Source organism: Phascolarctos cinereus, unplaced genomic scaffold, assembly GCF_003287225.1.
Source record: "Phascolarctos cinereus isolate Bilbo 61053 unplaced genomic scaffold, phaCin_HiC Scaffold_3;HRSCAF=262, whole genome shotgun sequence".
Classification (NCBI taxonomy): Eukaryota; Metazoa; Chordata; class Mammalia; order Diprotodontia; family Phascolarctidae; genus Phascolarctos; species Phascolarctos cinereus.
In genome coordinates this window covers 24034979-24107067 of record NW_027555736.1, presented here as the reverse complement: position 1 = coordinate 24107067, position 72089 = coordinate 24034979, and the positions used below count along the sequence as shown (strand labels likewise).

At 42.6% G+C, this 72089-nt stretch overlaps 1 protein-coding gene and 1 pseudogene across 2 annotated transcripts; both read right to left on the bottom strand.

The window, feature by feature from the left end:
• Positions 1-3117: 3117 nt before the first annotated feature.
• Positions 3118-3724, bottom strand: LOC144456169 (translationally-controlled tumor protein-like; annotated as a pseudogene).
• A 20663-nt stretch (positions 3725-24387) lies between these two features.
• ZNF365 (zinc finger protein 365) lies at positions 24388-58515 on the bottom strand. Of its 2 annotated transcripts, none has more exons than XM_020998241.2 (5): positions 58335-58510; positions 52592-53326; positions 35264-35444; positions 30316-30353; positions 24388-28492 (listed from the first exon to the last, which is right to left on the bottom strand). In XM_020998241.2, exons 2-5 carry the CDS (start codon positions 53311-53313, stop codon positions 28231-28233), a joined length of 1203 nt encoding a protein of 400 aa, XP_020853900.1. In that variant the 5' UTR covers positions 53314-53326; positions 58335-58510; the 3' UTR covers positions 24388-28230. The 2 variants fall into 2 exon arrangements, 1 of the variants encoding a protein (XP_020853900.1); XR_002326748.1 differs by having other exon boundaries at positions 28431-28492; positions 30316-30778; positions 58335-58515.
• Between the last annotated feature and the right edge of the window lie 13574 nt (positions 58516-72089).

Sequence of the window (72089 nt, the reverse complement as noted above, 5' to 3'; positions counted from 1 at the left end):
GTGGATCAGTGTAATAGATTAGGTACACAATACACAATAGTAAATTACCATAATAATCTAGAGTTTGATAAACCGAAAGATCCAAGCTTTACCATTTGACAAAAAGTCCTAGGGAAACTGGAGAGTAGTCTGACAGAGAGTAGGTATGGACCAACATCCCACGTTGTATATCAAGATAAGGTCAAAGTGAGTACATGATTTAGACGTAAAGGATGATATCATAAGCAAATTAGGGGAGCATAGAAAATTGTACGTATCAGACCTATGGATAAAGGAAGAGTTTTTGAACAGACAAGAGGTAGAAAAGATCACAGAAAGTAAAACGGATGGTTATGATTACATGAAATTAAAAAGGGTTTGCACAAATCAAACTAATGCAGTTAAAATTATAAGGAAAATGGGAAAGGTGGCAAGGGAGGGAGTTTTTTTTTTCCCACAGCAAATTTCTCTGACAAAGGACTAATTTATCAAATGTATAGGGAACTGAGACAAAATTTATAAAAAACGAGCCAGTTCCCAATTGATAGTCAAAGGACATGAATGGGCAATTTTCAGAAGAAATCCAAGCTAACAATGGTCATGTGAAAAATGCTCTAAATCAGTATTGGAGAAATGCAAATTAAAACAGCTCTGAGGGACCACCTCACACCTATCAGATTGGCTAATGTGACAAAAGGAAATTGACAAATGCTGGAGAGGATATGGAAAAATAAGGACACTAATGCACTATTAGTGGAGTTGGGAACTAGTCCAACCATTCTGGAGAACAACTTGGTACTATGCCCAAAGGGCTATAAAGCTGTCTATACTTTTTGACCCAGTAATATCACCACTAAAACTGTATCCCAAAGAGATCAAAGAAAAGAGAAAAGAATCTATATGTACAAAAATATTTGTAGCAGCTCTTTTTGTGGTGTTAAAGAATTGAAAATTCAGAAGATGCCCATTAATCAGGGAATAGCTGAACAAGTTGTTGTATATGATTGCAAAGGAATACTATTGTGCTATAAAAATGGTGAATGGGATGGCTTCAGAAAAACCTGGGAAGGCTTATATGAACTGATAAAAAGTGATGTGAGCAGAACAGTGTGCACACAGTAACAGCAATAGTGCAACAGTGATCGGCTGTGAAAGACTTAGTTGCTCCAATAGACACTATCACCCAAGCCACTTCCAAAGGACGCATGATGAAAAATGCTATCCACCTACAGAGAGAGAACTGATGAACTCCGAGTGCAGATTGAAGCAGACTTTTTTCCCTCTGTTTTTCTTTCTTTGGGGTTGTTGGTTTTTTTGTTTTGGGGGGTTTTTTGTGACATGGCTAATATAGGAATATGTTTTGCTTAACTTTACATGTATAACTGATATACTGCTTGCCTTCTCAAGAAGTGGAGGAGGGGTAGGAGGAAGGGAGAAAATTTGGAACTCAAAAATTTTTTTTAATGAATGTTAATTTTTAAAAAATGTTAAAAATAAATAAATGGATGAATGAATAAACCAAGAAATAAGTGAATAAATGAATGAATAAATAAAATACACAGTAGGAAAATGCATTGTCTTGTGTGCGGAATACAGGGATCTGTATCAGCATCACTGGATTGCAGAATGCATGGGGATGAGTCAGTATAAGAATACTGGAAAGGTAAGAGGGAGCCAGGTTATGAAAGGTTTTTGAAGATTACATTCATGCTGGAGCCATAATCCCCCAATCCCCACCTAATCAAGAGTCTTATTATAAAATGGAGAAATAATTGATTTATACACCCCTGATGATCTGAGTTATCCTAAGCCCTAGTGGCTCAGGCCAAGATAAAATCAGGAGTCAGGGTAGTTAAAAACACCAAGAAATAATCCTATAATTCATCTCATTTTAACAACATTTATTAAGCACATACTATATGTCATAGTTGGGTTCCTTATGCCAGGCTGTGGACCCGGGACATAGAACACCACAAGAAGAATAATCCTTGATTTCAATGAACTTAACATTCTATTATATGTATACAAATAGAAATACAAAATATCTACAAGGCAAATACAGATTTATTTGGGGGCAAGGCAAAGAGTGGGGAACCTACCTACAACTACAACTTGGGGGATCAGGAAGGATACCACGTAGGACATAGTACTTGAGCTGAATCTGAAAAGGAGCTAGGAATTCCAAGATCCGTGGGTGAAGATGGAGAGGATTCTGGGTAACCCCTTCTTGTATCTACTCTCTCAGTATTTTTTACCTACCTATTTATGGATACATTGTCTTCTCCATTGAAATGTAACCTACCTGAGAACTACAACTGTTTTCCATTTTTTCTTGGTATTTTCAGCACCTAGCACTATATCTGGTATACAGTTAATAAATTCTTATTGATTGGTTCCTTACATATTGGTATGAGCAACAGACTGAACTCTTACATTATTTTTTAACTTTTCGTGTGTTTATTCTCTTATCTTCCCAATTAGACTGTAAACACCTCAAGGGCAGGAGGCTTTGTCTTTGCATCTCCTATACTGCCTAGAACAGAAAAGGCACTCAAACCTAAAGAACTAAGAACTTGTAAGAAGCTAAGGGAGCATCTAGCCCTCGCATTTTACAGAAAAACAAGTTGAAACTCAGAGAGATGAAATGAATTAGGACTGTTTGGCATAGACAAAGGATGGAGAAGTTGATCGCTCATTTCAAGTGTTTGAAGAAATCCTAGGTGGAAGAGAAATCACAATTGTTCTGCTTAGTCTCAGAGGGCAGAACCAAGAGAAATGAGTTTAAGTCACTGAGATCTATTAAGATTTGGAAGGAGGAAAAAATTCTTACCAATTATTGCAGTCCCAAAGTGGAATGAGCTTTTAGGAGGTTGTGGGTTCCTCCTCATCAGATGCCTTCAGTAAATGGCTAGATGAACAATCATGGCGTATATTATAGAGGTGATATTTTTAAAATTATCTTATTGAAGCTTTTTGTTTTTACAACACATTCATCTCTAAATATACTTCTTTTCCTTCCCACCTAGCAAGGATTAACTTATTGGTGGGTTTTGGGGGTGGGGAGGTAAAAGAAGGAGGTGGTTTTATTTTAAACAACCTACATGATATGTTGTTGTTGTTTTTTAACAGTGTCTCCAATCCAAATAAGTCAAAGTCAAAGAGAAAGAGAAACAGAGAGAGAGAGAGTTCAAGTCTGTCCAAGATCTAGTGTATAGATTACAAAAAGCAGCCTCCAGTTATGATGAGAAGTGACCCAACATAATCAACCACATTCCTCTACATTTTCAAGCCACTGTTAAAGAAAATTGTCAATGGGGTCACATCATCCTCATGGAAATCCAATATGGCTGCCATGCTTTCACCTACAAAGATCTGATAGATTTTAAAATTAGCACGGATGTGTTTGATTTCTTCTGTAGCTTCCACTGTAAAAAGTTTTTCTCTGTCTTGTCTTCTTTTTGTAATATCCTTTTGTGAAGCCAATTTCTTTCAGATGATAGATCATTACTACGCCAACTTCAGAGACTACAGTGGTATCTGTTCTTTCACCCTTAGGACCTTGAGCAGAGGCATTTTCACCAATGAGTGAGCCCTCAATAGAGCCCTCTGTCCTACTGACCATCTTTCCCTTCTCCTCCAGTCATGACCCATTTGTGATCGCCCTGATCTTGTAGATGATGGAAAGCATCTCTTCATGGATGATAAGGTCCAAGGAGATGATCATGGCAGTGAATGGGGGTGGGTGGGAGCACTAGCATGGAGGAAGGTCAGGGCTCTGGACCAATGCTATGCAGATAGAGCAGCCTTTAGGGCAAGGGGAGAAGGGAAGAGGGTGGGGAAAAGCCAAATATTCCCTTCTATAAGAGAATATCTTATTTTGTATGATTATCTTATGTGATCCTCATGGCAGCCCTATTGAGATGGGCATGGTAGGTGTTATTATTCTAGATTTTAGAAATCAGATTTGCGAGATCAGAAAATTATGCCTTAGACAGATCCAGTGCCTTGCAAATAATAGGCTCTTAATAAATGTTTGTCAAATGGAATTGAATTCAACAAATTGCCCATTCAGGACATAGTCGAGGCGGAATCCAAACCTGGATTCCTGATTGCAAGGCTAGTAAATCAATCAAGTAATAAATGAGCATCTACAAAGTGCCTGCACTGTGCCATGCATTGTTCTAGGTACTGAGGGCACAATGACAAAAACAAAACAATCCCTGCCTTTGTGGAACTTATATTCTATGGCTCAATGTGTTCTTTCCACTGCCCAAAAACCTTCCAAGAGGAATTCCTTGTTTTCTTCATCAATGATGACTGTCTCCATTGATTCTCTTCAATTCCTTTTTCCTCTCAGAATATGCATCTCCATGGCAACTCCACAGCTGACTCTGCCTGCTATGCCTTTCTCTCAGCTTACCCAGTCTTCTCAAGGAAGCCCTTACTGGGTTTTCTTAGGTAGTCATCAGAAAGGCTTGACATTTTCTCCCAATATCCACCAGAGAGTCATGTACAGAGTCAAAACTAGTGTGAGACAGTGGCATTTTGTCCCATCACTGAAGTACTAACATTCCTTCCCATGGCAGTCCAGAGGCTCTGGTCCTTGTATCTGGTACCTCAAAATCCTCTAATCGTCTTGCCTGGACCTAGTTTGCCAGCCCCAAAGTGCCATTATGCCCAGATTCTCCCATCTTACCCCAAAGTATTTCAGCATAGAAGGAAGAATCCCTAACTATAATTATGGCCATATGGAATTCTAAAGTTAGAATGGACCTTAAGAAGTCACTTCATGTATCCGTTTGTCTTGAGCAGTTTATATATATAAATACAGATATACACACATATACATATGTATGTATATGTGTATGTGTGTGTACATATGTGTGTATGTATGTGTGTATGTATATACACATGTGCATATACATATCTATATACATAGAGAGAGATACACACATACATATACATGTATATATACATATCACCTATCTACTTACCTATCTATCCATTTATCTATCTTTCTTTCCATCTAACTTACTTTTGGGGGGCATTTGCTGTCCCCTTCCCCCAAATGACCAAAGAAAGTCATCTTCCTGGGTCTCAGTTTCCTCTGTTGTTAAATGAGGGAATTGGACTAGGCCTCTGGGGTCCATTCTAGCTCTTGGTCAATGTTCCTATGAATCTTTGATCCAAACAATGGAAGCTTTTTAAGGGAAAGGCCTCACTTTGTATCCCCAGCATCTAGTATAGTGTAAGGTTAGAATGAATGAGTGAATGAATGTAGGAATGAGTGATTCAAAAATCCCATATTGACCATCTCGTAGATATTAAAAGCATGTTTCCCCCTAAACTAACCTGAGTCTCATTGCTAAAGTCAGAGCATGCTACATTATAAAATGGAGTGCCAACAATTTTATTTGAATTGATAGAAGAGCTTAAAAAGGACTTCTATAAGAGTGATCACAATCTCAGAAGAATTCAAATTGGAGGTGACCCAAAGGGCAATGGAAAAAGGTATGGGAGTGGCAGTCATCAGACTGCTGTACATTACCAACGATGATTTGCATGTGAGAAGTAGCTATGATATAGGCTCTTAGGAGATAAAGTCTCCCCTAGCCTGCCTTGAACTACAGCTCTTTGTCTTCCAGGCTCTGTGTTCCCAATAAGTGCTAATTGAGGGTGTGATTTGGGACAAGATGGTCACCATCTCTTAGGATCAGGATTAGTGCTCCTGAGATACTGAAAAGAATAAAAATGTCAGAGCAATGGAAATGCTTACATTTATCCCATCATTTAAGATGTAGCTAACCAAGCAGTCATTTAGTAAAGACCTACAGCCACTCAACACTAGGGATGGATGGCGCAAGTAGAGATGAGAGACAGGCCCTGCCTCCAAGGAACTTACATTCTAAGGTCAAGGTACCCAACCACCAAAGTCTGCAGAAATAATGCTCAACATTCCCCCTTCCCCTCTTTTTCCCTCCACTTTCTTTATCATCTTCCTCTGCATCACCATCTTCTTTATCTTTCTCATTACCATATTATTCTTCTTCTTGGCTCCTGAGCAACAGAGACACTGTCCAAGTGTTTGAAGTCTTTCCAGTGTGGTAGGGCCTTGCCAGAGCTTGGGATCTCATAATATAGCTGCTAAGAAGCCAAGGTCACCTATGTGGCATAATGAGTCATTCAAGGAAGACTTCATGAGGCAGTGGGGTATAGTGGAAGAACACTGTGGAACTTGAGGGAATCAGAGCCTGGGTTCAAATCTCACCTTTGTCTAAAACTACCTGTGTAAATTTGGATGTTACAACCTCCCTGGGCTTTAATTTTATCATCTCTAAAAGAAGAGGATTGAACTGAATGACCTCTAAAATCCCTTTGAACTCTGTAACAATGAATCCAGGAGTCCAAACTAACAGCAAAGGCGAAAAGGAGTGCTGTCTTTGCCTTGGATACTTTCCAACGAATCAAGTTTAGTTCTTTCTCTAAAATTCCAACCAAGTTTGTTGCTCAGGGATTGGAATTTTTTTAATGATACATTTAAAGGCAATTTAAAAATATACCTATTTTACAACTCAGATCTGAGATTATTATATTCCACACATGGATTGTGACTCATACCAAGGACACTGAAGCATCCTGGTTAAGGTGAGTCAGCCTAAGTTGTTCCAAGCTTGGCCACAGCACAAATTAGCAAAGTTTTGTCATTGTTTTTCTGGTATTCCTGGAGTATGAGTTCAGGGAAAGGGCTGTAGGTGTATATGTAGCCAGGCACACACCAGAAACTGCCCTGTGTTGGTGTTGAAGGGAGAACACTGGCAGATGGAGCTTTTGCTCATGTCTTTATGCTCCAAGGCCATGGGAACCTAGAACGTCATCACTGGGAAGGGAGCTCAGAGAAAGTTGAGTCCAACCCATACCTGAACAAGAATCCCCCTAAAGCACCTGCCAAGTGGTCAATCAACATTCACTTAGCTTCCTACAATGAAAAGCAACTCACTAGCTCCCAAAGCTGCCCATCCCATTTTGAGATAGCTCTATTGCTGAGATATTTCTTTCCCTCCTGCCAATTTAAGCATCACAGAAAGACTCCATAATAGGAGTCAGAAGACCTGGCCTCTAGACTTGGCTTTTCTGCTAATTGCTGTGTGACACTGGGCAGTCAGTCCTTTCATCTATAAAATGAAGGGTTTAGACTAGTCGATCTCCAAGGTTCCTTCCAGCTCTAAAATTCCATCCCTGAGAGTTTTGTGATGAAATCCAGTTAGTACCCAAAAATGCAATTTCATTAATTTAATGACTCTCATATTGTACATCAGAGGGACAGAAATAGCAAATAATTTCATCTACTGAAAAGTCTTAATTCAGGCTTATACTCTTATTTAAATATACTCTTTTTTTTTTTTAAGAAAAGAAGGCTGAACAGAAGTATAATGCATGAACTCATTTAGTGCTCTTCCCCTTAATATAGATAGCTACAATGGACAGGCATCACCCAACTGGATGTTTGACTTATTAAACGTGCTTCTGCAAACAGTATTTAATTCAATAAATATTCAAGACATCAAGTCAACAAGCATTTATTCATTGCCTACTATCTTCCAGGCACCAGGCTGAGGATTGACAATGACAATATTCATTTTTCAGTCGTGTCTGTGGCCCCATATGGGGTTTTCTTGGTAGAGCTACTAGAGTGGTTTGCCATTCCCTTCTCCAGCTCATTCTACAGATGAGGAAACTGAGGCAAACAGGGTTACATGACTTTGCCCGTGGTCACATAGCCAATAAGGGTCTGAGACCATATTTGAACTCAGGTCCTCCTGATTCTAGGTCCAATGCTGTATCTATCGTGCCACCCAGCTACTAAGAGCTAGGGGTGCAAAATAAAAAGCAAAAGACAGTCCTTGATCTCAATGAGCTCACAGTTTAATGGGAGACACAATATGCATGTTGTCTATGTACAAACTATATAGATGGTATAAGTTGGAGATAATCTCAGAGGGAAGGCACTAACATTAAAGATGACTGGGAAAGCCTCCCCACAGAATGTGGCTGAGACTTGAGTATTGACTATGTCCAAGGCAACTTTAGTTTCGTACTGTGTACTTCACAAATGTCCCTTTGCTGGCTCTCTGTTGGTTTTCTCTTACTTGTAACCCATGGCCCAAAACTCCAAGTTAATGAGCTAGGTTCTCAAGGTTGGTTGAGAACCTTTGGGTTTCAAGGGTTCATCCTTGGGAGTGTCTCTACCATCATAACTTTGGAACTCCAGTGTTTCCTTTGAGAAATCTCAGAAAAGGGCTGAACTGTAATTTGTGTCTGGATCACTATAGATGTGAGTAAAAAAGTCATCAGCTCCCATGAAAGCACTCAAGATAACAAAACATATTAAGTACAGGACAGCCCACACTTCACCACCAAGAAAATGAAGAAAACTTACAAAGGTTTTTACAGTAACATAAGTGGATACAATTCTTCTTAGGTGAATCCCAAAACCCACCTCTCTGCTATGGCTTTAGAGAGTCGGCTCTGGTCTCATAGTGCCATCTTGTGGCTTGGTCTACCCTTAGAAGTTTATTAAATTGAGTCTATTAAAGAGGCAACTCTCCCAACATTCCAATGAATACTACTTCCATCCCAGGGATGCATACAGATATCCAGTCCTGCTAGTATCACTCCAAAAGCTTAGACTTCCTCTAAAAAATTCACAAGGAGTTGCTAGAAAGGTAATCCACTTTCTCATTGGACCTTCATTGTCCAAATGCTCACAGTGCTAGCAAAGGGCAACCTTCAAATCTTCTTACTTTCCCATATTATGAGTCAGTCCCTTGCTGCTCTTCTAGCTCCAAGGACAGAATCCTCTTCTCCCCAAAGGCTGGCATTGCCTAGGCACCCGCCTTTCTCTTTCTAGAAGTCTGAGTCTTTAAATGCTCCAAGAACTCAGCATTGTCTGTGAAACTCTACCCCTCCTTTATTTTATTTATTTATTTTATTTTATTTTAATTTTTTTTCCATATGCTTTTGAGTTGAAATTTTTTTCTCCCTTTTTCTCCCCCCCCCTCCCCAAGACGGCGCACAATCTGACATAGGCTTTACATTTACATACCCATTAAACATATTTTCACATTAGTGAAGTTGTAAGTAAAAATTGAAACCAATAGGAGGAACCATCAGAAAGATGAAACAAAACTCAACAGAAGGTAAAAATAATTGATAGTGATTCGACTTCCATAGTTCTTTCTTTGGATGTGGACAGCCTTTTCCATCCCGAGGCCTCTGGAGATGTCTTAGATCCTCGTAATGCTGAGAAGCCTACCCCTCCTTTAAACAGGAGCCTGGGTTCCCAAACTCCTACCCCTTAGAAACACTGTTCCCCTTCCCTGGGACCACATGAATAAGAACTTACACAACTACAACGGGGCTCAGCTGATGCCTTTTCCAGGACTTGGAACCAAAAACTCAGGAGAAGCCAGGACATGCTGCCACCTCTTGGCCAAGAGGCTATGCTGCTATCCTCCCTGGGGCTGTGGAAATAGTGGTCAGTTGGTCCTTGGAGGGCTATGCTGATATAGAATACCCTCTAGAGAGCAAAGTCTGCTTTTAGTCTTCTGGGCCCAGCTCCCACTGGATCTCTCTGAAAAGAAGGAAAGAACCAGCTCTGTAACTGACCCTCTTTTCTCATAAGCACAGCAAAAAAGGAGTGATTTTCATATAGATCAGGAGCAAACCAGTTTGTTCCTGGTTGAGCCAAAATAGTTGGAGCCCATCGATAATCCTCAGTCAATGAGACATTAGTTTCATCTTCTGTGATGTGCTGCTAATGGCTGTGACCCAGTGGACATCCCCCAGTCTTCTCAAAGTGACTATCAGTGGGCTTGCCCACCCCTTCCATGAAGGCACAACCAAAGTTCCAACCGAAGACTCACTGACCAAGACCTCCCCATCAACTCCCTTACTTATTCATTGGTGAACAGTTGCCTGTACTCACATTAGTAGAGTAACTGCTAACTTTCTGTGTGGCCGTGGCTAAGTCCTTTCACCTTTCTGGGACTCACCTTCCTCATCTACAAAATGGGAAGGGTTAACCTAGAGGACCCCTCCAGCTCTCTAAGTCTATGGCAACAGAAATTCATCAGAGTACTGCAAACTCAACATTTCGATAAAGCTTGAAGGCTAAGAAAGTGCTTCACGTACCTAAACCCAGTTAGAAATTCTGAGTGTCTCTAGTCTCATACTACAGAGCTGACACCCATATTTACATTAATATAGCACTCGACATATTGCGAAGTGCTCTCTATACATTAGCCGATATCTAATCCTCATAACCACCTTGTAAGGTAGATGGAATGAATATATTATTATCCCCATTTTATAGATGAGGCAATTGAGGCCCTGAGAGGTTAATTGACTTTCTCAAGGTCACACAGTCACTTGGCAGCACAGCTGAGATTCAGACCCAGGTCTGCTCACTCCAAGCCAAGAGCTTTTCCATAGTGACAAGACACATGATGTATATTATGTAACATACCTGGTTTAGGTCAAATAAACAATTCTAAGTAGTTTTGCCAACTTGACAAATGGATTTATTAATAAAAGTCAATTTTGGCCCTTTTCTCCTGCATACTTCAGACAGCTGGCAGGAACCTCAGAAGAACCAAACACAGTATTAGCGCCTAAATGGGAAAGGACATTTTGTTCATGATTCTAATAGGATCTATTAATAAGGGCCTATTGTGTGTTTTCTCCCCCAGGATCATTTCTGGCAGGAAAAAAAAAACAAGCAAACAAGATCTTGAGGACAAAACAGTAAAATATGCTCTTCCAAGCTCTCCACACAGGATGTACGGTAATCATCAGCATTAGGCTGATGTAAGAGCTGAGAGCAGCCAGCATGGAGTGACGCAAACAAAGGGCCCTCGAATGGCAGGATTTAGCTCGAGCAGACTCAAGATGTTGACTGCCACAGTAGGTAACTTTTAGGAACAACACCAGTGGTAATTTGGTAGGAATGGTAAAGGACACTTATCAATGGCCCTGTCCTCGGATGCAAATGATTCTGCTCAACCATTATCACCAATGATTCTCAGGGTAAACTAACAGCAAAACTGACCCATTAAGGAGCTCCAATGGTCTGAAATTGCCTGGATGATTGAGAAGAAGAGAGGTCAAGCATTCAGGGCTGCCTCCTTCATTTGCACAAGGCACATCCTTATAGCACCTGACCCCACAAACTGTCTTTCACTGCCCACCTCCAGCCCTCCAGTTTTATACTTTGACTTGAATGTAGAAAGTTGGGTGTCTCAAGCTCTGGGAATTTGCTGATTAAAAAAAATTAGGACATCTTTCATTCTTCTGTCCCCTTCATCCAATGTATACCTCCTCCTTCCCCTCTCCAAAGAGCTATCCCTTTACAACAAAGAATAAGAAAGAGAGGAGGCAGTTTGCCAAAACAAACCAACTTATGCACCAAGTCTGACAGTGTTCCACACCCATAGACCCCCACCTCTGGAGCTGTGAGAGTGTATGGTATAGAACAGGATAGTAAATGTATCTGTAATTTAATTCAAATAGGGAATTCCCTCTACCAAGTCGGGTCACAGGCTTTTCTGCAGTGGATCGTGTTAGAAAGCTGTCTCAGGAATTAAGAGGTTAAGGGATTTGCCCAGAGTCACAGAGCCAATGTCTATTAGAGACTGTATTGAAGCCAAGGCTTTCTGGCTAAGAAACTAGATCTCTGCCCACTATGCTTTGACTGCATCTCTGCATGTGGAATGCATCATTTTGGACTAATTTCACCACGCTAATTGAACTCCCTTCCCTGCCCCCATTTTATTCTTCATATTCTGGAGGAAGAGGTGGCTGAGGAGAGGGATACAGTGGGAAATAACAGCTTGATCCCTATTGTTGTGAATAAGCAATCCCCCTAAAGCAGTCATGGTATTTTGAAATCACACTGTATTTCCATTGGGCTGGAGCCAATTACCATATTTTGCATAATTTTAACTTCAAATAGTGCAAATACAAACACATGCGACCACTTGAGGGGATTCGTTATTCACACAAATTAGAGCCTAGCTGTACAGGTGGTGGTAAAAAAAAAAAGGTGGGAAAAAGGAAGTGAATTTTCTCCTCTCAAGAAGATATTTTAGAAATCTTTTAGCCATCCTGATAGGACATCTCTGGATTTTGAGTCCAGTGATTTTGGGGCCTTTCTATCATCCTCCTTACTTCCTGTGCCAACCATGGCAAGAATAGAATTGTAGAAAGAGTCCTGACTCCAGAGTTGGAGAAATGGGTTCTAATTCCAAATCTACTGTTTTCTGCCTCTGTGACGTTGGGCAAGTCTCCTAGCTCTTCTTGGCCTCAGTTACCTTGGCTGTAAAAGATGGTGGTTGAACTAGATCATCTCTGAGAGACCTTCCAGATGCCAGTCTATGATCTTATTTTCCCTTTACCAACCTGGGCCTCAGTTTCCTCACCTGTAATTTAAGAAGGCTCTAGAAGAAGGATCTCTAAGTTACCATCCAAGTCGAAATCCAACGAGGAGCACCATGAATGAATACAGTGCTAGACCTGGAGGCAAGAAGATCTGGGTTCAAATCCCACCTCTGACACTTATTAGTGACCCTAGGAAAGTCATTTAACCTCTGTTTGCCTGTTTTCTCAACTGTAAATGGTCATCATAATAGCACCCACCTTCCAGAGGTGTGATAAGGATGAAATGAGATAATAATTATAATGTGCTTAGCATATCACTTAGCACATAGTAGGCATTTAAATGCTATTTTCCTTCCTTCCTTCTACAGCATCCCCCTCCCAAGTTTGTAAGGCTCAAATAAGATAATCTATGCAAACTTCAAAGCACCCTATTGGTGGATTGACTAGATGAATGTCAGTTGCTATCTTTTCTGTGATCTTTTGCCCCTTCTCAATGGGTGCATGGACCTTTGCTGTGGTGGCAGCAATGTTGGCAGAGGCCATCAGCTTTGCCCCTTTCTCCCTGTAAGGGTTCTAGCTTTATCTACACTTACTCATCTAGACTTATCACAGTCTGGAGGCAATTTGTTGTTATTCACTGAGGAGGAGGATGGGTGTTGGCATGATCATTGGAAAACGATATCAAATGAAATATATCTCCCACCTTCTGACAGAGAACCAATGCATTCGAGCCACAGATGAAGACATACAGCTTTGGATATGGACAATGTAAGAATATTATCAGGTTTCCTTTTTATTTTAAAAAAATTTATTTGGGTGAAAACATGTTTAATAGGAATGTATATGTAGAGCCTATATCAGATTGCACACTGTCTTGGGTGGGGGGAAGGGAGAGAGGGGGAAAAATGTATAACTGAAAAGCTTATGGAAATAAATGTTGAAAACTAAAAATAAATTAATATAAATATTTGTTTGGAGCAGGAAAGACAAAATAAATATTTAAGTGAAAAAATAAAAATAATTTTAAAATAGGAAAAAGATGAAATATTTTATCCCCAGACTTTAAAAAAGACTCAGCAGGAGGTAATTTTTTTCAATTTGTCCATTAACAAATATTCATGAAGCCCCTACTATGTGCAGAGGACCATGCTAAGCTCAGAAGCTACACAGAAAGGCAAAAAAGTTGCCTCTACTCTGGAAGAACTCACATTCTAATGGGGAAGACAGTATGCAAATAATTAGGTATGTAGAGTGTATACACATAGTAAATGGAAGTCAATCTTGGAGGAGAAGGTGGGGAGGGGTGAGGAAGGGGACCAGGAAAAGTCTGCTACAGAAGGTTCTAAACGAGCTGGGTTTTGTAGTTAGGAAAAATAAGAGGCAGAGGTGAGGAGAGAGAGAATTCTAGGTGTGGGGGATATATAGGAGAGATGTAAAGGGAGAAATCATTAGACTTAGCAACAGATGAGACATGTAGGATAAGTGTAAATGAGAAATCAAGAATAAAACCAAGGTCAGCCTGGGGACCAGGGAGGATACTGCTGCCCTTAGCAGTCAACTGGTCATTTGGAAGAGGGAAAGATTTGGGTAGGGGTGGGGATAATGAGCTCTACTTGGGATATGCTGAGTTTGAGGCACCTATGGGACCATGTGATTCAAGATGTCCAAAGGACAGTTGGTGATGTATGACTAGCTCAGGAGGGATACTGAAGCTGGATTTCTAGATCAGGGAATCATCTTAGTGGATACGATGGTTGGACTCCTGAGAGCTAATAAGATGAAGTGAAAGTGTAGAGCAAAAAGAGGCCATCTAAAACACAGCCTTGAGGGCTCCTCATCTCAGCAGGCAGAACATGGATGAAGAAACAGCGAAGGAGGCTGAGAAGACAGGGTCAGAAGCACAAAAGAACCAAGAGAGAGCAGTGTCGTGGAAACCCAGACAGGAGAGGTTAGCCAGGAAAGGAGGGTGGTCTATAGGGCCAAATGCTGCAGAGAGGTGAAGAAGGATGAGATCATGACAATGTATAACATGACAAATATTTATTAAGCACCTATTGTGTGTCAGGCAGTGTGCTAAGTGAATAAGAAAAAGCAAGGCAGTCCCTGCCCTCCAGAAGCTTACAATCCAATGGAGGAAGACAATACATAACAGCCGAAGGAAGTGGGGATGACCATGATAGTGGAGTGGAAACCAAACAGTGGAGCTTCTTCTGTGGCAGTGTCGGCTTGGCTGAGATTCTGAGCCCTCTGTAAAGGGAACTATAGCAGGAGGTGGATCTTTTGTTTTTTGTCTTTGTTTTGCTCCACCTTACAGCCCTCCAATTAGAGAGGCAGAAGCTGCAGGGAACTGGTGAGGTGGGAGTCCCAAAACTGAAGCAATCTCTATGATGATGAGTTTTCTAGTGACGAGATTATTGCTGAGAAAGTGGGGCAAGGGTTAAAGTGGGGGGAGATGGAGGGAAGGGCATGATAGTGACAGAGTTGAAACCTAGCAAAACAGCTGGTGTCAAATGAACCTTCCACTGTCTGAACAGCAAGGAAGAGGTCAGTCACCCAGACTCATCTAGGAGTAAGGACTAGGCATATTCTTTTGAGGAGAAGAAAAAGTTCAAAGTTCTTGTGCCAGTTTGAAGGGCTACATGGCTGGGAATGGGTTGACTAATCCCAGGGTATGATGGCCTAAGGAGGGGAGTCTCAGTCTCAAAGAGTGGTGATACTTCCCCCCCAAAACAGCAGCAGTACTGGAGATAGCAATAAATCAGGAGGAAGATGGCAGCTGTGGACATGGACACAGGAGAAGGAGCAGCAGAGGGAAATCCATTGTCAACAGAGCCATGGACTCGGCCTATGGGCCAGACCATCAAACAGTATAAGAAAAGGCAGTCCACTATGGATAATTGAGGTTATTATCCAGAAGAGCGTAACCAAGTATTTATGAAAAAAAAATTAAGTCTCTGTTACTTGACTAATACATCAAACACACAATAAAAGTAGGTTTGGCCTACTGTATGCCACTATAACCTTATGCTGTGAAATATTTATTTGCATGGTACCTCTGCTCAGTCTACTGTATGCAGTACTAAGACATTCATTATGTACTATGACGTTATATGTTTTGTACTACATTTCTGCATGTGTCTTATATATCTAATCTAGATTATCTATTATTATATTATTGTATATATTATCTATAATATATATTATCTGTTTTATATATATATATATATATATATATATATATATATATATTATCTAAGACTATATTATGTGCAAATCAATGGATGCCCTGTGCTAGACATGAATACTCTGTATGATTTACAGGGCCTACACTTTTTTTTTTCCTAACTGGAGTAGATGTAGTAGGAGGTAGGAGGATTTTAAGGACGCTTGAGTTTTAAGGATGAACCTGAATGAATTTCCCAATAAAAAAAATTCCCTTTTCTTGTTGTTGTTGTTAAGTTGTTTTTCAGTTGTGTCTGACTCTCCATGACCCCATTTGGATTTTACTTGGCAGAGATACTGGAGTGGTTCGCCATTTCCTTCTTCAGCTCATTTTGCAGATGAGGAACTGAGGCAAACAGGGTTAAGGGACTTGCCCAGGGTCACACAGCTAAGAAGTGTCTGAGGCAGATTTGAATTCACAAAGTTGAGTCTTCCTAACTTCAGGCCTGGTGTTCTATGCACTGTGCCGTCTAGCTGCTCAAAGTTCCATAATTCAATTCAATTTAATAAACATTATTAAGCACTTACTATGTGCCAGGCATTGATCTAAGTGCTTGGGATACAAATAAGAAAAAGAAAGACGGTTCCTGCCCTCATGGAGTTTGCAATCTAATAGAAGACAACACAGAAAAAGGGAGCAGGGGATAAATAAAGTGTCTGGTTCAGGGTCATGATGATGATGATGGTGGTCGAGTCCAAGGAGTGCAGCTGGTAGGAAAGGCTGGGCAGTGGGCCCCCTTTGAATGAAGACTTTGGGAAGAGTTTTTGCTTCTATTCTTCAGCCCTGCAGTCAGAGGGGCAGAAGCTACTGAGGGTACTGTGAGTACCAAAGCTGACGGGATCTCTGAGATGATGAGTTTCCTGGTGATGAGCTTTTCTTAGGAGCATGAAGATGGTAGAGTTGACTCCAGGCAGTGCAGCTGGTAGGAGACATAGCAAGATTTTGTACCTGGGTGTCTGGGATCTCAACACAAGGAGATGGAGATACTAGAGGAGACAGGAGTATCGTGGTGCAGAATTGCATGGAGAGATGTTGAGTCTAGGGAGTCCTGGCATAGTCTTGAGCTGGCAAGGCGAGAGGGCAGAACTGGTGAAACCTGGCATCAAACAGCTTGGTGTGTTAAATGGGGGTGACTGCACATCAGGTACACTTGCAGTTTTCAAGTTCCAGAGACTGAACAGGAAGGTAACCTAGGAGTCTGGGTCCACGTGGAAGAAAATGGCAGTGCCCAGTGCCAGAAAGAGGCCTGGATTTCATGAGTGCACCTTCCTAATTTTGGATCGGGGCATGGAGCAGGGACTTTGTGTTGTTGACTCCTATCTTAGAAAACAAGTTTGCTAAGGACTGATTTACCCTTTCCTCCAACTCTTTGCCCTGGGATGAGACCCCAACTCTAGTAGTGGCATTTAGGGTTATTTCTTTACTAATTGTTTTAATCCCAATTCAATGTTTTACTTTTAAATGACATGTTCCTTGTCTTGGTCTGCTAGTGAGATGCTATGACTGAGTTTACCTGATCTTAGAGCTTCCCAGAATATCTGGCATGTGCGCTCAAACCATTTGAGGTACACTTACCTTAGAGGCAGTTAGGTGGCACAGTAGATAGAGTGCTAGGCCTGGAGTAAGGAAGACCTGAGTTCAAATCCAGTCTCAGACATTTACTAACTATGTGAGCCAGGGCACGTCACTGAACCTCTGTCTGCCTCAGTTTCCTCAACTTTAAAATGGGGATAATAATAGCATCTACTTCACAGAGTTGTGAGGATCAAATGAGACAATATTTGTAAAGCGCATAGCACAATGTCTGGCACATATTAGGTGCTATATAAATGCTAGTCATTATCATTACTATTATTATCATCTTCCAAATACAACTTTGTTGAATTAGTCAATAATCCAGGAGAATTCTATAGTGAGTGGAAACAGGGTTGTACTCCATCAAAAGGAATAAAAGGAAATGAACTTGAAAAATCAGGCATTTCTACTTCTCACTTAGTGTTAAGAAACATTATGGTTTGGAAAACGAAACAATCTTTTCCAGAGAATGGATTAATCATTACCATTTCTACTTCTTTTCTTGGGGATATAAAATGTCTTGAGTAGAAGTAGTAGCCCTTTTCTCCAACACATGTGTCTATCCTGGTGATTTGATTTTCAGTTTTAATAATGGCTCCTTTGGGTGAACTTTATTTGAGATTCATTTATAGATCCACAGGCTACATAAAGGTTGAATTTTTGCGAAGCTTTGTTAACTAACATGGAAAGGATGTCAAAAACTCAAAGTGACTTGAGTGCTAATTAATGAGGATCACACGCTTGCTCTGGCCAACACAGATGCCTGGAAAACTGTCAAGATCAGAAAGCCAGAATTAATGAAAGAAAACAACAATAAGAAAACAAAGGAGAGGAAAAATTTATCTCCACCTGCAGGCCTTATGGGAAGGGGGGGAGGAGGAGGAGGAGGAGGAGGAGGAGGAGGAGGAGGAGAGAGAGAGAGAGAGAGAGAGAGAGAGAGAGAGAGAGAGAGAGAGAGAGAGAGAGAGAGAGAGAGAGAGAGAAAGAAAATGAAAGCAAAGAAAGGAGGAAAAGAAAGAAAGAAAAAAGGAGGAACAAAAGGAAGGAAGAAAAAAGAAAGAAAGGGAAGAAAGAAAGAAAAGAGGAAGGGAGGGAAGGGAGGAAAGGAGAAATGGAGGAAGGAAGAGAAAGGAAAAAAAGGAAGGGAAAAAAAAAGCAGTCTTTGAATTAACCAGGTTCCTATTATTCAATATTTTTCTAAAAAGCCATTGGGGAATCTAGTTCACTGCATCCACTGCAGTTTCTTTGAATTACATGCTTTTTGAATAGTTCAACTGAGATTTAATGAGATTTCATGATCCAAACACAGCTTTAATGACTGAAAAGTAGGACAAGACACATAACAGCCTGAATGAAGAAGAAACTTTTTAATATTAAAAGTTGTAAGGACCATAGGCTACACAAAGGAGAAGGTTCTAGCTTAAATAGTAAATACTGTGACAGGTCCATGACCTCACTGATGTTGGCCCTCCCCTCTGGCTCAGAGCACTACCTCTCTGGGCATTGTCATTCTCTGGGATCTTTGTGAATTTCACCCATTGGTCACACGGGATCTGCCCAAGGTGCTGGAGAGCTTCCTCTGGCTCTTTTCCTATCTCGTGGGTATCAACATACTGTTCTGGGGGTCTCTCTCTCATCATTCATTCTCTCTTTATGAGCAGCTCACCACTTTTTCCATGCTCATTCTCAATCATTTGTTTTAAACTACTTATTGTGTTCCCATTGTTGTTGGTAACGTGTTAAGACATTGATTGCAGAGTGAAGGAGAATAGGATAATAATTAGAAGGGTTCAAAGCACCATCAATTAATATCTAAAAGATGCCTCAGAGCCACCGAGTCACTGACTCATAAGACCATAGATTGAGAGCTGGCAGCTACTCCTGATTTTAAAGATGAGGAAACTGAGGCTCTGGAAAATTAATAGACTTGCCCAGAATCACAACAGTGATTAGTATCAGAGACAAGATTTGGGTGTAGGTCCAGCTCTTAACCCACTTGTTGTTCCTTGAATTTGGCACTCTAGAATTGACTGTCCCCTGTGTCTAGAAACCTCCTCTTCCTCACCTCCGTCTTCTAGCTTCCCTTCCTTCCTTCCTGACTCAGCTCAAATAACACTCCTTCTGCAAGAGTTTTCCTTGGTTTCCCTAGCTGCTACTGCCGTTTTCATTCAGATTACCTCCCATCCACTCTGTATTTATCTTGTATCTACCTAATTATTTACTTGTTGTCTCTTTCCCCCATTAGAATGTGAGCTCATTGAGGGCAGGGATTGTCTTTATCCCTATTTGTACCCCCAGTGCCTAGCAGAGTGTCTGACACCTAGTAAGTACTTAATAAATGCTTGTTGATTACCCAAATGACTGACTCCAGAGTCAGGGCTCTTTCCACTGTACTACACTGCCTCTGGGAGTCTGAAGAATAAGCTTTGATTCTGTACAAAGTAAAATCTCACCAGGAAAAAATGGCCCAAGACTCTCAGAGTTCAAAGAAATAAACTTTTCTTTCATCCAACCTCCACTGACATCTGTTGTTGATCCACCTGGGGTCCAGCTGAGGGGTAGGATCTTTATTTCTGGTCTTCACAGAATTTCAGAGCTGGAAGGGAGCTCGGAGGTCATCTGGTCCAACTGAACCCAAACAGGAATCCTTCTATGACATCTCCGACGTGGGTTCATACAGTCTTCTCTCGAAGACTGCCAGTGAGATAGAATTCATTGCCTCTAGAGGCAATCTATCCTCCTTTGGGACAGCTTTAATTTGTTTGTCATTTTGTTAAGTCTAAATCTGTTTCTGTGACTTTTACCTGCTGATCCTCATTACTCTCTCTAGAACTGAGCAAATGAGATCAAACTCAACTCTTTAAGGCACTTGCAATCTTTAGAACCCTATTTAAAATGCACACTGCTAGGATCGGCACCACCATCGTCATCGTCAAACCTGTTACTTCATTTTCATCTTTTTTGAAAGAATTCAGACAAAAAAGTCACTAATCTCTATTCTAAAACATTTACTTTTCTGTTGACTGCTGTACAGGTGGAGAAAAGGACTGCTTTTTTTTTTTTGTAATCGATGATTATCAACACTATTTGTAGAGGAAGTTTGGTGTGATGGACATCGAGCTGGGCTCAATGCCAGAAAGCGCTATGTTCGTGTCCTACCTCAAGAGTCACACTGGTGGTATGCACACCCCTGCAGTAGTCACTTACCCACTTATGTATTCTGGTCAACTCAGTCACAGGCCTGGCCCTGTACTAGCTTGCTGGAGACACAAAATCCAAGCCCATAAGTTGCATCGACGGTGCTGGCTAGCATTGGTTGAGGGAGTTTCCCAACCTGGGAGTTCGCCATGCCAGAGAAGTCGGGACCGTTCCAGTTCCTATTTTGTTCTTATCTTTACATCCAGAGGAACTCAGATAGAAAGGAGCCCAGGACAACAGCATAGGCCACTCTCCTGTTATTGGCCTTTCAGAGGTGATGCTCTGTAAACTGTCATGCAAGAGGATAAAATCCACTATTTCAGTAATTGAGTGTGATCCTCTTCTCTGAGGTCCAGGTATTCTTCACCCCTAGAGGCTGTTTAACTCATGTGTCAGAACTACTTCTGAAAAGGGAAGCCTGTGAATGCTGATGAAGATGAGGCCAACAGAGTGTTGATGTAACCCCCAGCACCCACGCAAGTATGGTCTGCTATGTCAGTCCCACCTCAGGGACAACTGGAAAGAGCATCAGACTTGGGAGTCAGGAGAACCTAGGCCCAAGTCATAGCTAGGTAAACTGAGGCAAATTGTTTAACTTCTCTCATAATGGTCTGCTTGCTCCATACACTTCTCCTACCACTGAGCCTTTCTTCTGGCTACAGCCCACAGACTCCTCATCTCTTCCTCGTAGAATCCCAGAGCTCAAACTCCACATTTTCATGAAGTCTTTCTTCATTCCCTGCCACCCAGCCCCCTGGCTGCTAAGGTACCCCTTCCTCAACTACTTCCTATTCATTTTGTATAAATTCTTAATACATATATTTTCTGTCCCATTAGACTGTAGATTGATATAAATATAGACAGATATGAAGATTGTGTGTGTGTGCGTGTGTGTGTGTGTGTGTGTGTGTGAGAGAGAGAGAGAGAGAGAGAGAGAGAGAGAGAGAGAGAGAGAGAGAAGACAGGCAAACATATGATAGACAGACAGATAGCCAAACAGATATAGATGGATGGATAGATAGATAAATAAAAGGTAGAGATAGATATGATAGATATAGTTAGATAGCAAACAGATGATAGATACAGAGAGACAGGCAAACAGATAAGCATATAGTTATAGAGAGATAGGCAGATGGATAGAGAACATTCATCAAGTGCTTAAAATCTTCCAAGCGTTGTGATAATGGAATGTAAGCTCCTTGGAGGCAGGGCTTGTTTTACCAAGTCGTTGTATCCCAGTGCCTGGCACACAGTAGGCACTTTACAAATTCTTGTGGATTGTTTCATTGAATCGCACAATGGGGATAGTAACATGTGTATTGCCCACTTAGTGTGACTACAAAGAGTAAATCACTTTGTAACCCTTAAAGTGCCATCAAAACCTAAGTTATTCTTCTGATGGCATTCTCTTTGTTAGCTTTCTCAGTCTTCTTTGTCCCTTGTTAGGACACACAGAATGAGTTTCTAATAGGATGCACACAGTGAACTTTATAGCTTTTGTGAATGGCCCAAAGCCACCACCCTAGAATTAGTCTAACTGAAGTCAAAGGCGTTCAACACGCCTGCAGTGGAAAATGTTGCAAAATGGTATCTCTTTTTCTTTAGCAAGACTTGATGGGGGTCAAGTGTACTTGTATCAATTAAATCAGGGACCTCCAGGAATTAAATCATGTAAATGAAAACACCACAATGAAGTAGCTGATCTCAGATTGAATATAATAACCAACCTTAGTCTCAGAGGTCAGATGATGAAGCATATTTCCCTCACACTGGTAGAAAAGTGGGAGACTATAGCTACAGAATGGTGCATACGTTGTGAGATATGGTAATCATGCTAGCTCATTTTGCTTAGTTTTTTTTTTGTTTTTTGGGTTTTTTTTTTTAATGAGGAAAGAGTCTATAAGCACAGAATCCATTAGGAAGTGATGATGGTGTACAAAATAAGGGGAATGAATGACACTGAGTGGAGGAGGAAATAAGGGAAAACATTTCGGAATAAGGTTTGTCCTGAGGACTTTTCAATGTGGACAAACACACACTTCAACAGTTCCAGGATGCCGCTGCTATGGCGACTTCATTCGTGCAAATGGTGACTCACCCTCTGCAAGTCTTTTCCATGTCAACTAACTGTCCCATGCATCATGTCACCTTCTCTGTGACCTCCTGACCAAAATTCCCTTCCCTGACCACCATTCCAAATGTATGTTGTTCTCAACTATTAGAATATGATGATAACAATTACTTATTATTATTATTATTATAACAATGATAGCATTTACGTAGCACTTTAAGGTTTACAAAGTGCTTTATAAATATTATCTTGGTTTATCCTCATAACAATGCTGGAAGCTAGGTGTTATCTTATGCCCATTTGGCAATTGGGGAAACTGAGGCTGAGAGGGGTTAAGTAACTTCTCCAAAGTTATAAAGAAAGTCTGAGATCAGATTTGAATTCATCTTCGTCACTCCAGACCTAGGGACCTATCCACTGTACTACCTAGTTGCTAATGTAAGTTCCATGAGGGCAGGGATGGTCTCTCTGTTAGATTTTTTTTGTCCTTAATGATCAGTCCAGTGCCAGTCCTCAATGATTTTTAATTCATTCTTCATCCATAGCCACACCGTAAATCATCCACCCCAAACACTGGAAGTCTTCCGCTGGGTCTTTGGTGAGGAGTTCAGAGAACAATGTCAGACCATAAAAGGATGGCTAAAAAAACCTGGAGCTGCTTTTCTAGAGCAGACAGGACTAAAGGTTGAACACGAGAGCTGCCTGCAAGAATGTGAAGGGCAGTCAGTGAAGACGGATTACTTACTCTGCCTAGATCTAGATGCCAGAACCAGAACTAATAATACCAGTTGAGGCTTGATGTTGGTTTAGACCAGATGACGTTTTCCAGCTCTGAAATTCGGATTCTGTGACTTGCCTAGTGCAGTAGAAAATCTGGCTGGATTTGGCATCAGAGGATTCAAATCCTGTTAAAATCCCAGCTGGGCCACTTATACCCTAAATCACGTTGAGCAAGTCACTGTAAGAGGCAAGGTGCTAAAGTAGACAAAGCACTGTAAGAGAAGTGAAAACCTGGGTTCCAGTGTTGATCAAGATATTTACTAGCTCTGTAACCCTGAGCAAGTCACTTCTCTGAGACTCAGTTTCCTCATTTGTTAAAAAAATAAAAGAGGTGGCTCCAGGGTCTAAAGCTATGACCCCACGAACACAAGGTAGTACTAGAGAGAATAATCAGCATGTCTACAATTGTGTAGATGAAAACATCGCTGAGAAGTAACTGACCTCAGCTTAAATGTAATAACTAACTGTCGCCTCGGAGGACAAATGATCAAACACCCTTCCCTCACATTGGCAGAGAACTGAAAAACTACGGGGACAGAATGGTGTCTATGTTGTCAAATTATGGTCACTGCACCAGTTCATTTTTCTTAGTTGTTTTTTGTTTTAAGGAGGGAAGTGGAATCTATTAGAAAGTGATCACGGTCTACAAAATGAAAGGCATTTTAAAATAATTCTATGGATGACAAGATTAGAGCTGAAAAGGAGATTTAGTACACACCTCTCATTTTACAGATGAGGAAACTGAGGCAGAGCTCAAATAACCTGTTCAGGATCACACAGTAAGAGTCTGAGGTTGGATTAGAAGCCAGGGGTTCCTGACTCCAAGTCTACCATTTTAACTGCCATTCCACACTTTATGGATCCCACCGTAATTCTTGGGCTGATCATCTTTATCTCTTTTAACAAGACCATGGGAAATTTCACATGAGAAGATAATGGCCACCAAAAAGTACCATTCTAAGTTTCAGGACTGTCTCAAGTTTATGGGCAGGGCAAATCATAGTTATTGTGTATTCAACAAATTTCTTATTTATAAAGAAACAATTGTTTGGTGTTATAAGACCCAAGATGAAATTGAACCGTGAACAGTTCAAAGTTCAAATACTTCATCCACACACCACCACAGTTACTCAGAAATATAGCTTTATTATTAGAATTTCTCATAGTCTAAAAACAGTTTCTTTTAAAACTCTGATAACAGTATATTCCAACTTCTCTACAACGGACTGGCCCTGCAGTAGGTTGCAAAACAGTATCTTATAACCTGAACTTAATTAAGACTTTTGTTAAGCATTAAGACTTTGTAATCCAGTTTAAAAAGAAAAGAAAAAAGGTTCAAGTCTGAACAAATAATAAAAAATAGATTGATTTGTTCAACACTGAACATTTTCTGCCATGTACCTTTGGTGCCATTTATAAAAAGTATCAACTTTAGCCGCGAATGTCTTCCTTAATATGTACAAACTGGGGCTGCTTACTCAGGGCACAGCCCATAGAGTGACCCCACAGGAGCAAGCCAGGCTTCCCATTTCAGGTTTTCTTCCTTGGCTAAATAAAGCAAGAGTAGATACATGGCACTCCACATGTGTGACATCTGTCCTTTTAGCGGGCTTAGAATTGAGCTGTAATTTGTGATTCTTTTTTTAATTCCTAATGAATGTATAGAAGACACATCTATGTATGCAATACACAAAGTTCATTTTGTTTCCCCTGTCTAATTAGTGTAGAGAGATGAGCACTTTCAAGCTGACTAGAATATGCTAACCTTTTGATTTGTGGCTGACCCATCCGTATAATAAAGCCAGGCAGGAATGTAGAGCAAAGGCTAACATGGAGCCCTGTTGACTTCACTTGGTCCCTCTGTGCTTGCTCTTAAGTTTATTTACCTACCAATTAGTAACAATTATGAGAGCTGAAGTGTTGGGCAGAGTTCATGATATGGGTTTTAGGCACAACGACTCACAATCAAGGTTTAAAGGAATTTTCTAATTCCACGTCAGAGAGTTGGCTGAGGCCAAGGCCTTTGAGCCAGCACCAAGAGAGAAACAGTCAAAAGCATCCACTTAATCTTAGCTTGTGGCCTTCTACTGATTTTTGCTGATTGCCTGTCTAGGATTTAGGGAAGACCAAGCTTTTTCATGGCAAGAGTAACCTGAAAATCCTTTAATGCTTAGCATAGGACAGCTAGCAGAAGCCTATAAGCCGAAATTAACTCTATTCTTTTGATCACATTTCTCCTGGTGCTAATTCCAGGTCCCACCTTAAGACCCGGCTTAGGTTGGGAAAATTCCTTCAACTCTCACTAAGTCCCTGATTGTCGGTGTAAATCCCCCCAAACCCATTTTCAGGATCCTCCTCTACAAAGCCCCAGAGGATGTGTATGGGGCTGGGGCAAAGATCCCTTCCTCTGCTCCAATAATGCTCCCTGATTGTGATGCAAATAAACCGAGAGACAGAAGGAAAAGGCAAGGTAAGGCCCACATCCCTGCCAGCACCAAAAAGCACAGCTTCTTCAGTGCTCTGGAGGGCACGGAGTTGCTCACTTCTCTCTACACGTGTATGATACTCATGTGACATTGTGGTGCTCTGGAGGATCACTGTTTGTCACCTGGAAAGAGGGGGTTGTTATTTCCTCTAAGCATGTTGAAAGAAAACTGAAGATGTCGGTTGCCACAACTCAAAGGGACACAGAGAGATAAGTGTTTCTGGCCACTCAACCTGCGGCAAAGCATTCGTTACGCTGTCATCACATCATACGCATGTTACCTGACAGAAAGGAGGGCATGCAATATAGTTGAGAACTCACTGGATCAGTACAGAAATTCTAAAGTGCAATTAGGTTATGAACAGTAAGAATAAATAGTGTCTGGGGCACATCAGGGCCCCAAAGAAATATCTATGTTACCTTACCAATTTTTTTTTTTTACAACATGACTTTCAACCTAAACAATGACACTTATGGGCACTTTATCCACGGGACTCCTTCACATACACAACATGAACATCCCACCTCCATAACCACCAAGGTCAAGGGATGGTAACTCTTCACTATGACAGGTTTGAATACTGTGATGGATAATGTGCACCAACTAGTTACGTCTCTCATCAGACTGCTCTTCCACCTCATTAAATCCTCATTGCCCATTTCCAACTCACGACTAGTCTGGTGCTTATGGCAGTAATGACCAGAGCAAAAGACTCCAACTAATTAATGTCTGTTTAGTTAGATTATCATTGTAATTATATAGGTCACTTAAAAATCACACCCCCATACACACACATGAAGACACATATCTTTCCCATCATCCCCCCTCCCCATGAGTATTTAAAAATAAATTATTCATGTACTGGAGTCATATATACATGGACCTTTGTCTTGTGGACAAGATTGACCTTGATCATAATTCCAGAAGGACGTCAGCACTTGTGAGCTCTTTGTGAGGTCTGATACTCTTACTGTGAAAAATGGTGATTTAAAAACCTGTTTCTGGAAGCAAAGGATGATCCCAGGGAAGCTTCCAAATGGACACACCTTAGGAGAAATAGCAGTTACTCTCCGAGGAGGCCTCTGGTGGACTGGAGGGGGTTGGTCTATCCTCATTAACTTCAAGATCACTTCAACAGACAGGCTAATACATTAAGCATACCAAATATTAGGTTCAAGGCAAGATTAGTGGGCATACTAATCATAAGAGTGGGGAGAAGCTCTAAGGAATGAAGAACAAGGCAGCCTGGGAAGAAAGGATATCAGAGAAATTCACATCCATTTACTATGACTGATAGGAAGCAAGCATTGTCAACAGAGCACGTGCCACAGGGGGAAAGCCGTGCTGGTATTTCCAGTATCTGCAGACCCAGGATACAGCAATGCTAAAGAATATGCCCACCGGTCAATGCAGTCAAGCAGACCCAGGGGCCGAGAACTCCAAGTGTTGATTCAATGGACAGTACAGCCACAGGTGACTAAGGAGATGCTAGTAAGAACATGCCGGCAGCATCAGGCTGTCTGGGTGCAGAATGTACAGCCATAGTAAAGGACAGAGATGAACCCAAATCAGGCTCTATGTGGGATCGTAGGAGCTGGAAGGGACCTAAGTCCAAACCCCAGGGAGAAGCAACTTGTCCAAAGTCACACATCTCATAAGTAGCAAGGATGAGATTTGAACCCAGGTTCGAGACCCCAAATCCCATGCTTGTATCAACAAATCATGCTGCCTTCTAGGAGAATAAAAAACATAACCCTATAACCAACATTTTCACTCAAGGAAACTCCACAGCAGCAAAACCTCAATGAACCAGAAGGCTTGGGTAAATAGGGGTTCTAGTGAATTGGTTTATTCAAATTTATTTTTAAACTGTGAGTCAAGTAGAAATTATAGGACTCTAGGATAATAGATCAAGAGTTGGAAGGAGACTCAAAGGCCATCTAGTCCAACCCCCTGATGTTACAGATGGGGAAATTGAGGCCCAGGGAGATTAAGTGACTTGTGTAAGGTCACAAGGTAGTATCACTTTTTTTGTCTCAATCTTTGTTGTTAGGGGGGAAAAAAAACTTCATAAAATTCATTTTTATCTTAGTAAGTCAGGGAGTATAGCTGACTAGTCCTCTGATGGCTAAGGCCACTATGTAGCCTTAGGTACAGAAAATCAATGATCACTGATTAGCACTGTATACTTACAAGAGGGAGAGAATTAGGTAGAATTGTTAAGAGTCATCAAGCATATACTGAGGGTAGGGGTTTGGGGCATTAATATGAGTTTGTTTATTTTAGTGATTTGCCTCTAAAGTGATGTGGTCCTCAGAGGTGGTTAACTTAATGCTCTGGTTAACTGAGGCCTAGTTAACTGAGGTTTTCCTGTTCACACAAAGTTAATGTGTTAACCTTGGGACTGGCTGAGTAGTTGCTTGATCAAGTTTCTTTCCCTTCCCCAAAGCTCAGGACTGGCAGCTCAGAGACCCCCACCCTCTTCAGATGATGTTCACGATGGCCAGTGACTTTTTTTTCACCATTTTTGCCTTGACATTGACTTTCCTGGCTGGGCCCAGAGGCTCGACTTTCTTCAGAGGTCTCCAGAGCTCTCTCGGGGAATCAGCAAGGTCATGGGCAAACCGAGCTAACTGCGCGCTCCCTCGTTCGTCCTTGGCTTTCTTCAGGGAATTCCTTCCCTTTGGGTGGAAGTGAGCCTTGAGGTCAGGGTTGTGGCCTGCAGAGTGAGGGACCCCGCGGCACCTGCAGATCGGAGACAAATCCAGTGAGGACCCTGCCTCAGAAAACCTGTAAGGGCTTGACTTTGGTTTTTTAGAACCCTGATTTTAAACTGGAAAAAGGCAAGGACCAAAAGCAGTGAGATAGGTGCTCTAAGTAGAATCAAGGGTATGAAGAATTCAGAGAAACTTGGCAAGACGCTCGTGAACTGATGGAGAACCAAGTAAGCAAGGGCAGGACAACGATTTACACGATGACCACCACCACAACAACAACAAAAAAAACACAAACACTGAAGACCTTCAGAAGTCTGATCTATTCAGCGAGCGGGGCACTGATGAAATTCTGCCTTCTAGCAGAAAGGTTGGAAGGATGCATGAGAGGAATGAAGCATACAATGTCAGCTCCGGCCAGCATGTGGATTTGTTTTGTCTGACAAATTAATTTTGCTCGGTTTTTTTGTAATCATTACACAAAATTGTTTTGTTTCTTTGTTATAAAGTGGCTTTCCGTTTGATCACTGGGAAGTGATAACAATGTAAAAATGAAAGCATCCCTAATTAAATAAACAGCCCCCCGGACTTAATCAAGAACAGGGCACACACACAAAGTCCCTCGCAATTCTCCATAACTAAGCTAGGAGCTAAGTGGTGCCCATATCTTAGATTAAGATGGAGGAGGAGGAGGAGGAGGGTGAGACCTCACATTTATGCGGCATTTTCAGATTTGCAAACCACCTTAAATATTTTGCCTACTGAGACTCAGAACAGATAAGGTAGTTGTCCAGTCTCACAACTGATATGTAACAGGACCTGAAGTCCGGTCCAAGTGCTTTTCCCCCTAACCCATGCTGCCTTTCATAGGAAGTAGGAGAGTAATGAGGACACTAAAAGTGTCTGAGGCAGTAAAGTATCCTGAAAGAATACTGGATTGATATCTGAGGACCTGGGCTTGAATCTTGCTTCTGTGACTTCTAAGATGTGTGACCTTGGTCAAGTCCTTTACCCTCTCTGGGCTTCAGTTCCCTCCTCTGCTAATTATTTCCCACTTGTCCTGGACACTTCTTGCTTTGTCTAATTTGTTTGCATGTTTTCTCCCCCATTAGATTGTAAATTCCTTGAAGGCAGGAGTCTTCTGTCCTTCCTGGGGGCGCTGTCTTTTGTCTTTTTGTATCACGGTGTTTAGCACAGTGCCTGACACATAGTGGGCACTTAACACATGTTTTTTGAATGAGGACGCTGGACTATTTGGCCTTCAAATTTCCTTTGTTTGAGAAGAGATATATCTAAAGTCTACTTTCCTGACTAGTATACCATTTGCTATTTCTGCCCATCACTTTTTCCTGGTTTTGGCCTATACTTTATCATTATAGTAATTAAATGCTCCCAGTGAAAATTTGAGAAATAAGAAACATGGTGGTAAATTTCTTCCTGACCTCTACCGTACATACACTATATGACAGTGTCAATGCAGGCTTTCGTGTATGTCTAATTACACAGAGTTATAACCAGGTGTTTTGGTGTTTGAAGGCCCTCGAGGCCACTTTTCGGAAAGACATAACCTGGGAGGATGGGGAGCTATTGAATTCACCTGGGTTATGACCACAGGGATAACTTCCTGCTTTAATTAATTAGTATTAGTGCTGATCTCAGCTGTTTCTGTGTCACAAGAGGAATCTATGTGCTGTGAGCATCCTCTAAATTTCAGCACCTGGGGACAGATTATCATATTCTAGTTATGGCTCTGTGTAGACATAGCATTCACGTATCACATAAAAGAATGCAACATGAAACCATGCTGTATTACAACCTAAATTAAATAATTAAAACATAAATATAAGTACATACAGGCATTTGGGTTTCCTATTTGAGGCGATGTCTGTAAACTGAAGAAAAACAAATAAGAGAAAGGCATTACTTCACAGGTGGGTTGAACAGTTCCTCATTTCCCCGCAAAGGACTCTGTACACATTTCGAGGGCCCACTGGGTTGGCCACACTGCTTTCCATATGGAAGACGGACAAAAGAATTTCATGGCTGATGCTCTTCTCACACAAGAGTCCAGCCCGATCTCTCTTTCTCCACCCTGTATCTTTGCTCTGAGACTTATTTCAGAAGGTTATATATCATCCCAACATGTCGGGTAGGGCCCCAACATGGAGAATTCATGGAAGGACATGGACCAAGGTTGCACAGGATGAGAAGGCAAAGATGGGTCGCAATCTCCACTGGTGAAGGGAGTGCTCATATTGATGAAGTCATATATCCATGAAAAAAAAATCGCAAAGTATAGAGGCTGCAAGGATAATTCCTACAAGATGAAAGGAAAATAGAATTTAAAGCAGAGAAAATGCCCTGTTATGTTTCCATGGCTCTGGGCTATCTCTGCAGACAATTCACTACCCTTGACACATTCTAGGGAAAACCAGACCACAAGGCTGAGTGTCAGAATTATAGCATTCCTAAAATGAAAATGTACAAAGACAAAGTGAATGCTTGGGGCTTCGGCCATCTCCCATTTAGGTTGTTTTCTGTGCATCACAAATTATGTAATAAAACCTCTGCATTTTTGGAGGCAGACCTCAGAATATCTTCATTTGTAGATGAATCCCATCCTTGGCATCTCGTGATCCAGCTCACACCAGCCAATGGATGGACACAGGAACACCAGCTTTCGCTTTCCAGCACCCAAGGGTGCTCATTCCCATGAGCAGAGACCCATGAGTGTGAGCGAGGAGACAAGCGCAGGTATTTCTGGTTCATTCCCCTACTCAATAAACTTGGGGGGCTCCTTACTGAGTCCAGGTTCAAATAACAAGTCTTTCATTGATTAAAGTCCTTCACAACCTGGTCCCTTCCCACCTTGCCAGGCCAAATGCGCATTAGTCCACCTTCCACGCACAGTCCCGTCATACGGGACTCCTGGCTATGCCACACACACAACATTCAGCTTCCTGTCCCAAGGCCTTTGAACAAACCAAATCAGTGGAGGCATAAGAAGCGTTGGCTCTGTCCCCCCACGCTTGGAAGGTTCTCCTTCCTCACCTCTACCTTTGCAATCTTTTGCTTCTTCCAGACTCAGCTCAGACATCACCAGGAGTCTGAAGGAGGTCTTTCTTCATCTCCCAGCCGCTGGTGCCTTCCCCTTCAAGATAACCTTGTATCTACTCAGTACATGTATTTGTTGATTCAGGGGTGTGTGTGTGTGTGCGCGTGTACGCACACATATACAAATGCACCTACATGTGAGTATATACATGCAGGTATGTATATGTGTGTATGTCATTTTTATGTACCTATATAGGTATATACATTTCTATATCTTATATTATATGTATATATTACATGCATCATACACATATATTGCACATATACGTGCATGTATAAATGCACATAAACACCTACCATACAGACAACATGTCTGCATATATTGTGATTACGTGTATACATATGTATGTGCATATAAATATGTACTGTGCACTACGCATAACTGTTCATGTTGTATCTATGTATATACACATGTGTCTGTGCATATATGCACAATAAACACATTACAAAGGGAAAAAAAGTAACAGTGCCTTCCCTCAGGGAGCTTGCATTCTAACGGGGGAGACAATCTACACATTTTTGTGTGTGTGTTCCCAGAACCTAACACATAGTAGGTGCTTCATAAATGCTTGCCAGTGGATGGATTGGCATTTGTGGTTGTGATTTCAAACCACAAGCAGTGATCCCCACCTAAGTTACTTCTATCTACTCAGTATCTTGAACATACCAGTCTGCATAGCTTGTCTCCCATTAGAATGGAAGCTCCTTGAGGGCAGGGGCCATTTTTTTTTGTATCTCCAGCACTTAGCATTTGCCTGGCATATAGTAACTGCTAACAGATGCTTATTGATTATTGATTGCAGATGATTAAGGGAACCTGGAGCAAAGACCACTTTGGGGGCATGAGGTTCATACAAGCCAACTCTAAATCTCAGAGAAATAGCCTTGTGACCCTGTTGTGCTCAGATGCTGAGGCACCTCTAACAGAGTGGGCTGGTCATGGCGTGAGAGTTCGACAGCCTGTGGGATTTATTGTTAGACTCCCGCAGTCAAGAGAAAGGGAGGCACACTCCCAGCATGGGCTCCCCCAGGCGACCTTGAGGAGGGCCATGGACATAAGTCACACAGAATGGGAAATGGCTGGATAAGTTGTGAACTGCACCACCAGAGGGAACTCCCCCATCATGAACTCATGCGGGCAACCTGCCTTCCATTCCGTAGACTCATTTGTCTAACTACCCTTGACCTTGCAGGCCAGGATTTCGTTTTGGAAGTATACCAGAAGAAGAAAGCTGTATTAATACAGAGGAATATGAATTAGGCGGCATGACTAGAAAGGCATCTTTCTGACGTGTTTCTTCTATCTATCCTTGATTTCATCAGCATGGATGTTCCTTCCCTAACCGGGGAGCTCATTACCTCTCAAAACACTCCATTCCACTTTTGGCCAGCTGTAATTGTTCAGAAGTTCTTCCTGACAGCCAGCCTAAAATTGCCTGTAACCCCAGGCCCCTTGCTCTTTGAGTTTCAACATCCTTCCCTTGGTCAATCCTTCTACTACTCAGAGCCAGCTACTCTGTCTGCCTGTGGGCTTCTCTTCTCCAGGCTCCATCTCCACCTTCAGATCACCAAACTAACCAACAAGCATTTATTAAGCTCTTACTATGTGCCAGGCACTGAGGATACAGAGATAAAGTCATCAGGACCTGTCCTCAGGGAGCTTATGTGGGAAGACAATGTGCACATACATAAAAGTGTAGACGAAGACATAGGAAACACAAGGTAATTTGAGAGACAGAGGCATTACCAGTTTTGTTTTGTTTTAGTGGGAGGGTGAAGATAAAGAAAGACTTCACAATTCAGTTCCTTCAACTGGTCCTCATATAGCATGAGCTCAGGTCTTTTACCATCTCAGTTGCCTTTATGTGGCTGATCTGAATAGAAGGCACACAGTAGGCATTTAATAAATGCTTCAATGGATGAATAAATCAATGCATGAGAATCAGGCCATTGAAAACCCAGACAATCTGATGGAATGTCTCAGACATCAGAGACTTCAGAAGAAACAGTCCTTCTTTTGAAATGACTTAGAAATGAATACAAATCCTTATTTCAAACAAAATCAGCCCAGTTATTCCAAAACATTCCATCTGAACAGCTCCAAAGTGAGCAGATGGGCTATTAGGTCAACTCTGCATTTATAATTCCACGGCATTTTCAGAGGCAAGGAGAAAATGTCTGGGTAAACATATTACATTTTTAGAACAGCCAGGTGAAATGAACAAGGGGGCTCAGAGGAGACTCCAGAAAGAATAGACGTGGAAGGACAGAAATGCTCATTTGCAGAGACTGCAAAACCCTGGAGGTCGGATACCTACCCCAAAGGCTTCACTTCAGGGGACTGATGAAAATGGCCAAAAGCAGGGTAAGAGTTTTGGCGACTTGGAGGGAAAGAGACAACACACATTATAGAGGGATTCCATATTGCTCATTATCTGCATTTTTAACACAGGTCAGTGGAGAGGTTAGATTGGAGAGAAATTCATTTAGAACTCACAGATACTGGCATCACTCAGCATGATCTGTTGTTAGCGAGTGCATGGGGAGAGAAAAGAGAGATGTCTTCTGAGTGGTTCTGAGTAATGAGATTCTGATACCTTTGGCTTCCATAGATCATGTTAAGGTAAAACGTGTCTACTTCAAAGGGAGATTGAAGGGAATAAACGTTCAAAGGGGTGATTGGCCAAAGCTGAGTCTACAAAAAAAGTGCTGGGGTAGCCATTCCAAGAAGTAAATGCCTCGTGCTTTGCATGGCTTGGGAAATCTACCTCCTCAGATGGATATTCATTCACATCCAGCCAGGCTCCAGTGGGACACACTCAGCTTGTTCCTGCCAGCCTCTCTGACCCCTCCCTTGGCCCTGGATTAGTCTCAGGTTATTTTCTGTGGGTTAATCTTGACTCTTCTCCTAGAGGATAAGTTCCTTGAGAGTAGGGGCCCTGTCTTAAACTCTGTGTCTCTTTATTCACCCCATTCTCAACACCTTCCCACCTTGATATGAGCACAGAGTAGGACACTGATGATTATATGTCAATGCCTCTTTGCACATTATACACTTGTTTACTGTCCGGCCAAATCCCTGTACCAGATGCCTCCCTCCCCAGCTGCATATCTTGCTTCCAGGCTCAGTTTGGGTACCCTCTCCTCCAATGGGCCGTCTCCGATTTTTCTATTACTTGTTCTCCTCCCCATCCCCAATACTCGGTATTTATTTTGTATAAATTTTGTATAAAGTTTGTAAGGACTGCATACTTATCTGTATACACATATGTTGTTCTTCCAGCTTCCTGAGGGCAGAGATTGCTTTTCACTTTTGTCTCTGTTACCAATGCTTAGCACAGCGTCTGGCACACGGTAGGGCTTGGTAAATGTTGATTTGATTTCTATAAGTATCATCACCAAAGGATAAATTCACTTTTATGTGAAACTTTGAACATATGGGAGAACCAGGAGAAGCGGATGGAATGGAGAGGAGGCTGCAAAGAGGTTTAAGTCAGCCAGGGCCTCTGGGCTAGTAGAGAGGACTTGAGTGGGCTCTAATGTGTGGTCAGAATTGTCCCCATGATGCACAACTGTTGAGGCCTTTAAGAATTCCCATCTTTTTTTGGCCTCTGATCAAAGGGGAACAATGAGCTGGGTGAGGTAAGGAACACGGCAGGGAAGGCAATGAGGATGACCACGAACTCACCAAGTGCTCGCTGGCCCCCTTGCCATGGCCTGAGACCTGCTGGCTTTGATAATACTCTAACTGCTTCTCAGCTAAGTCGACCCGTTGCAAGAGGTTCTCGATAAAATTCTGTAGTCTGGCTTTTCCCTGGACTTCCTTCTCTGCAGCCGCTTCAAGGAAATGGTTGAACGTGACAACTTCTCTAGAAGGCAAAAATGGTAGAACAAAGAACCGAGAAATTTGATCAAATACATGCTGCAATATGTACCCCTTGGCCTGGTATTTAAAGTCCATCATAAGCTGACTCAGACCTACTTCTCTGCTCTTATTTCTAGTTATTCTTTCTACACACACACACACACACACTCCTCCCAGACATATTAGACTATTAGCCTGTATGTGACATTTCATTCCTACCTCCATGTCTTTGCACACGTTGTGCTCCATACTTAGAATGCATCGCCACCTCTAGGACATAATACAAAATCCTCCATTTGACATTTAAAGGCCTTCACCGTCTGCTTGCAACCTGCCTTCCCAGCTTTATTGAACACCACTCCCCTTCGTGCCTTTTTCAATACAGCCAAATGGCCCCATTGCTTTTTCTCACATACAACATTCTCCGTCAGTTGCTGTTGCTCAGTCATTTCTCAGTGGTGTCCAACACTTCATGACCCCATTTGGGGTTTTCTTGGCAAAGACGCTGGAGCAGTTTGCCATTTCTTTTGCCATTTTCCTCTGCCTACCTCAGTTTACTCATGTGTAAAATTCTAGAGTTGGATTACACTCTATAATAAGGATCTTCTTCATAAATAGGTAGCACTAGACAGTTGTTGACATTCCTTCCAACTCAAAAACTCTATGATTCTATGACCTCTCAGTTCCTATCCAGCTCGTCTGGAATTCCACGATTCTCTTGGACAAGTTGAGTCAAATAAATGAATCCATTCTCTGACTTATGAGGCCAACAATCTCCAAACCCTCACAAACGCCCTTAAAAGGACCCAGATCTCTCTCCTTCTCTAGTCTTGCTACAATGGTTTGGAACACAAGAATATGTGATTATATGACCACTTAATCCATGTCCATTTTACTACTGGAGATATATTTTTAATCCTCTAATATTTTGTTGCTGAGGTCATTTACAATAACACCTACATATTCACAAGAATGCACCTCCCAATTGTAAAGTGTTGTGCCATCCAACAGAAGGAGTTCCTCTCGGGTCTCACTCAGGCAATTATCTTTCACTCTACTTAGGAAAAAGGATTAGCCTTTGAATTTCAACCAATTTTGCAGGGAACAAATCCTATACCTGTCTGATCTTCTCAGACACAGCAGCTCAAACTATATACCTGTTGCCTGAGCAGGACTTCTGCCAAAAGGAGTAATGAAATATGGGTTGGTTGGAGGGATGAATAATTCCTAGTCCAGCCATTCTGGAGAGCAACTACGTCCCCAGGAGCCACTGAACTGGGCATACTCTTTGACTCATTGGTACCACTATGAGGCTCATACACCAAAGAAATCAAAGAAAAAGGAAAAAGTCTTTTTGGACTAAAAGACTTAATGCATCTTTCTTTGCAGTGGCAGAGAACTGGAAACTAAGGGCGTGCCCACCAATTGAAAAATGGATGACTGAATTAGGGTATGTGGATGCAATGGAATATTATTGTACCACAAGAAATTATGAAACCAATAAGTTCAGAGAAACCTGAGAAGGTTTATATGAACTGACAAAGAGTGTAGTGAGCAGAACCAGGAGAACAGCTTATATAATAACAATGTTGTAAAGACAAACAACTTTGAAAGACTTACGAACTTTGATCAATGCAATGCCAATGATTGCAGAAGACCCATGATTAAAAATGCTATTCATCTCCTGACCAAGAGGTCATGGACTCAGGCTACAGAAGAAGACATTTTTGGGTATGGGCAATGTAGGAATTTGTTTTCTCTGGCTATGAATATTTGCTTCAAAAGATTTCAGGTTTATTTTTGTTGTTGTTATTGTTTGCTTTCCTTTTATATTGGGAGGGAGGGAGAAAAAATAAAAGCTTAATTGAAATTTAAAAAATTAAAGAGAGAAGTAAATAATTTGGGGGGTATTATTTTGGTTTCTTTCTTTTTTTTTTCATTTGACCTGTGATTTCCTCCAAGTGGGGAACCTCTGGTGTGTGTGAGAGAACTCTCCACAGATACAGATCAACAACCCATCTGTAACATATGGTCTCAGAGAGCTGCAAAATAGTTTAGAGCTCAAATGATTTTCCCAGGGCCACCAAGTCAGTATATGTCACAGGCAAGATTTGAAACCAGCTCTTTCCAACTTCAAGGCTGGCCCTTGAATTCTGGATTCCAGAAAAGTACAATCCATATCAAGTGCCTGTATAACAGGTGTAAGGAAAGGTGCATGGACTCAGCCTTATTTAGGGCAGGAGTGAGGTTGCTTTATTTTTTTCATAACAAACCCTACCATTTATATAGTGCTTTAAGGTGGAAAAGCACTTTATAAATTCAACCTCATTTTACCCTCACAACAACCCTGGGGGGGGGGAGGTGCTCTTATTACCTCCATTTTACAGATGGAGAAACTGAGACCAACAGAATTAAGTCACTTGCTCAGGATCACAAGCTAGTAAATATCTGAGGGTAGATTTGAACTCAGGTTCTTCTGTCTCCAGATCCAGAGCTCTATTCACTGCACCGCCCAGAGACTGCTGATACACACTAACTCGTGATATTTGTTGTCAGAAACGTTTTCATGAGTAACTAGATTTCATGGGATCGTAGATATCGAACTAGAAAGGAGCTTAGGGGCCTTTTAGGACAATCACCTCATTTTACAAGTGGGGAAACTGAGTTCCCCTAAGGAGTGAAGTTACCCAGTGTCACACAGAGCTGGAAGTCAAACTCAGGTCCACCACGCTCCCAGAACCATCACCCCAATTAATGAACCTACCCCCTCGATAAATCCCAGTAGTGTCCTCTTACTTTCAAGATGAAATATAAAATGCACAGTTTTCCATTGAAGCCTCTCTCTAAGCTGGCTTCTTCCTGTCTCTCCAGCCTTCCAACCCAGAACTCCTTCCCACACATTCCATAGTCAATCAGTCCTACTCACATACAGCATTCCATATTCTGTCCCATATTCCATTCCTATACCTTGCGCTGGCTGGCCCCCATACCTGGAGCTCACTTCCTTCTATTCAAAATCTTTGTCTTCCTTCAAGGTTCGGTTCAAATGAACTTCCTAAGGGGGTCTTTCCCACCCTTCTGCCCACCTCCCACCCCCAGCAAAGCCTTCCCCTTAAAAGTTACCATCTTTTATGCATCTTGTATATACCTGCTAATACACATGCGGTCACCCCGTTAATTAAAATGTAAACTCCTTGAGAGCAGGGACTGTTTGCCTCAGTTTCCTCAACTGTAAAATTGGGGTGATAATAGTACTTGTCTCATAGGGTGGCTGTGAGGATGAAATGAGATACTATTTAAATGCTTAGCATAGTACCCTGGTACATAGTATGCAACGTACAAATGCTGAATCAGCTAGGTGGTGCAGTGGATAGAGACCGGGCCTAGAGTCAGGAAGACTCATCTTTGTGAGTTCAAATCCAGCCTCAGACCCTTGCTGTGTGACCCTGGACAAGTCACTTAACCATAATTGCCTCAGTTTCCTCATTTGTAAAATGGGCTGGAGAAGGAAATGGCAAAGCACTCCAATATCTCTGCAAAAGAAAACCCCAAATGGGGTCACAAAAAGTGAGACATGACTGAACAACAACCTGCTATAAATGCTATTATTATTATTATTGTTATTGTTATTCTGCTGTTTCTCTGCCACCGTAGCACTTCGCACAACGCTCAGCACACAGTAAGCACTTAATAAATGCTTTTTGGTTGACTGATTGCTCCTGTCGCTTCTGATTCCCCAGGGTATGGCTTTTCTTTTCAAAGACCCATACCACATATTTCTCAGCAGTCTGTAACCTTTGTTTTTCCACTTACAGGCAAACTCTCATATCGAATATTGGTATATTGGTATAGTGAACACTCCACCCTGGGGATGCTGGTTTCTTCCCTCCTTTGTCCCACACAGCTCTTCCTTACTGGCTGCCTCTTTGGAGAGGCTGAATGAATGGACCTGTTCTCACCCAGCTTTCTTTAATCATTTCATCTTCTTTCCCTGTTCAACATTCGTCACTTTCAAGGTTTCCTTATTTATACGGGCTTTCCCTCTTCCACTTCCCTCATACCTCTTCATCCTCGGCAAGAGAGGATGAGAGGAAGACCTGGGTTCAATCCTGCAGAACTTCAGTTAGGCAGGGAATGCTTACTGAGGGACCAGTAAGAAACAGCATCACTGTTCTCTGAACACCAGGGAGACTTCACTCTTTGGTTCAGTTATTCACTCAATCAATCAGGCACTGACTGAGAACACAGCTTTGTGCTAGGCACTAGAGGAGGCAGAAGGATCGGTTTAGAGGGGAAAGGATCACAGAAACCAGCTAGTCTAACCCATCATTTCACAAATAAAGAAAATTGAAGCTTAGGGAGGCTAAATTTCCCCCAGGGTCACGAAAGGAGCGATCCCTGGCTCTGGGGACTCTATGCTCAGCACCCCACTGCCAGGGAAGAGACGAGGATGCCTGCCTTTGTGCAGCTTCAAGTCTAACTGAGGCAGCGGGCGCAGGGCTGGGAGAGATGAAGCACGAGGCAGAGTGAGCACTGGAGCTGTGGAGTTCCTGAGGCAGGAGAGCCCCAGCTACCATTGTCTCTAGCACTAGAAGCTCTGTGACCATACGTGGGCCAGCAAGTCAATGCCCGCTCTAAACCTCAGTTTCTTCATGAGTAGAATGAGGGTAATAATCCTAGAGTACATGCCACACAGGTTTGTTGTGAGATTCAAATGAAAAACCATCTGTAAAGTGCTTTGCAAACCTTGAAGTACCACATAATGTCAGCAATTCCACTGGCAAGACCATGCCCTGAAAACATTACAAAGAACCCCAAGAGTGCTGTCTCTTCAAAATTTTCAGAGCAGTATTGTAGGTAATTATAAAAAAACAAAACAAAACTGAAAACAACCAACAATAAGTAGATAAATTGTGATACATTAATGGAATAGAAAAGAATGACATAAGCTGACCCTCCTAGGCACTGACTGAGTGGTCCTGCGCAAGTCATTTCATCTCTCTCAACCTCACTTTCCTCCTCTGTAAAATGGGGCCAGAGACAATGGTCGGAAGCAAAGTAGACTTTTGAGGGACAGGGTAAAAAAAAAAAGAGTGAGGATGATAAACAGAAGAAAATAGTATAGCGAAAAATGTACAGTTAGTAATCATAACTATATATGTGAATGGAATTAATGCACCCATAAAAGAGAAGCAGATAGCAGAACACATTAGAAACCTGAATCCAACAATTTGTTGTTGACAAGAAACATACTTGAAAAAGAAAGATACACACAGAGTTAAAATAAGGGGCCAGAGCCAAAGGCCTCAAAGGGATGTCTACCCCAAGCATGAGAAGTAAAAAAGGCAGGGAGGGGTAGCAATCAGACAATGAAAAAACAAAAATAGAACTAATTAAGAAGGAAAACTACATCCTGCTAAAAAGGACCATAAGCATTGAACTAATAACAATATTAAACATATACGTACCAAATGGCATAGCATCCAAATTCTTAAAGGAAAAGTTAAATGAGTTAGAAATAGACAGCAAAACTATGGTAATAGGGGACCTCAACTTTTCCCTCTCAGAGCTAGATAACTTTAGCCATAAAATAAATAATAAAGATGTTAAAGAGATGAATGGAATTTAACAAAAGTCAGATATGATAGACTTCTGGAGAAAACCAAATGAGAACATAAAGGAGTACACCCTTTTTCTCAGTGGAATATGACACCTTTACAAAAACTGACCATGCATACCATGTATTGGGGTATTCACCAACAAATGCTTAAAAGTAGAAATGTTAAATATGTCCTTTTCAGACCATAATTCAATAAAAATTACATTCAATAAAAGACCAGGGAAACATAGATTAAAAATTAGTTGGAAACTAAATAATCTAACCCTAAAGAATGCATGAATCAGAAAACAAATCATAAAAACAATCAATATTTCATTAAAGAGAATGACAATAATAAAACAATATAGAAAAATTTGTAGGACAGAGCCAAAGCAGTACCTAGGGGAAAATTTATATCTCTAAAATTGTGCATCAATAAAAGAGAGGAAAAGCAATTGGTGAATTGCACATGTAACTTTATTTTTTTTAAATTTTATTATTATTATTTTTGGTTAGGAAATGGAGTTAAGTGACCTGCCCAGGGTCACACAGCTAGTAAGCGTTATGCGTCTAAGGCCACATTTGAACTCAGGTCCTCCTGAATCCAGGGCTGGTGCTCTAAGCACTGCGCCACCTAGCTGCCCCACATGTAACTTTAAAAAAATGAAAAAGGACAAATGAAAAATGTCCATTAAACACCAAAGTGGAAATCCTGAAAATCAAAGGAGACATTAATAAAATTGAAAGTAAAAAAATCAAGCTAATAAATAAAAGTAGGAGTAAGTTTTATGGGGGAAAAACATAAAACAGATAAGCCACTGGTTAATTTGATTTTTGAAAAAGGAAGAAAAGCAAATTACCAGTGTCAAAGAGTACTTGTTAAAGCAGGATTTGAACCCTGGTCCTAGGATTCCAAAGTCACTGTCCTTTCCACTGAACCCTTAGAACTGGAATGTCTTTGGGCTTCCCTAAACGTGAAAATGAAAGACCCTTAGCATTCAGCACCCAATTCCTACACAGATGGGCATTAGATGCAGAAAACCATTTCTTGACCTCTTAACACTCATTTGGTTAAAAACCAGAGTCACATGGCCTGGGGTCAAGTCTTACCTCTGATACTTATTGTTGTATTAGCTGGGTGACCATGGAAAGGCTGTCTAACCTTCCTAAGCCTCCATTTCTTCACGTGTAAAAGGGGAATCATAATCCCTGTAGCTCCTACCTGACAGAGGCATAAATGGGACAGTGTACAGGCCTTTCTGGATTCCAGTGTCGGTGTTCAGCCCCCTTCCCCCGAAATGACTTCGCATTTACTTATCAGGATCCATATTGTGTCCACCCTGATCCCCACAGAATGCAAGCATTTATTGCACCTGTGTGGGCCACGTACTGCGCGAAGTCTGGGGATACAGAGAAAGACACCAAAAAATAAAACAAACAAAAAAACCCAGTTCCTGCTCTCAAAGTTGTTTTCTCTTAAAGAGCAAAGCATTTTAAAAAAAACTCCTGAACAAACAGAAAGGATGCGTAGAACGAGGCCTAAACAGAGGAATTCTGTTACTCCCTCGTAACCTCTAACACACCGTTTCAAAAGCACCCCTAAGTCCACATTTTCTTATACAGGCCTCTTTCTCGTTCTTTATGTAGAAAATCTTGTATGGTCTGAGGATTGCTAAATTCCCAATAAAATATTTTTTAAAAGAATGAATATATCCGGGGTGGGGGTTGGGGGCATCACTTCCTGCCTTGTCTCTCCAGTGCCCGGCACAGCATTTAACAGGAGGCTTGCTGACCCGAACTGAATGCAGACCATCACCCTCCATGTCCACCTGCCTTGGTCCCCTGTGCTCTAGGAGCCTTCCTGGCTTACTCTTGCTATCTGGAAGAGATCAGTGGACCTCATGGGCTGGCCACAATTTATTCTTCCTTTCACCACCAGGAGTCTTTGGTTATTTTTCAGTCACTATCAAGAGGCAGTGTGATCCAGTGATTAGAGAATCAGCCTGGGAATCAGGAAGCCCTGGGTTCAAATCCTATTTCTGTTTTTTTTGTTTTTGTTTTTGTTTTAGGCAATTAGGGTTATACTAAACTTTGTTAGCTTGCTCCTCACCTCCCTATAACTAATACACATACACACACATACACACATATACACACCCACACCCGCACATACACACACACATACATCAAATAGCCACCAAAATACTACCATCCTCTTCCGATCCACAGGTTCAAAAACCCGAAACTTTAAAAAAAAATGGAGAAATCCTGGAGGTCAAAATGAATCTGGTTACTGATCACATAAGTCTTTAGGCAGTCTTTACTGAGTTTGGTCATATGGGAAACTCTTCCTTAGACAGTGGCCTCCTCAAGAGTGATAAAAAGAACTAGGGCTCTTGGCTGACAACCACTCATAGGGTACAAGTGAATCGTGTGCACCCTTTTGGTTGATCAGACTACAGAAAACTCTTCTGGGTCAGAGAAATTTAGAAACAAGTTCCGCCCCTTTACTCAGGCAAATCCGACACTTTAGATCTACCACATTGTTTGAAGCCGTGCCAAGACAGATAGGATTCAAGATAGAGATGAAAACCCACAACGTTGCCCCATTTGTATAAACACCAGTTAGGAAGAAATAAATACCAGCCCTACCCAACCAGAGAGGAAGCCAATTAAAAGTGAGATAATTTTTATCAACCTGCTGCCTAGATATTTACCAGCCCAGGGCAGGCAGGCAGGCGGTACCTGCTTATGTGGAAGCTGATAGGGTGTGAGTCCAAGATAATTAAGTGGAGAGTGGTTGAGCCGTTGAAACAAGCAAGCGACTCTGTCCAACGTCCCCCATCTGCTTCAGACTGACATGGGCCAGCATGGATCGGATGACAATGGAGGGGTTAGTGCTAGCTGCTGGCAGCCAGGCCTGTGATGAAGACCGAGGACCTGACTGTGGTGGGGCAGACACTCTTCGACTCTCTGTGACCCCATCTGGAGTTTTCTTGGCAAAGATTCTGGAGAGGTTTAGGGCAGGATAATGGAGCCTGGCTCATCACTATAAGACTCTGACTGGGCATTGATGCCCCCCTTCCCCCAGGATGGCAGTTTAAATGCTTATCAGAAAATGAGGATAATAGCAGGGCTGGGCCTTCTGTTAAGGTTTCACCCGATGGCCACACCATTTCTCAACACCTCTGGTATTTCCTACTATCTCCTTCATCTCTTTGAAAGTGTAGGTGAAGGCCATTCCAAGACGAACCTGGCTCAGTATCTCACTTGAGTCACACAAGGCCCAGCCGAAGGCACTTCCGTGCTCTTCTTCACCTCCTGGATCCAGGTATTTATTCAGGCTGTCCTCAAGCCTGGAACATTCGCCCTCCTCATCTTTAGAACCCTTGGTTTCTTTCAAAGTTCAGTTTGAGTGCACCTCCTACATAAAGCCTTCCCCGATTCCCCCCCTTCCCAGTGCTTAGCACCCTCCCTCCTAATATGATCTTGCATTTAATTTGTGTATGTGTATACATAGCTATATATAATGTGTATATATATTACATATACATATCGACTATATACATACATATATATATATATATGTATATATATATATATATGTATATATATATATATATATATAATGTATATATGTACATGTCTCTTACAATAGAATGGAAACTCCTCTTGGGCAAGGAATGTTCATTTTTGGTTTTATATCCCCCAAAGCTTTTCACATAGGCATTTAATAAATGGTTACTGATTGCTTGGTAGACTCAGCACCATGGTGTAAGGAGGTCACCATGCCAAAGGTGAACGCCAAGGTTGAACAGGGAACAAGTACACAGTGGGCCTTCCAACCCACGTGTTCTGACTCCAAACCCAGCGTCTTTTGGAATAGTGGATTGAGGGATAGCAGGAGGGAGGAAAAGTCCTGTCCTCCAAATCAGGGGACCTGGGGTACAGGCAGAGCCATCATCAGGGTGGGACAGCTGGGACCTGCCCCAGGATGGAAAGCACAGAGAGTGCTATCAGCACCTTTCTGAAGGTGCTTCTTCCCATGACTTCCCTCAACCCCAGTGACCTCAGCCATCAGCACCCATGTCCCCTCCCTATTTCTATCTCTTAGGAAAGGCCCCTGCCATGCCTCTCCTTACTCCCAGAGGGCTCAACTCATCCTCTAGACTTTTCCTCCTCCTCCACAGTGATCTGGCTCCCCCCTCTACTTCCAGTTCCCCTTTATATGTTATCGTTCCCCATCAGAATGTAAGCTTTATGAGGACAAGAATTCTCTTGTCTGTTTATATTTGTATATCCAGTGCTTAGCTCAGTTCCTGCTACATAGGAAACACTTCATAAACGATTCCTCTATCATCTATCTCTATCTCTATGCACCATCTATCTTTATCTCCATGAGCTGTATCTCTATGTATAGGGATGGATGGTACACCCATCCATCCATCCATTTATTCATCCATCCATCCATCTCTCCCTGTGGTGATCTACCTCTTCTCAGCAGCCATACTTTCAGCAGGATAGAAACTTGGGGCATCTCAGGTAGAAACTCAGCAGGATGAACTTCCTCCTCCAGTAACAAAGGCCCCAGACCCTCCTTGGGGCTCCTATCCCTCACTAGCTGAGTGACTTCTACCACACGTCCAGCCCCTGCTCTTCCAGCAGTAGAAACTGATCCCCCGAGGCAAGTCACAGCCTCACTGGCCTTCAGTTTCCTTATCTGCTTATAGACAGAAGGTTACATTGGACAGCTCTCAGGGCCTGTCTGCCACCAACATTCGGTGCCACTTTAAACCATCTTGTCTCCTAGGCTGCTTGGGTTTGGTTGGGGGTGGGAGGGTGAGGGTTGGGGGTAGAGAAGGGTGAGGAACCTGAGATTTTATGTGTGTGGAAATTCTGGTGTAGAAACTCAATCTCCAGATACTGACCCACAACCTGTCTGTAACTTAAAATATTAAGAGACTCACCGGGACACTGAAACATTAACTGACTTGCCCTTAGACACACATTAATGTGTATCAGAGGCAGCATTTGAACCCAAGTCTTCCTGATTCCAAGGCCGGACCTCCTATTTGTGCTATTGCTCCTCTTTTTCCACCCATGCCCTTCTCTTTCCCCACCCCATTAAAATCATACCTATCCTTCAAGACCAAGTCCACGTTTGAGGGAAGAAGGAGGAATCATTTATTGAGAGATCATTTAGTCCATGCCCATCATCTCATAGATGGAGGAGCACAGATCCCAATCAGGTTAGGTGACATGCCCAAAGTCCCATGGCTAATAAGGGGCAGAGATAAGATTTCATCCCAGAGATAAGTTCTGGGACTCTGAGTCCAGGGCTCTTTCCACCACACCTTATGCTTCGAAACCTTCCAGTCTACTCCTTCCCAAAGCAACCTCTGCCTTCTCTGAATGTCTCTACCACCGGAATCTGTGGCTCGTAACTCAACACAAGTTTCATCAAAGCACCATAGCTCAACAGCTAGAATAATCCTCTGATGTCATTCAGTCTAACCCCTCATTTTACAAATGAGTAAACTGAGGCCCAGGTAGGGAAAGTTACTTCTTGCCCATGATTTCAAAACCAGGTCCTCTGACTTCAAATCCAAGACTCTTTCCTCAAGCGATTTTTGGGGTCAGCTTCGACCCATCCACATGTGTCACTTCTCATGCCTACCTAGCAAGTCAGCCTGATTCTGCTTCAGCCACATTGCTTGTATCTGTTGGTACTCCCAGTTTCACTCAATCTCTCATCGTCACCTACCTGCACAATTTCCTCTTGAGATCGTTGGTGCTTACTGCCTGCTTACTGATTGGTTGATTACAGGAATCCCTGCCTCCAAATCTCTGCCTCCTTCAAACAGTCCTTTACACTGTGGTCGTATCTGTCTTCCTTCATCACTGATATAATCATGTCTCAAAATCCTATTTCCTTTAAAGCAAAGCTGTAATTCCTTTGTCTGTCATTCAAAGCCACCTTCTAAAATCCTGTGCTACCACTTCCCCCTTCCCAGCATTATCTCCTAACCCTTCTCCATGTAACCTATGCTACAGCCACACTCACCCTCCCAGTACCTACCCCACACTTGCCCATTTCCAGGCTTTGTCCTTGGTACTCCTTATGCCCATAAAATTCTTTTACCCTCTCTTTGTCTGTTGAATTCTCATCCAATCTTTAAAGCCCTCCTCCCACAGGATCCAAACATCTAAGAGCTGGAGGGGGGCCCCAGGAACCATCTAGCTGAACCCATAACTGAGTAAGAATCCCCTCTATCAAAGCCAACAAGAAGTAATTCAGTCTTTGTTTGGAATTCTCTAATAGGGGCTCCCAAGGCAGCCCATTTCACCTGTGGTCAACTCAAATGGTTAGGAAATCCTTGCAAATTCCTCCCACTGGATCTGGGACCAAATAGAAAAAGTATAATTCCTCTTCCATATAAGACCACTTCAAATACTTGAAGATAACTATTGTGCCCCTCTCCCAAGTCTACTCTTCTTAGAATGAATATCATTCATTCATTTTCTCATTCATTCAGCAGCTAAGTTGTGCCAGGCTCCATACTAGACAAGGAAAATACAAAGACAAAAAATGGAAGTCTCCCCCCTCAGGAACATTAGATTCTATGCTCATGCTCCACACTAAACACGGTCAGTTCCTTTAATGGATCTTCACCCAGCTTGAGCTCAAGGTCCTTTAATATCCTGCTACTCCTCCTCTGGACAGTTTCTACCTTAAAAGGTCATTTCTAAAAGGGGGCACCCAGGGAAGTACCAGATTTCTACAAGGCAGGAATCACCAAAATGATTTGGTACTGGGGAAGAAATAGAGAGGCTGACCAGCAGAACAGATTAGGTACATAACATTCAGAAGCAAAGATAAACTCAAAGATCCCACCTACTGGGGCAAGAACTCATTATTTAAGAAAAACTGCCAGGAAAACAAGAAAACAGTATGTCAGAAATCAGATTTAGACCAGCACCTCATACAATATACTAGAATTGGGTCCAAAAGAATATATGATTTTGATATCAAGGGTGATATCACAAATAAGAGGATCAAGGAAGAAATTTACTTTCAGATTTATGAATAGACACAGAGTTTGTTACCAAGCATGGCATCACAGAAGATTAAAGATTATTTTGATTACAAAAAATCTGAATTTTTTTGCAAACAAAAATGACAAAGCTAAAATTAGAAGGAAAAGTCACTCTGAGAGAAAAAAAAAACTTTGCAGCAAGCTTAGCTGGTAAAGAAGTCATTTCCAAAATAGATAAAGAATTAATTCAAATTTTTAAGAATAAGAGCCATTCCCCAGTTGATAAATGGCCAAAGGATAAGAACAGGTAGTTTTTAAAGGAAGAAACTGAAGTTAGTAATCAATAGTCACATGAAAAGAAAAGTTCCAAAATCACTAGCAATTAGAGAAATGCAAGTTAAAGCAATTCTGAGGTTCCATTTCACACTCCTTTGATTGGAAAAGCTGACCAAAAAAAAAAAAAGAAAATGACAAATGTTGAAGGAGCTGTGGGAAAATAGTCACACTAACATGCTGTTTAGGGCAATTGGGTGGCTCAGCGGATAGAGAGGACTGTGCCTGGAGTCAGGAGGAACTGAGTCCAAATCTGGCCTCAGACACTTAACTAACTGTGTGACCTTGGGCAAGTCACTTCACCCTGTTTGCCTCAGTTTCCTCATATGTAAAATGAGCTGGAGAAGGAAATGTCAAACCAATCCAGTATCTCTGTGAAGAAAACCCCAAATGGGGTCATGAAGAGTCAGACACAACTGAAAAACTACCAAACAACAAAAGCAAAATTGAATTGAATTTAGACATCAGATTTTGAGAGGAGAGAAAGGAAATAGAATTTATTTCCATATTTGTTCTCCTCTTCCTAGTTAAACATCTCAAATTATGCAGTTATTAAACTTGCTATTTGAAAACTAAGTTCTTGAAGAGGTGTTCTTAGTTCAAATCCAATCTTCATCAGGAGACATTTCTCCAAACCCCTCCCTGCACAGCTTCTAGGATATTCCCTGATAAGATTAACCTCAAACTCCTGGAATATAACCTCGTTATATTTATATTATTTCTACGTCATCTCCTCCATTTGAATATAAGTTCCTTGAGGGCAAGAAGCATTTTTCGCCTTTCTCTTCATCTCCAGAATTTGGCACAGTGCCTGTCTCTTATTAAGCACTCAATAAATGCCTATTGGCTTGACTTGACTTGTCTGTGCGTAATGGGAGTATTAACTGTGAATTTATAATTGAACTCAAAATTCTTTGTTGTACAAATATAGGACAATAAGTTCTGTGCCTTTCACAGAGCTGTGACTAAAGTGGTGCATTCGGGGCTCTGTCCCTGGGCAATGCAGTTTCGAGGGGGTCATCAGCTTTAGCAACAGCAACAACAAAATTCTGCTTCTTTCAATTCATCCCAAAACCTGCCACTCATCCCCTGAAGCTGTCCCATGGTATCCTGAGGCCTCTTTCCCACACCAGCTTCCAAGAGAATTTGCTTTTAAATAGTTCATTTGAGAGAAACTTTGCCCTGCTTGCCCCAGGTTCATCTTACACTCCTTGGCCCAATCTGCACAAGTACTGGTTATGAGTCTGATCTTTCAAGTTTGAGCTGAATCTGTCCAGAAGGATGTTGCCTTTCCAGACATTTTTTTTTAAACACCAATTGGGTTCCTTTACTATTGCAAAGAAGACAAGGCCTTCAATCATCCTTCCATTATAAAACGGGGAGAAACAATTCCCACAGAAAGCATTTGTAGCCCTCCTCAGTCTGACTCCAGCCTTCCTTTCTGGGATTATCTCCCATTACTGTCCTTCATTCACCCCACCTTCTAGACAAGTTGGCCTCCCTTCGATTCTCCAAACCTGATGCTCCATCTCTAACCTCTGTGCTTTTTCAGTCAGCTCCCCATCCCTAGAACACACTCCTTGAGGTCTAAACACTGTGGTTCTACCAGGCTATGATCCTCCCCTCTACCTCTTAGAATCCCTAACTTCATTCAAGACTCAGCTCATGTGCCACCCATGGGTGGCTTTTCCTGCTAAGTCCCTCACCCCCATATGTTAGTACGCACTCCCTCATCCTCAAATTATTGTATATATTTTGAGGCGGCTAGGCAATATAGTGGACAGAACATTGAACTTGGAGGCAGAAGACATGAAGCTGAATCCTGCTTCACATACTTACCATCTTTATGACGTGAGGCAAGTCACTTTACCTGTAAAACGGGGCTAATGATAGCACCTTCCTCAGAGTTGTTGTGGAGAGCAAATGAGGTAATGTATATATGAAGAAACATTGCAAACCTTAAAGCATTCTATAAACGCTAGCTATTAGCTCTTCTGGGTTGACAAGCTGCATCTCTCCCCAACACAGTGAAGACTCTGACAGCAGGGGCTGTTTTTTTGTTTTATCTTAAGTCTAGCACATTGACTTCCATGTTCAGCAAACAAGCATTAAGTGCCTAGGGGTGTCCAGTGTGTTTAGGAAAGACTAGGATGTTTGGTGTGAGGGCTCGCCAAACTGTTTTCAGGGCTGCTCATCCACCTTTTACCCAACTCTCACCTGTGGCTCCAAGATGCTGTAGCATGAACAGCTGCCACACCCCCAAAAAGCATCTTGGCAGATGAGCTAAACCAGGTTGAGGGGAGTGGGCAGACCTCAAACCCATTGGTAAGTTAGGGAGCTGTCTTCCCCAAGTGTGTGAAGACTTCCTCCAGTGGACTGGGCAGATGAGAACATCAAAGATGCCAAGGTCATCCTCTACATATTGCACCATCAGTGGGTGTCTTGACTTTTGTCCTGCCACTAGACTTTGATGACTCAGGAAGACAGCTTTGTATAAGTCTGCTCTCATTTAAGTCCTATTCATACAAGAGCCAAGGCATCACCCCATGATGTCATTGATCCTCTTTGAGAAAGAAGAACAAACAACAAATGAACAAAGTGGCTAATAAGGGTCAGATGCCATGCTGGCACCCAGAATACAAACCCAGGGAGAAGGCAGCGCCTGTCCTCAAGAAGACTACATTCTACTAGAGAAATCCTCTTCACCCAGGGGTGGGGAACCTGTGACCTTCTAAATCCAAATTTTACAGACAAACCCCTGGCTTCACCCATCACCCACGTTCCAGAGAAACCTAATAAAGTTTGATCTCATCAATCTAAACTGCTATCCTTCCATGCCTTCAGACTGATTCCATCACCTACAGATAAATTTCATTGCCCAGTGACCACTCCTACCACCGGAGGACTGATCTCATCTCCAAGTCATGAGCTGAAAGGACACTTATCCCACCTCCTCTTTGAACCATTCAGCCAATCAGAAGAAGATTTACCTTGCTTGGTCATCTTGTCAATCACTATAAAAGATCCTATCATGCTTAACTGTCTTGGGTCATTGAGGGACCATTGATCCCCATTTATTGACAATTGCTAGCTTTACTAATAAATGGAGCAGGCTGGGCACTTTGTCTCTCAGAATTTCTCTCTCCACAACCAATCAGAGCCGCTCCAATGAACAGCCATTGGGTCACCTCTGCGCCCCCACAGTGAAATGTCAGAGAACCTCCATGGAGGGAGGATCTCTCAAAGACCACCCAGAAAGTCAAAGAGAAGTTACAGGATCATAGACTAAGAGCTAACACAGGGCCCCTCACTGGTCCAGCCCATGCCCTTTGTAGATAGTGAACCTGAGGCCACATACCCATGGAGTAATAGAAACAGGATTTTAATCCAAGGCCCCTGACTCCAAATCCAGCATTCTTTATGTCAGTAGAAAGAGGACCCCAAAAGACAAAATCATAGGCCCTGGAAGTATTAACTATTCCTACTAAGAGAGATCATAGGAATCTAGATCTAGCCCAATCCTCTCATTTTAAAGATGAGGAAAATGATTGATGGGAGTAGAAAAGCAAAGGGAGAGAAGAATAGTAACAAGAGGGGGGCAATCTGGGCTCTGCTTAAGGGTGGGAGATTTAGAAGCCCTCGGTAGTACTACTCTGGGAGATACATCCTTTCCTGCCCATCTTCCTACCTGAAGCAGCAGTAAAGTTGGCCTCATTTCCTCCCGAAAAATCATGGTGACCTACAAGTGTTTTTGTTGTTTGTTCACGTCCACAGCAAAGATACTGGAGTGATTTGCCATTTCCTTCTTCAGCTCATTTTATAGATGAGGACACTGAGGCAAATAGGGTTAAGTGACTTGCCCAGGTCACCCAGCTAGTAAGTGTCTGCGGTCAGATTTGAACTCGCATCCCTGACTCCAGGCCCAGCATTGTATCTATTGCACCACCTACCTGCCCACCCTTTATACCTCCAACACCTTGGGTGAGTTTACCCACTCCAACGCATGCCAGGTTCGGAAACTACTATACTGAGTAGCATCAAAGAACTCGTCCTTAGATCTCATTGAGTCAACAAGGATTTAAAAATAAAGTTTGATGTCCATGCTCCCTTGGGTCATTGAGAGAAAACTGGTCACCCAATTCTGGAAGGCCGGACCCTCCCCCTCCTGCCCTTGTTACTCACTCTTCCTTCCGGAGAAGCTCCTCTTCAGACTCGGTAAGCCGCTGCCTCAGCACAGCGATCATCTCCACTGCCACATCCACCTGCCGGTTCAAGGCCCTCTCTCGCCTCTGGACTTCCTGTTTTTTCTGAGTCAGCTGCACAAAAGCTGCCCGGACTTCCAACAGTTCTGCGGTCTTTTGCGCAAGCTCTTTGGTCAGTTTGTCAATCCTCTTCTCGATGGTCTTGTCCACTGCCTCGACCATCCGATTGAACTTTTCCCTCACGTGGGCCTCAAAGGAAGCTTTGGCATCCGTGGTGGGCAACCCGGGGCTGGACCTCGGACCACCCAAGGAGTCTATAGAGGTGTAGATGGGCAGGAAAGACACGGGCCTCTCCGCCACCACCTGGAGGGACTTCCTGTCCTTCAGGTTTTCCCGGGACAGCTTACACAAGTTCACGTAGCTCGATTTCTGCTTGACCGCTGGGCTGCCACTCCCCAATTTCAGGGGCTCTGAGGAAGTGATCAGGTCTGGGTCTTTGAGGGGAGACAAAAGGCTGCATTTTGTCATGAGGCTCCTCTCTTCATAGCTGTGGTTGAACTCCAGATGGGCCCTCAAGGAAGACAAGCTTCTGAAGCGGGTATGGTCTCCACATCGTGGGCAGCGGAATGGCAGGCACACAGCAACATTTTCAAAGGACTCTTGCCAGGCGTATCTATTTTCCTCAAAAGCCTTCTGTTGCATTACTCTGAAAATCCTGGGAGAGGGGCAGAGAGAAAGACCAGAGAGTTTCTATGTATATTCAAATGCCACAGACTTGCGGGATGTCAGAGCTCAGATATCATTGAGGCCAGGGGTTCTTAATCTAGGATCCAAGAAGTGGATTTTTAAAATAGACTTTGATAACCGTATTTCAATAGCCTTGGTTTCCTTGGAAGTCCTATGTATTTTGTTGAATGAATTTTAAAGAATTCTGAGAAGGGGCCCCCAGGCGTCACCAGGTTACCAAAGGCATCCATGACACAAGAACCCTGTGACCGGATCATGGGTCAGGGATCTCACGTTAGAATGGACCTCAGAGGACATCTAGTCCAACCCCCTCCATTTGACAAATAAGGACCCAAAGGGGCAAAATGTAGCTAGTTGGAGGCACAGCTGGGGGTCCAGAAGGCTTGGACTTCAGCACCTACATAGAATGGATAGATGCCAGTCACTGGAAGCCACCTTTAGAAATATCCGCTTTCCATCTCTTTCCAAAACTGGTTCCTAATATTGTCTACACAGTCCATACTGTCTCCAATTATTTGAATGCTAACGCTATGGCTCAGCCACACAATTCCCTCAGTGGCGCAAGGAGGATTTTACAATTCTGGAAAGCAGAAATGCCCCCGGACAAAGCAGCAAACTATGCTGGGATTATAACATGAATGCTCAAAATGCCCCTGTGTATGGGAGACAGCTGGGGTGCACCGGAACTGAGTATGAGACTTAGAATCAGCACTCAAGGTCAAGTCCTGATCCTACCTACTCCATACGGACAGTATCGGATCCATTTACCAGCCAGCCATATAAACATTAATGAATAAACATTCATTCAGCACTTGCTGTGCTAAGAGATGAGGGCACAAAAAGAGGAAAAAGACCATACCTGCTCCCAAGGGGCTCCCAGCCGAACAGGAGACACTACATGCAAACAAAACAAAATGGAAATAACCAACAGAGGGAAAAGGATTGAGAAAGGCTTCCTGTAGGAGGTGGGATTTGTAGCTGGCACTTGAGGGAGCCAGGGACCAGGAGGTGGCAATGAGGAGGGAGACCTCTGTGAGCATCTATTTCCTCATCTGTAAAATGTAGAATAAGTAAATGCCTGCAGCAGCTAGAGAGGCAATATGGCATCATGGATAGAGGCCAGGCCCTGGGGTCCGACAGACTGGAGTCCAAGTCCTGAGCCTGATACATCCTGGCTACAACCTCTCAGTGTCCCCAGCCAACTTTCTAAGATGAGAAGTCACGGGTAAGATGGCAAGATCTTACACTCAGGGAATTCCCTACATGGATGAAATCACAGGTCTAGACATTTTGAAGCTTGCTAGCAACACCTTTATTACAGGATTATTTTGGGCAGGGACAGGGACTGGATTCATTGGTATAAGTAGGGAACTCCCAGGGAAGGAAACTCCCTCTCCTGAAATAGGTCAGAACCTTCTTAGAGTATTACCCAGAGGACAGAGCAGTGATCGTATGGGCCCAGGGTAACAGAACCAACATGTACCAGAGGTAATACCTGAACCCGGGGCTTCTTGGCTTTGAGACTGCCCTCTATCTGCTACTTCTCATACCCTGATATTCTGAGTATCAAATGAAATGAGATATATGAAGTAAAATATACAGGTTGACTCTTATTATTGCATTGAGAAGTTTTGTTAGTTTTCAAAACCCTATTGTTCCCATTATCTTTTTTTCTTTTGGCTAGGCAATGGGGTTAAGTGACTTGCCCAGGGTCACACAGCTAGTAAGTGTGATGTGTCTGAGGTCGGATTTGAAGTCAGGTCCTCCTGAATCTAGGGCCAGTGCTCTATCCACTGCACCACCTAGCTGCCCACCATTATCTCATTTTCGAGATGAAGGGATGCCATCCATCTACCTTACAGTTGTGAACCCAAAGGCACTGACGAATGGTAACGAGTGCTCACATTTCTATGGCACGTCCAGGTTTACAAAGTTCTTTACTGATTAAACACATGAAAGAGACCTCTGTGGTTCAGTTCAACAGCTGTCAATTCAGTATCAATGCATTATTGCAACTAGAGGCAGCCTGCCCGGGATCCCTGCAGGAAAGTGAATGTAAAAAGGAGACCTTTGGCTGGGGCCCGGGCTTGGTTCGGTTCAGGGCTGGGAGCCCCAGGCTGCTGCCTTCCAGGCCCCGGCATCTTCTAAGATACCGTCTATGCAGGATGGGGATCAGAATCCTAAGCCTCTGCTTCCCAGGTTCCTTCCCAGTCGCCAGAAGGCCCCAGCTCACTTTACTGATCCAGGCTGATAGTTATGCATACAAAGTGAGGAAATATTGGAGTAATGAAGCAGACAAAGCAGGGACAGTTGTCTACTGAAAACACATTTGTTTTCAAAATAGGTCTTGAGAAAAGCAAGCTCAGCTGTCTTCCCCCAACTGTAAGCAGTGTCTTAAATAATAATAATGAGTAATGAGACAACTAACCCAGTGGTAATTCCCAAACCTGTGAATTTCACCTCTCCAGCCTCAGGCAGAGCCCTGCTTATAACAATATGAGGAAAAGCCTTTGCGCCTTGGACTTTAAGAGCATCCAAGGTATCTGAACAGTTGAAGTCTGGAGTCCTCCAGCAATGGATGCTCTCAACCAAGGAGGACTTCGGTTGGGGCTCGTACTTTGTTCAGTTCAACAAATGTCAATTTAATATCACTGCATTATTGCAACTGCCTGCAGCTAGGTGGTGCAATGCATCGAGCGCCTCATCTGGGGTCAGGAAGACCTGAGTTCAAATCTGATCTCAGATCCTTAGTAACTGTGTGACCCTGGGCAAATTATGTAACCCCATTTGCCTCAGTTTCCTCATCTGTCAAATGAGGTGGAGAAGGAAATGGCAAACCACTCTAGTATCCAAGAAAACCCCAAATGAGTTCTTAAAGAGTCAGAAATGATTAAATAACAAAAAACCAAAAATAAACTAACAAAAAAAACCCGTTTTTTCTGCCCAGGATGGGGATAAGAGAATGAATGTAAGCTTCTTGAGGGCAGGGACTCTAGTCTTTGTATCCCTGGTCCTAACTCAGAACGCTATGGGAGTGTTCTAGGAAAAGAATGCTGAATTTGGAAACCGGATCTGGGTTCAAATGTTGGCTTGGCCCGTATGACCTTAGGCAAGTTACTTAATCTTCTGGAGTCTCAGTTTCCTCATTCATAAAATAGGAATGACAAATTTGCAAAACCTCAGGTTCTATAGAAGAGATTCTTAAACTCTTTTTGCTGTATACACCTTTGGCAGTTTGTCGACATCTACAACCCCTTCTTAGAGTAAATGTTGTGTATCAGTGGACAGTTAGATGCTAATACCTTCCGCTGATTGATTACCTCTAATTTTTCCAGCACATATGTATCTCTCCTTTCTACACAGTTACTTGCATTTGTCTCTCACAGTCCACTGTGACCTCCCTGAGGGCAGGGACTGTCTTTTGCCTTTTTCTGCATCCCCAGTCCTTGGCAGAGTGCCTGGCACAAAGTAGTCACTTAATAAATGCTAGCTGACTGACAAAGGAAATCAAAGGTTAGCAAAAATAATAATCATAAAGATGTCTTTTTTAACCATCTAATTTCAGGGACCCCCAAAAAAAAGCTGTCCACTGACCCTCAGGTTAGGAACCCAGGTGCTATAGAAATGGGAACTACTATTATAAATGAGACAGTTGAATCAGATGACCTGCGGGATCCCTTCCAGCTATAAATACATGCTCGGAATATGACTCTCCCCAGGTGTAGTTTGTTAAAGGCAGTTCTCCAACAGGACTCTTAATAACCAGCAGCTCTTGTTTTCTTATAGGAATTAATGCTATTCACCTTGGCAACAGATGACTGATAGCAGCCCCAAACTGTGCCCAGACCTCATTTGGCAAGTAAATGGTTTCTCTGTCCAACTTAACAGGCGTGAGGAATCTTGGCTAGGGGGGTATCATGTTAGAAAAGCATGGATGTCGGGGGGCACAGCCTCGGTAAGAGTTCCAGAAACACTCAGGACTGCAAGGAAGCCTCAAACGGCTGGCATGTCACACTCTCCAGACCAATTGATTTCTGCGCATCCAAAGGGAATGCCCGTAACAAACTCATTTATTGGCTAGCTTTGCTGTGAGACAATGCAAAGACTCACTGGGACTGGAAGAGGGGGAGATGGGGGGGCCGCGATAAGAAGAGTGACTTTGGGTTGAGGAGTACTCAGGAAGGAATGTAGGTGATGGGGGTTAGGGGTTTTTCGATGGAGAAGTAGGATTTTAGGAGCAGATGGGTAGGGAGAGTACCAGGCTTCTGACCTGGCCAGCTCTCGGGGCGCTGGGGGAATGAATGAGGGATTGCTGGTGGAGAAGAAGATATGAGGCTTAAAGAAATGTGGTAAAGGGAAGGCATTCGCTGGAAAAAAAAAAAAGAAGCAGAGGACGTCACACGTTCTGATCCATGCAGGAGTGCAAACAGGGAACCAGGGGCAAAGGCAAACAGTCCAGTGGTTTTCTGGCCATTTTTTCCTGGATTGCTAGAGAAGGGGGAGGAGGAGGAAGGAATAGTGCTGCTGGGAAGGAAGGGTGATGAGAAGGCAGCGGTGACTCTCTCTGGTGTCGGCTGCCCGATCCCCACCTCCTTGCCCCGCGCTGCTGAGTGTGGGCTCAGGTTCATGGGGGCTGGGCGCCCAGCGGACCCGAATAACCTAAATAGCTCGTCTCCAACGCTTCTACAACTACTGTTGAACCCTGCACCCAGTTCTGTCACTCGCTTATCCCGTCCCCATCAGGGCCCCCAGCCATCCAGGCCACCCCACCCCGCCCCCCTCGGGAAGGGCCGGTCCAGGCCATGCACGGTGGGCCGTGCGGCACGGGCTGTGCAGGGCCACCCGGGAGGAGCCACACCGCACAGGGTGGGCAGTGAGGCACGGGCTGCACAAGGCGGGCTGTGCAGGGCTACCCCGAGCTTCGCCATCCCCGGCAGGACGCGCAGCTGCTGCAGCCTCTGCAGCCACGCACTTACCAGACTTGTTGCTGCGGCGGCGGCCGGGGCTGAGGCTGAGGCTCGGAGGAAGCGGTTTTCAGCAGAGCCGTAAATCAGGCAGAGCCCGGTACCCCGCTGCACTGACGCCCTCCCTCCCCGCACCCCCCCGCGGCGGGGCCCGAGTGGCGCCCAGGGCGGAGCGTGCGGCGGTGGCTACGGCGGCGGCAGGGGCTGGCAGGCAGGGATCGAGCGAGCTGGAGGCGGCCGGGGCGGGGGGGGGGAGCCGAGAGAGGAGGAGACCGGGGGAGCCGAGGGAGGGCTCGGCACGCGGGAGGCCCGGGGGACACCGCTCTCGACCGCGGTCAGCGCTCTGCGGGGCCGGTCGGGCTAGAGCGGAGCTGAGCGACCCCAGCGGTGTCTGCGCTGCCGCCCGCCCCCTCGCCAGCGGGGTCCGGCTTCAGGCCTCGGAGTGTAAGGGACAGAGATGCACCAGACGGACAGATGTGCGGAGGCACTGAGTGCCTTGGGTACTGCTTGCAGCACTCGGTGGGCCCCGGACACTGCCTGGAGGGCGCTCAGGATGCCACCGCCGAGTAGGGTAACCTGCTTGGGGATCCTGGAGCTGTCATGCTAGTCATTGGGCCCAGGGAATAGGGAGAAGGGGGTGTTGCCCCCCAAACCCAAGCCCGGGTAGAATGCAGGAGTTGGATGGTTAGAGGGGGTGTGGACAGCTAGGGCTAGGTTAACTTCAGAGCCAACCGATCAGGCTTCGAATGGTGCTCAAAGATCCCTCAGCCAGACTATCTGGTGTCTTTTCCCTCCAAAAGGCCTCCTATCAGGAGCCTCAGAGGCCTTTGCTCCTCTCTGAATGTTGGCCTCCTCTTTCGAGAAGCCTTCCCAGGTGATCAATGCAATTCTTTATTGCTTCTTCCTCAGCTGACCTCACTTGGAGCTTAGGCCGGTACAGAGCACCTTGGATGAGGAGAGATGAAAAGGACCTTAGAAGCCTCCTAGCCTCATTCCTATATTTTGCAGAGGCGGAAATTGAGGCTCAGAGAGGGGAGATGACACGTCTAAGGTCTCAGGAGTGATGAATGGCACAGCTGGGATTCATATCTAACACATATTGTATCTCCCTAGAGGAATGTAAGCTTCCTGGAGGCAGGGACTTTCTCAGCTTTGTATGCCTCACCCTGAGAGGGGCAGAGAGTATCTTAGAGTGTTGGTGGAGAGTCAAGAAGTGCCTAGGTTCATAGGCCTTCAGAGGCCAGTAGCCCAACCCTTTGTTTTACAGATGAGGATGCTGAGACCCAAGGGTTAAGTGACTTGCCTGTGGGCACAGACAGAAACTCTCAGAACTCCAAGTTCAGTGTTTCTCTCCACCCCATAGCCCTGCCACATCTTTTCCCCACCAGTGGTCCCCTATTATTACCTCTAGGTTCACATGTCAATTCCCGAGTTTGTTATTTTAAGCCCAGCACAACTTCTACCCAACTTATCTTCCCGGCTTTATTTCTCCATCTCAGGCACACGATGGTCTGGCCAAACTGGTGTTCTTACTGTTCTTCCTTACTAGAACGCTGCATCTCCCATAACCATATCTTTGCCTCCCTTGCCTCAGAATGTACCCCCTCCTAACCTCTGCTTCAGAATCCCTAGATTCCTTCAAAGCTGTTTATTCAAGCTTCACTTTCCACATGAAACTTTTCTTACCCCCCACCCAGTGCCTTATCCCCCAAAATTATATCTCATTTTGTACCTTCACATAGATATGTGATATGTCACATATCAGTTTCCTCAACAGAATGCAAGCTTCCCAAAGGCAAAGCCCATTTTCCCTTTTGTATTTTTGTATCTCCAGCATTTGCCAGGTAGGAGCTCTTTGAGGGCAGAAGCTGTCTTTAGTTTTTGTATACCCAGTGCTTAGCATAATGTTTAGCACATAGTAGGTCCTCTGGAGAACCAAGGAGGAAGAACAACAATAGGAGCTTAATAGATGTTCGTTGTTTGATTGAGTGTTTAATAAATGCTTGTTGATTGGTTGATAAAAATCTCATAACATCCCCGAGCTTCAAGAAACTTCTGAAGACTTATCTAAGGATAATGGCTAGCATTATATAAGGTTTCCAGAACACTTTACATATTTTATCTTCTTTAAGTCGTCATAAAAGCCCTGTGGGTAAGGTACTATGTATTTTTATTCCCATCTTACTGAGGGAGAAACTGAGGCTGAGAGGTTAAAGGACCTGCCTAGGGTCACACAGTTAGGAAGTATATGAAGTAGGATTTTAATTCAGGTCCTCCTGACTCCAAGCTGAAGACTCTATCCACTGCCCTGCCTAAGACGCTTAGGTTAGTGCTGTTTACTGAGAGCATCTCATCACATCACAGAGCATTGACTAGCACAACCCCACTGCCTTGCACACAATAGACACTCAATACATTTGGTGAAATAAAGTCGTAGGCTAACGTTCCCTATTGGGGCATGACATTTTAATCGAAGTTCCTGTCTAAATCATTTTATTTGAGGTGAAGGTCAATCTATATTTTGACTCATTTTTACAAAATCATAGTTGATTTTGAATAGATGTCAGGGGGTGTGCCTCTTTTCAGAGACTTAATTATGACTCACTTCTAACTTGTTTTAAAACTTTCAATAGCTTTGAGGGGAGCAGGGAACATTTCTTTCTTTCTCCTCCAGGAAGCCTTCCTAGGATTCACTGCTTCATAATGACTTTGTTACTCAGTCCTCGTATAGCCTTGTTTTGTAACTCTTCAGCATGTTTGTTAGTCATTATAAATGCACATCCCAGCCCACGTTATAACTAGGTGTATTTGTGTCAGCCCCTACTGCTACAGAGGGAAGAATACCCAATGTGGAGTAGAAGGAACTGGGTTCAAATCATTCCTCTGAAGTTATTTTGTGTGACCTTGGGCAAGTCATTTCATTCCCCTGGACCTCAGTTATAGCAACTGTAAACAAACAAACAAACAGACAAACAAGGGCTAGATGATCTCAGGAAGGGATTCTTAATCAGGGGTCCATGAATTTGTTCTTTTTTTTTTTACATATGTATTTTGCTATTTCAATATAATTGATTTCCATTGTAATCCCATGTATTTAATTTATGCTTTTAGTAACGTTATCCTGAGAAAGGCTCTGTGAGCTTCACCAGACTGTCAGAGGGGTCCAAGACACACCCAAAAGGCTAAGGACCCCTCTGCCTTAGAAGTCTCTTGCAGGTGCAGAGCTATAATTTTGTGATCCTAGATTGTAAACTAGGGCAGGACACTTGTCTTAGTCAAACTTTCTATCTTCCTCAGCACTTAATGAAATATTCTACACACAGTAGGCAGTTTGCTGTGGTTTGTGTTTGTATGAGAGGAGCTTGTGTTTGTAAATTAGTGACAATAGTCTCCAAAGAGATAAATAATGAATATCACTCATAGGGTTACAAATAAGGCGTATGGTGGGGTGAGCAGCTTCTTCCATGCAATCAATGAGAAGCTTCAAAGCAACACAGAAATAAAAGATAGGATCAAGAATTGTATGATAGGAGGAGATGCACCACTTCAGCTGGACCCCCACCCCTTCAAACTGCTGGGAGGATGTAGAAGATAGTTACTCCCAATGGGCAGGCATAGATGGAATTGGCATCCTTGGAGGAAACTTCCACGCTGAGAATACAGATCCAGTTAATAGATTAGGGCAGATCACTGGACTTGGAGTCAGGAAGACCAGAGTTCAAATCTTGCCTTAGAGATTGTGAGTTGGATGACTCTACACAAAGCCATTGAATTTCTCCAAACCTCAGTTTCTTCATCTGTAAAGTAAGGATCATGGTAGCACCTGCCTCCCGGGGTTGGCCTGAGGCTCAGTACCATGATGTTCCTGACAAGGTTTTATACATTATGTAAATGTCAGCTATTATAATCGTTAACAAGGTCGGCAACCCACTGGGAACGAATTAAATATTCAAGGGCAGTACCCAATATAGAAATGGTCCAAGGAGTCACGGTAGACAAAGAAGTAGATTTGAAGGCAAGATGACTTTGATTCAGATGCTGTTTTCTGTGACTGTGTGAGCCCTAGCTAGACAAATCTCTTAACTTTTCTGTGCCTCAGTTTCCACATCTGCAAAACAAAAAAAGGAGAGGATTGTACTCAAAGACCTCTGAGCTCCCTTTCGGCTCCAAATCTGTGATCCTATGATACTGTAATTTGAAGACAACGTTCAGCCTCCCTAACAGTCAAAGAAATATAGGTTTTTAGGCAAACCTCAAATTATGCTAGTTTGGCAAAAATTAACAAAAATTATAAATTAAATGCTGGGCAGATTGTGAAGAAACAGATGCATTTGAATGTACTGGGCAGACTTGCAAGTTGATACAATATTTTTAAAGAGCAAACTGACAGAATATTCCAGTAGTAATAATTTATTTAATAATTACATTATACATTTTCCAAAAGGGGGAAAACTGTTCAAAGATATTTCGAACAATAATAGTTATAATTGTGAAAATCTGGAAACATTGTAGATGTCCAGCAATTGAGAATAAAGGGAAAAAAAACTAGAAAATCAATACACTGGGATACTATGACGCATGAAACATTTATTATGGGATCACATAAAGGAGCTATTGCTCTCTCCTCAGTGTAGGTCCTCCCTCCTAGGTTTCCAACCGCACCTTTTCCTGTTCAATGCTTGTTGACATCTTTCCATGGCCTGCTTCCTCACGGCCCTCTCTGCTCTGCTGTAAATTTTCCTCTATCTCTTGACTTTGCTTCAGTTTACCTGTAGAGTGCACAAAATGACCCCCTGTGAAGCTTTGCTCCTAATAAGTGTCTTGGCCACCCTTTCTACTCGGCTTTTTTGGATAATATGTTTTTATAGCCACTTTGGGTACATTTATTAAAATTAAAATTTCTGTTTTATTATGGACTTAACAAACATTTCAATATACAGTGAATAAGAAGGCTTGTCTAAGAAACTTGTTACATATATTTTTTAATGAAAAATGCATATGTGTATATATACATATATACACATACATATATATATAGGGGTGGGTGAGTGTAGGTGTGTGTATGTATGTGTACATATGTTCAATTTAACAAATCAGTAAAAAACTGCCCTGTTTCCTTCCCTTGTACATTTTTTTTGTTTCTTCTGTTCATTTAAAAAAAAATCTTTAGATGATTATCTTTTTATTTTGGCAAGTCTCCCACTACCACCACTACCACCTTCCAAAGAAGAAGCTCTCCTTTGTAACTAATAAGTAGGGTCCAGCAAAGCACGTGAACATATTAGCCATGCTGGAAAGTGCAAAGCTCATTCTGGATCTCTAGCTTATTACCTCGCTGTCAAGAAGTGGGAGGTTTATTTGGCATCAACCTTTCTTGCTTTCATCAGAGTTCTGAGAAATCTCAAAGTCATTTTCCTCTGTATTATTGTGATGGTCACTGTGCAAATCGTTTACCTGGTTCGGTTTTGTTCAAATCAAGGTTCAGTTCAGATGCAGATCAATCTGCATCAGTTCAGAGAAGGCTTCCTGTGTTTCTCTGAATCCATTATCTCTCTTTTTTAAACAGCGTAATAATAGTCCATTGCAGCTGGTCTTCCTTTCCTTAACTGATGGACACCAATTTTGTTCCAGTTCTTTGCTATTACCAAAAGCACAACCCTCATTACTCTTGTATATAAGGGTCCTTTCCCTCTGGTCTTGACTTCATTGGGTAGATGCTTAATATTGGGTGAAAGGGTATGTACAACGGGATATAATTCCAAGTTTTCCAGAATGGCAGAACCAATTTACAGCTCTTCCAGTAGTACAGGACTGTATTTCATCAGCCATCGCCCCCTCCACACACACACACATTTACTGTTACATAATACCTCCTTGCCAATACAATGCCATCTATTAAGATCCATCATATAGGTTCTACATGATTCTTTGGGGGAACATTCATGGTTAATTTCTATAAGCTTGTGCTATCTCAAGATTCAGGATCACATAGCATCATCAAACATACATAATTTCTACAGAGATGGCCCTCTATTTCAGAGAGAAGCTTAGGGTCATTCAAAGCTATGCATAACTTCCCAAAGGAAATCTATCCTTCTCCTTTCCTTCTACTCAACTCTGGACCCAGAGCATTGTCCATCTGCATGATCTTTCCAAACACAATTTTAAAAACTTTAAAAATCTATAAAGAAATACAGAAAGGCAACCATAAAAATGAAAAGTAATGAATGCACAGAATCAGAAGTTCAATCAATCAATAAGTATCATTAGCCGATTAATAAATTATCAAAAGATAGAAACAGACAGTTATCAAGGGAAGACATTCAAGCTATCAATAGCCAAATAAAAGATACTTCATTAATAATTAGAAAAATGCCAATTAAAGCACTTCTGAAGTTCCTCCCCATATCCATCAGTTTGGAAAAAAATGTATAAAAAATGAAAATGACAAATGCTGGAGGGGCTACAGGAAAACAGGCACACCAGTGTATTGTTGGTGGAACTGTGAATTGGTCCAGCCATTCATGCTCCCAAAGTTATTAAAACTGTACTTATCCTTTGATGCAGTAATACCATTGCTAGGCCTGTACCCCTATATGTACAAAATATTTATAGCAGCTTTTTTTTTGTAGTAGCAAAGAATGAGAAACTCAGATAATGGCTGAATGAATTATGGTATATGAATGGAATGAAAGACCATTGCACTTTTAAGAAATTAGAAAAGTGGGGCAGCTAGGTGGCACAGCGGATAGAGCACTGGCCCTGAATTCAGGAGGTCCTGAGTTCAAATCTGGCCTCAAACACATAACACTTACTAGCTGTGTGACCCTGGGCAAGTCACTTAACCCCATTGCCTAACCAAAAAAAAAATTTAGAAAAGTGGCAGTTTCAGAGAAACCTAGGAAGACTTGTATGAATTGGTGCAGAGTGAAGTGAAAAGAACCAAGACAATTTATACAATGATAGCATCCCATCTTCTAGGAGAAGACTTTCCCAACCCCTGTTAATTCTGGTGCCTTCCCCCTATTGATTATTTTCTGTTTGTCCTATACATAGCTTGTCTGTATGTATTTATTTGCTCGTTGTCTTCTCCATTAGATTGTGAACACCTTGAGGGAGGGATCATCTTCTGCTCAGCAGAGTACCAGGCATATTTGTTGTTTTTGTTGCTGTTCAGTCATTTCAGTCCTGTCCAACTCTCTGTGAGCCCATCTGGGGTTTTCTTGGCAAAGATACTTGAGTGGTTGGCCATTTCCTTCTCCAGTTCATTTGCAGATGAGGAAACTGAGGCAAACAGGGTGAAGTGACTTGCCCAGAGTCACACAGCTAATGTGTCTAAGGCTGCATTTGAACTCAGGTCCTCCTGGCTGCAGGGCTCTATCCACTGTGCCACCTAGCTGCCCCACCTGGCACATAGTTGTTAATTAGTAAATTTTTATTGACTGGGTGATTGACTGATATGGTAAAGGCAAACATCTTTGAAAGATTTAAAAACTCTGATCAACACAGTGGTCAACCATGATTCCAGAGGACCTAAGAATAAGCAGGGCTACTCACCTCTTGACAGAGAGGGGATGGATTTAGGGTGCAGAGTCAGACATACATTTTAGGACATGACCAGTATGGAAATTTGTTTTGCTTAATTATGCTTATTTGTTATAAAGGTTTTGTTTTTTGGTCTTTTTTCTTCCAGTAGGGGATATGAGAGGGAGAAAAAATAAATGTCCGACAATTTAAAAAATAATTTAATTTTTAAAATAAGCATGGCTCAAGTCTAGGGTATTTTCAATAGAGATTAACAGAGCATCTTCTAGCTAAGTGCCCAAAGTACAAGAAAATACTGTAGTAAATATCAGTATAGGACAGCTATTTATTTCCTCTACCACAAAAGAAATGCTTAAAGCCCAGAAGGTTAATAAGCACACATTAGCACATACTTAAAATGTCAACTATACCTGTCTCTCCTGCTGCCAAGGGATTAAGACTGCCATGGCTGCTGTTGGGGAGGGAGAGGGGAGAGAAAACTGTCTCACCTTTCTAGAAGTCAAAACGAAAGCGACATTGGCTGATTCCCAATAAAGGCACGACCTCTCAGGAGACCAGAAACTGTCTCTGTCAGATCTCACTATCGATAGAGCAGGAGGTCTTCATGGTTCAGCAGCCAGTCCTCTTGTGGGAGAGGAGAGTCTCCCCCTCTCCACATCCCAACCCCCAAACCCTGCATTTTTGGGACCAAGGTACCAACTAGGGACCAGAAGGAGCTCTGGACATGCATGTCCTTTAGCAAGGGGCCAGAGCACACTTGGCCAGCTGTACAGGGCCAGGACAGAAGCCCATCCCCATGCCCCCCACTACACAGATAATCTACACTATAAACAAAGTAGACACAATGTGTTTTGAATAGGGAAGTACTAACAACTGCAGAGGTCTTGAGATCCTGTAGGGACCCAGAGGGGCCTGAGAAGCTATCTCGTCGACCTACACATTTCACAGTTGAGGAAACTGAGACCAAGAGAAGTGAGTAAACCAGATCAGAACACAGAATTATGAAGTGTTAAGGCTTTGACTATAACCCCAGCCTTCTTTCCCTGACACCTAACTTCCTTAAAGAATGGTGGCATTTCTCCAGGCCAAGGCTAAAAGAGATCTTTGAGTTCATTTCATGAAACTCATTCATTTTTACAGATGAGGATACTGAGGTTCCAGAAGGGAAATGACTCGCCCAAGGTCACTCAAAGGATCCAATAGCATAGTAAGGGTCTGTGACTTCAGACCTGAAACTCCACGGCCTCTGACCCATGACCCTTAATGTTCAACCACCTTTGCTTTGGGGCTGCTATCTCCCTGGGAGATAAACTCTACTGACATGATCCTTCTTCAAAGGCTCGTGACTGAAGTTTTAAGATTGGATTTATAAAGCACCATCACTGTGGTAAAATAATAAAAATCCTGATTTCAGCCTAGTGTAGTTGGCATGGCAACTACCAGTCCACTCACCAGGAGCACCGTGGAGCCAGCAGGCCTTGGTTAAGGTGAGAATCAGACAAGCAATAGATGGAATCTAAAAATAAGGAATTTATAGAATCATAGATTTCAAGTTGAAAAGAACTTTGAAGGCCTTTTGTCCAACCTCCTCCTGTCACAGGCAAGAGAACGAAGCCTAGGGTCATTAGGTGGTTTGCCCAAGGTCACAAATGTAGGAAGGAACAGAGTCAAGACTTGGGCAGAGGTGAAACTCCTCTGACTTGAGAACTTTTCACTGTGCTCTAGCGAAGGAGGGCGTTCTTCAGTTCCTGCCAGGCAACCAGGAGGAGGAGCACAGAATTAGAGATTCTGCCCCAAAGAATTTGGTAGGCTTTCTAGTCCAATCCCTTCAGGTCACAAGTGAGAAAAGAGAGAAGGCCCATGCAAGGCCAGTGACTTGGCCAAGGTTACCCAGAGAATAAGTTAAAGAGCAGGGGTTTGAACTGGGGTCCTCACACTTCAAATCCAGTATTCTTCCCACTGCACCACAATTAATTAACCCTATGTTAATTGTATCAATCAACAAGTGTTTATTAAGCACCTATTAGGTGCCAGGAATTGGGGATATAGCTGCTGTTCAGTCATGTCCAACTTTTTGTGACCCCATTTGGGGTTTTCTTGGCAAAGACACTGGAGTGACTTCCCATTTCCTTCTCTAGCTCATTTTACAGGTGAGGAAACTGAGGCAAATAGGGTTAAATGACTTGCCCAGGGGCTTGCAGCTACTAAATGCCTGAGGCTGGATTTGAACTCAGGAAGATGAATCTTCAGGATTCTAAGCCCAGTGGCATATGCACTGTGGCGCCCCCTAGCTGCCCCAGGGATGTAGCTACAGATAAAACAATTCCTACTTAGAACCAACTTACACTCCAATGTGGGAAACCAGGAGAAAATCGTGTCACAAAAACCTAGAAAGGAGAGAGTATATGGAGAGTATTTGAGAGAGTGATCAACAGTGCAAAACATAGCACCTAGTGAGAAGGATTAAGACTAATAAAAAACCATCCAATTTGGCAATTCACATAAATTTGGAGACAGCCCTTTCAGTCTGGCAATGAGATTGGAAACCTGAGTGCTGGATCCCTTCAGGTAAGACAATCAAGCCAGAAATAGTTTTTACCACACGACCCTCAGGGCAGTAAAGCCACCTGTATTTAACCCAGAACCAACAATCAAGTTTATGAATGATCCAGACCCAGTGCAATGTGCTGTTAAGAAACTAGCCCAGGTTTGGGAAGAATGTCCCAGCTTGGCTACTAACTAGCTGTGTAATGATAACAACAACAACGAGTAACATTTACATGTGTGCTAGACTCTTTGCTTAGTGCTTTATAATTTTATCTTAAAGTAAAGCTTTACAATTTTATTATTTTATATTATCCTCACAACAACCCTGGCAGGTAGATGCTGTTATTATCCCCATTTTACAGATGAGGAAACTGAAGCAGACAGAGGTTGCACAGGGTAGCACAGCTAATAAATATCTGAAGCTGGATTTGAACTCAGGCCTCCCTGACTTCAGGCCCATGCCCTATCCACTGTAGCACCTAGCTGCATGCTCTTAACCTCTTTGGACCTCAGTTCCTTTATCTGTAAATTCAGTTCAGTACGTTCTTCTCTCCTCAAACTCCCAATGCCACCATCCACCCCCTTCTCTCAGATGTCCTCGCCTCCTATCTTACTAAGAAAATTGATACCATCTGTCTTGAGCTCCCTCATTTTTCCTAATCCATAATTCAAATCCCCTTTGCATTATTTCCCATTTTCTCCTCTTTTGTTCCTCTATGTGAAAAAAAAATAGTGGCATTTCTCCAGGCCAAGGCCAACCCCTTTACTTGTGCTCTAGATCCTGGCTTCCCCAGGAACTTGTCCTATTGTCATTATGCAGAGAATCTCTCTTTCCCACTCTCGCTTTGTCTGTTTCTCTCTGCCTCTCTTTCCTCTATGTGTGTCTATCTTCATCTCTCTGCCTGTGTACATGTGTTTCTTTCTTTTCCAGTCTTTCCTCTCTGCTTTTTCCTTCTCTATTGCCTACTTACTTACATGTCGAGTTCTCCTCCACCCTCTGAAAGCCTTCACTTGACCTTGCCTTCCCCTCAAGCTATCCTCTCTTTTACTATTCAAATCTTAAAGAAAACGATCTACAATCCAGCCTTCCCCTCCACCACCCAACTAAACTCATCATGGTGTGAAAGAAACACTAGGTTCTTGAAATAGTGCTGGGGGAGGGGGGTGTAAGGGCTTGCCATGCTGAATAAAATGCGAGTACAGACCCAGAGACCAGTGCTTTGTGTCTGTATCCAAACTGATGTCTGCCTGAGAGACTCATGGCTTCCAGGTAACAAATTATTTTGACCATAGCAATTCTCAAAGACCATCTACATACCAAATTAAAGAAGGATTGGGATTATCCACATGGATAAAGTCATAAATCAAGTCAGTAAGCATGAATTAAGGGCCTGCTATGTGCCAGGTACTGTGCCAAGCACTGAAGATACAAAGAAAGGCAAAAGAAGTCCCTGCCCTCAGGGAGTTCACAGTCTAAACCAGAGTAGACAACATGCAAACAGCTATGTACAAACACCATATAGATAGGATAAGCTGGAGATAATGGGAAAGCACCAACACTAACAGGGGCAGGGAAGGCTTCCTATAGAAGGTGGGATTTCAGCTGGGACTTAAACACCCTTTATTTATTCAGGAAGAGATCTTGGAATTCATCCAGGGCAACTCCCTCAGTTGCATTGGACCCAGAGAATTAAAACTATATTCCCAAGGTCAAATAGGTAGCAAACATCCAAGTCTGGATTTGAACCCAGGCCCTCTGACTCCAGAGCCATTGGCCTTTCCATTATACCACATGGCCTCCTCAGATTGCTAAACTAGTATGGAAGATTCCGGGCTGGGTCCTGGATGTGCAAACATAGATAAGATATGGACCTTGCATTCAAGGAATTTACAGTCTAATGCCAGGAAAGTCAAGATTATAAACAGCTCTGATATAAGAGAGAGAGAGAAAAAGAAATGCACAAAGGAGAAATGCCAGGAAACATGCTGTATTAGAAATGTGAGGAGATAGAATATTTTTACCCTGGGTAGAAGCAGATAAGAGAAAGAAGGAAGGGGTTATACATAGGATTCTTGAGGGACCTGGCACCTGAGTTGGTCCTGGGGGACTTAGGATCATAGGCTCCTATACTGAAAGCTGGAGAGTCCTTAGAAGTCATCTTGTTGAACCTCTCATTTTACAGATGAGGAAACTGAGGCAGGGAGAGAAGGTGACTTGTCCAAGGTCAGAAGTCACAAAGCTAACTCAGCTCTTCTGATTCCAAATCTGATGCTCTGTCAGGTACACCCTTCCAGGGATGGAGAAATTCAGCAGGTCACCCTCCAAGATTCCTCTCAAGTCTAAGATTTTGTGAATCCCCTTCCTCTTTTCATTTACAGAATTTTCACCATTTCCTGCTTGTTTGTCAGAAAGGCTGGGACATCAGAAGGAAATGAAATGACAACCAAACCCTATACCTACTGGCCAACAACTCTGGTAAAAGGTTCAGTGACATAGAGAGAGAATTGCTAAAAGACAAAATTTAGTGAATTTCATAGAATTTTCCAGCTAGAAAGGCCTTTGTGACCAATTCTCACAAAGGTTCTATCCATTTCCTTTGTTAGTGATCTGTAATGAGAAGAGAAGTCTTTGACACTTCTTCCCTGAGATAAATGATAGTGGGAAGTATAAGATGTGCGTTGCTAGGGAATAAAACGTACAAAAAAAGATACCGTTGAAATGCATGAATTATGAGGTATGAAATATTTAATTGTATGCAGAATGAATTATTGCGCATGGAATTCTGTCAAAATAGGACACGAATTTAAACAGCTAGTACATAGAGGAAGGTTTATTTCACTCTTTAAAGAGGTATTTTTAGAGAGAGAAAAAAAGCTTTTGGTTACAGTAAAAGGCTGAGAAAGAACATATTCCAGAACATTGAGAATTAGAAAAAAGAAATGTACTCTCCCTTTTATTTTGCACATGATGGGAGTATGTGGGACAAGCTGGAATGTCTCCCATTAACAGTGATGGAGGATAAGGAATCATTTAAAACTGTTTTACCCTGTAGGCATTTGGATCTATAAAGAGGAATGGTTTACCTTCTCTCCTCTTTAACTGATTTTTTTCTTCTGCTTCTGATAGGAAAAGAATTTCTTTTTGTACTAGAAGAGTTGGCTTGATTTTCTGATTTCTTTAACTGATGACCAAGCTTGGCCTAAGAAGAGCTGAGAAATGTTCACTCCTCCTTTCTTTAAAGAAGTGGAGGATTACAGGCATGGAATATTGCATGTGCTCTCAGACTAAGTGGTTGTCCCACTGGTTGGTTTGCTAAACCATCTTTTTTTGCTCTTTCTTTTGTATTCTTCAACACAAGGGATGGCTCATGGGATGGGAGAGAAAATAGGTTTGAAAATGAAAAGGATGCTAAAATAAAGACGTCAATATTTTGGAAAAAATTGTTTTACTGGGAAGAAATCTAGCTCTAATAACAATAACTGACCTATGCAGGGCTTGAAAGTTTTCAAAACACTCTAGACATACATGATCTCATTTTAACCTGACAAATCTGTCAGGTAGGTGCTCCTGATGTATTATCATCTTCCTTTTTTATGGACAAGGAAAATGAGGACAGAAAGTTTCAGTGACTCGATCCCGAGCACACGACTAGTGGATTTAGAACTATTTTCTAT

Bases quoted from the DNA above. Each gene is read 5' to 3' on its own strand.
- ZNF365 (XM_020998241.2), bottom strand. From the start codon at position 53,313: ATGCAACAGAAGGCTTTTGAGGAAAATAGATACGCCTGGCAAGAGTCC. The intron at 35,445-52,591 runs GTGAGTAACAAG...TTTGCCTTCTAG, and splicing joins GAGCTTCTCCGGAAGGAAGA to AGAAGTTGTCACGTTCAACC. The intron at 30,354-35,263 runs GTGAGTTCGTGG...GTTTTTCTTCAG, and splicing joins AGGGGGCCAGCGAGCACTTG to TTTACAGACATCGCCTCAAA.